The sequence below is a fragment of the Bombina bombina genome, chromosome 8 (assembly GCF_027579735.1).
Source record: "Bombina bombina isolate aBomBom1 chromosome 8, aBomBom1.pri, whole genome shotgun sequence".
Lineage (NCBI taxonomy): Eukaryota > Metazoa > Chordata > Amphibia > Anura > Bombinatoridae > Bombina > Bombina bombina.
In genome coordinates, this window is record NC_069506.1 from 293,380,756 (window position 1) to 293,452,844 (window position 72,089).

The 72,089-nt window shown below is 44.5% G+C and overlaps 1 protein-coding gene across 3 annotated transcripts; it reads left to right on the forward strand.

Moving 5' to 3' along the window:
- The first annotated feature begins 23,651 nt into the window (after positions 1-23,651).
- On the forward strand, positions 23,652-56,592 carry LOC128639207 (uncharacterized). 3 transcript variants are annotated; one of them, XM_053691469.1, is made up of 3 exons: positions 23,652-24,203; positions 51,357-51,501; positions 54,786-56,592. In XM_053691469.1, the coding sequence occupies exons 2-3, from the start codon at positions 51,366-51,368 to the stop codon at positions 55,361-55,363; spliced, it is 714 nt and encodes a 237-aa protein (XP_053547444.1). In that variant the 5' UTR covers positions 23,652-24,203; positions 51,357-51,365; the 3' UTR covers positions 55,364-56,592. The 3 variants fall into 3 exon arrangements, with proteins under 3 accessions (XP_053547444.1, XP_053547443.1, XP_053547442.1); XM_053691468.1 differs by having other exon boundaries at positions 51,357-56,592; XM_053691467.1 differs by lacking the exon at positions 23,652-24,203 and having other exon boundaries at positions 50,653-51,501.
- The last annotated feature ends 15,497 nt before the right edge of the window (positions 56,593-72,089 follow it).

The window sequence follows — 72,089 nt, forward strand, 5'->3', positions numbered from 1 at the left end:
TCAGCAAACCTTAAACCAGGTGGCGGCAATCTAGCTAGGAGAGTAAGTACCCCCCACTAGGAAATTGGACCACGCCCGTGAATGCCTACACAAGCGGAGCTTAGCTGCACGCACAGGGAGTTCTCGGCAACATCAAATGGGGGGAGGTGACCCAGGCGCACGCCTGCAGAGACTACCCTCCCCCTGGGCCATGGTTCACTCTACCTCTAATGGCAAACCGGGGCGTGGTACAAACCGCCACAAGAGATAGCCCACAGGCACAGCTCTTGCCGCCACCCACATAGGTGTAATAATATAGCACGCCTCAAATTACCCAGGAACAGGTCGATGCCCCTCTCAGGGAGGTGCACCCCATCCCTCCTGTAGAGGCTTCTCACAGCCGTTGTGATGTTCCCATGTTCCACAACAAACCCTACTGACTGCGCTAGGACAAAATCCTAACCTCCCTGTTCAGTTTCTTTCTGACCTGAAAGGCCACCCTGTGGGCTGCACATGGCGCCACTCAATTCTGGGTATGCTATTGGACCACCCTATCTTAACATTGGGACCCATGTCTGGAAAGTGTACAAATCGGACTGAATCACCCCACTGAGCAGTTTGCACGGCAGGAGCCCCATATCACTACCACGTGCGTGAATGATCAAAACTTGGGGTTTGTCCCACCTGTTCAATGCCCCGTGCAGCAACCCAGGCAGATCCTGCCAACTCAAACCCCTACGACTTAGCCACCTAACAGTGAACCAATGGGGGGGGGACCCAGTTGTTGCCCGTCAGGGCTTGCGATCGCTCTCAGCTCCACCCAGTGAATGTAGGAGTGACCCGCGATCAGCAGTCTCAGTGGACCATCTCTTGGCCCTGTAAAGAAACAACAGTTAACTGGGAACATCGCAACATGAGAAAACAAAACATTCATATTGTTAATGGCCTAACATACAACATGTATCTCTTAGACCTCCATCTCCCCAACGCCCTAATGTGGTCGGCAGACCAACACAAACCCACGTCAGCAGTAGACGCTCCAACCCTAAAGGAGTGGGGGCAATGACCCTTGGGTCAAGGCCCGCTTTCCATGCTGCCCAGCTCAGGCCTCTCCTGCATTGAAATCTGGTCAACGGGGAACCGTCCTCGTGAACCAGAAATTGTAATGGACCCTCCGGATCGCATCCATATAGGTCCTAAGCAACCTGACTGGGCAACAAACTGAGCCCACGTGGCGGGTCAAGATGTCCAACTCCTTTTCCTTCTTGGTCTGTCTTTGATCTGGAGAGGAAAATTAGATCAGATGACTCGTCGTTCTTGATGCGAGGAGGCCTACAGACCCCCGGGCTTGTACCACCCTAAGTGCCCCGTAAAAAACCATCCCAAAGGCAGCGGAGAACGGGTACCCTTGTCGGCAGGAGAACCCACCATAGGCACAGTTCGACACAGGAACCAATCTCTTGATGGTAACGGGCTCCCTAACGTCCCTTGTTCTGGGCACCATACGCTCCCAAGCCCCTCAACACCTGCCCGGCCAGGAAGGTTCTTGAAGAGCCGAGAGGCCATAAAATTCACAGAAGAAGGAGACGGCAGTCAGCCGAGATCCGACTGACCCTTTAGAAAAACCCCATTACCTTTAAGCTCGTTGATCCGTCCCTAAAGACCCCATTGGACAACACCTCAAGATGGCCGGCTCGTCCTATCACAGAAGGTGATCTATTTAGACCATTGCTTCACATAAGCGGTCCAAGTAGAGAGGGCCAGCGAAGAACGGATCATGGCAATCAAAGATCTCCCACCTGCGCTCCCTGCCATAAATAATAGGAACAAACGACTCTGTTAATGTCCGCCTGAGGAGCCAACGCATAGAATGCTTTCCATTGAAATGAAAGAGCGCATCAGCAATTCTATTCTGGACGCCGGGTGCAGACACTTCAGCACCAGCATGCGAGGGTACCGCACTACTGCGGGAGATCCCCACGAGAGCATGTTAACAGCAACATGACGATCTTGTTATCCATCCAGAACACGACCTCCTCATCCCTTAGCTGCTCACGCTAGACCTCAAAGGAAATAATAATGGGGGGGGAGCTCTAACAGGCTAAACTTCTTAACAAGCCCCTTAGAACCCATGACCGAGGCCATGGGCCGGCACTCCAGTGACCGGACAAGAAGGACCCCCACCCGTGAGACCCTGCCGCATCAGTAAACAACTGAATTACCATGTTGAAAGGAACAGACTTCGACCATGAGAAGATCTCATTAAAAAATGGTTCCAGAATTGTCCCCATACTGCCAAGTCATCAAACATTTCTGCCATTACACAAAACTCACTTGCTTGTGACCGCTCGCCGCACGACGCCCTTCGAGCCGCCGAAGAAAAATTCTGCTTATAGGAATAATCCTACCGGCGAAATTCAGAAGAACCAACATGGTCTGGAGATCCTTCATGGAACCAACAAAGGACCCGATTTCCCGAACCGTACCAACCATACGGGTAATCGTACCCTGTAGCAAATGACACTGCATTAACGATGAGTCAATCTTGAGTCAATCAGGAAAGCACACACAGCGTATCCAGCATATCAAAACAGCAGGACATCGTCCAGGCAATGTGCCAGGCCATCAAAACAGCAATCACTGAGATGGCCCAGTGCAAGAAGCTCTGAAGGCTTCAAAATGAACACATGATATAGAACAGCTCATAGGCAAGCTTTTGTCCACAAAAAACTTGCCCTCACGCCAACATCCCCTGAGGTGTAAGGAGGAGGGATGAATGGGAAGCATCCGAAATGCTGATACCACATCCAGGTTTGCCCTCCATACCCGTGATAACACGTCATCAAAGGACTGGTAGTAAACCGAACTGGCTCAGGGGGGATAGTGTTGCTGCCCGACCTTCCTCTAGGGAAGGAAAGGTGCTGGATGAGCCGGGACTTACCCGGCTCCTTCTTAGGAACAACCCCAAGAGGAGAGAGGAACCAATCTTGAGGGTATTCAGAGCCCGATCGGGAAGTTTAGCGATGTAACACCGCCATTTCTTCCTGGTGATAGACCTTGGCCGAAAGTTCAAACCTATGCACATTTTACCCTCTTGAATGCGTCTAACAAATTTGGACTTCAGATGCTCGAGAAGGCTTAATGAGGGCTGCTTGTGCTTGTCCCCATACATGGCCGTTGTACGCCCATCTGACGCCCCAGGGAGGTGTCTGCAATGAACACAGGGCTCTAGCGAGAGAAACCAGGGGAGAGGGGGAGGACCCATGGCCTTACGCACCTTGACTACCCACGTCATCAATTTTATACATTCCCTTCTGCTCTTTAGCCTCCGACCCCAGGGACCTATCCCTCACTCAGACCCAAAAATCATCCGAAGATGAACTAAAGCCCCTATGCCCAAAAGATAAATTGGTCTCACCAGTTCCAAGAGGGGCGGCTGTACTCTTCCCTGCCACGAACACCTGGACTGTACTGCATTGGCACCCAAGCATTCTGTGGCTCCATGAGATACACCACTTCTTGCGATTCCATGCTCTCCAGCTCCCAGGGGCGCTGCACGGCAAAGGATCCAAGGAGATTGAAGGTTACTCCCGGCTGTGTTCCTCCTTGGCCTGAAATGAGAAATGCAAGAGAGGAGTACCACGGGGAGAGGACAAGGACCCCCCAGCCACAGTAGAATCTAGTCCCCCTCGCCCAGAACATTGCGCAATGCGCCACACACTGTTCCATACACTCAGACATGCCACTCTCTTGTGATTCAGACACTGCATTCGCCACTACGCAAGTCTAGAGAAGCCCTGGTCTGTGCTATCTCCATGCTGAGCAGAAACTAAGAGAAAAAACACCTGGGCCCTTCCTGGCCGAAAAACGTTAATTGCTACCCCAAATGCATCCCACATGGGGGTACCCCAGGTGAACGCCTGCGTGCCCTATGTGATGGGCCTCTCATGCACCGCAACATGACACGGCGTAATTCCTGCTAGGCCTCAATTGGCCGCTAACAGTCAGGCCTTGCGCCACTGACTGACTGCAAAGAAAAGGCTGACTATCTAAATCAATCTGTTAATAAACAAAAGAAACCCCCAGTCAGGCCTGCGGCCTGCTCATAAATGCCCTTTCTCATCACCTGAACCACAGCCTCTGACCTGCAAATTCTCCCATGCTTTCCACATCATACTCCCCAGGCATTGCAAGCAATTCATCTGCCAGCGAGCGCAGAGCCCCTGAGTCTCGCTGCGCGCCCCCCCCCCCCCAGCGGGCCTCGTCCCCCCCCAGGCACTCCTCTCTTACCTGGGGACTCCGGAGGAGGAGACGATCCCACCCGCTTGGCTACCGGATCTCAAATGGCGGTTCCGGAAGTGACGTCACCGGAAGAGACGCCATCAACGATGGATGCCGTCGCCCGCATGGCCGAAGACTCGCCCAAAGCCATCCGACGACCAGGAGGAGGGGAAGGACCGCCGAAAGTCGCGACCGCTAAAGGGGGACCGCAGACACAAGCCCTGCAAGAGCGCGACCGCTGCAGGCCTGGGCTTCGTGGACACCGTAACCGATGGCGGAGGTAAGTATGAATGCTCACACTCACTCCAGCCAAAGATCCACCCTAGAGACGCGCATCAGGGGTATGTTAAAATGATTAGAGGGGAGGCCGAAAAACCAGAAGAAGAGGGTACCCGGCCCCCAGGCCCAACCACTAACTGACAGGGAGGGAGAGAGAGGGAAGATGGGCCTACCTGGGAAATCATATATTAACTGGAGAGTGCCAGGTCAAACACCAATAGGGCACACAGATCCCCCCCTGACTTCCCCCTTAAATTACAGAGAAAAGGGGGGAAAGATCGGGGTACGACTCACCGGAGATGGTGGGACTCCGATCAGTAACTCCTCCAACACATCACTGTTCACAGGTGCTCTGGAAGACTTCAAAAAACAGCCCATGCTGCAGCAGACTGCTTAACCAGAGAATGAAGATGCTGTGATCCTGCAAGCTGTGAAGACAAGCTGGAAAGAGGGTTTGGGGCCTGTAGCTTGGCTTCTTAAAGGTGAGCCCTGTACCCACCCACAAAAATGCAACATTGTTGCCAGTTCACAGCAGCTCACTCCTAAGGGCCTTAATTCTTATGTTCGTTCTGGGCTATGCTGCCCTCCACTGTCTGTATGTGTATATGTGTGTTCAGGTGTTCTGCATGTGTATGAGAGACAGTGGAGGGCAGCATAGCCCAGAACGACCATAATAATTAAGGCCCTTAGGAGTGTGCTGCTGTGAAGTTGCAACAATGTTGCATTAGTGAGGGTGGGGTTTAGCTTACCTTTAAGTAGTCAGCTCCCAAGGCCCAAACCCTCTTTTCCAGCTCGACTTCACAGCGTCAGGATCATCTGTCAGGAGTCCTGTGGAAGAAGATGTCGGAATTAGATGAGCTGATGATTGATGAGTTTGACTCTGGAGAAGATGTGGTGCAGCCTTCCCCCCCCTCGTCCGGTGAGTCGTCCCCCGGGGTCTAGCCTGTATCCCGAAGTCATGGTTGTCTCTCCCTCTCCCACCCCTCCTTTAATTCCCCTTTCAGTGGTGGGTCCCCAGGTAGCAGAGGGGGTTGTGGTAGGGGAGCAGGGCCCTGCTCTTAGTGTGAGTTGTGGCGGGGGGAGGCCGTATCTGATCCGGTCATTCTTACCGGTGAGGCGGTCTCCACGGCGGTAGCGCTGCTCCAATCTTTGGCAGCGGTGCTTTCCAGCGGTGGGCCGACATCCCAGGGAGGTCCTCCGGCTTCGGTTTGCGCGCCGGCGTCCACGCGGGTATCCATGGCTTCTTCAGGGCCCGTCTCTTCCGGTTTGGCCGTTTCCGGTGACGTCACTTCCGGTGACGTCACGTCCGGGAACGCCATTCCGGAATCCAGAGGCAAGCGGGCAGCATCGTCGTCTCCGCCGGGGTACACAGGTAAGAGAGGGGTACCCCGGGGGGGGGCGACGCCCGCGGGGGGTGCGCAGCGAGGCTCAATTACTCAGCGCCCGCGAGGGGACACTGATTTGGCGGCCATTGAAAGGGGTAGAAGGTTGCATGAGGGATCTCATGAGCAGGCCGCAAGCCTGACCGGGGGTATGTTAGCACTTGACGGTGCTCCGATCAGGGCAAATGGTGTATCTGAGGGGCAAGTGGTTTCTGAGGGGCAAGGAACAAGGGCACGTTCGCCCGGGAGGGCCCAGATTGGGGAAACAGGCATTAATGAGCAGGCCGCAGGCCTGACGGGGAATATGCCTACTGCGCAACAAGTCGCAGGGCCTCAGGCCGCAATCACGCAGGCTGGGGGCAAGCGTCGGCCCACGAATACATCGCGGCCTAGCAGACGCCGTAGTACTGCGTCACGCAGCAAACGTAGTGCCCGACAGGGTGCGCGGGCGGCGCCCGCGGGTGCGGCCCTCAGCGGGGCTCCACCAGGTGTTGTTACTAGGGCTTCAGCAAAGAAAGGCCCAGTTATCACGCCCAGTCTATGTCAGGGCATGCAGGCTACGGCTGAACAGAGTAGACAAGTACAGTTTGCTAATGCAGTGGTGAATGTACGCATGGCTGATATGGTTGATGATGGTATTGAGGAGTGTGGCAGTGATCATAGGAGCCCCAGTCCCCTAGGGTCCCGTGGTAATGTGGTTAGTGGGCCTTCGTCCCCTTCCCTGGGTACTCCTCTTTCACATTTTTCTCCACAGATCATTATGGAACCCAGAACTGCATTACTGCCACTCCAGGCCACCCCCAGTGCCGTGGAAAGGGAGCCACAGTCTCAGGAACAGCCGTCCACTTCTTCTGGTCCTGTCCCGGTGCAACGCCTCTTGGGAGCTGGTAAGCACACTATTACTTTTGAACGTAGTGTTTTAAGTTCATCCTCGGATGATTCAGGTTCTGAAAGTGATAGATACCTGGGGTTGGAAGCGAAAGGGCAAAAAAGAATGTATAGGATGGTGAAATGGTTAGTGGAAGAAAGGAAGGCTATGGGTCTCCCCCTCCCCCCTGGTTCATCCCGCATGGAGCCCACTGTTCCTATGTTGACACCTCCTGCGTCAACAGACTTAGTTAGCCCGGTTATGGGGAACAGGCGCAGGGCAGCTGTACATGGGGACACTGGCACATGGCCAGCGTTTAGTCTCCATGAACATCTCAAATCTAAGATGGTTCGGCGCATTCAGGGTGGGAGGTACGTGCACATGTTTGAGCTTTCTGCGGAAGCTTATCGCCAGAAAGAAATGGCGGATGATGGCACGGGCCCGAAAAAATTTAAACGTCCTGATTCCTATGAGGAATGGCGCAAGTGCTTTAGGGTTTATGCGTCCTGTTATATCTCTAAATTTCCCGATCAAGCTTTGAACATCCTGAAATATCAGGATTCCATTGAAACAGTGTACGAGAAGTACAGGGATGGGGCTTGGCGGGATTACGACGCTGCCTTCCGTAGAAAGATGGTTGGGAACCCTCTTCTTACTTTCGGTGACGTTGATTCGCGTTTGTGGGCGCAATTGGGTCATGAAAAACAGGCTGCGCCTGCTATAGTGGTCGGAGCATCGGGGGGCGTTAAGGCCTCGCAGCGCTCTCGACGGCGGGCCACAGGGGTGTGCTGGCGCTTCCAGGACAAATCGTGTACCAGGGGAGCGGCATGCGCATTTCGGCACGCGTGCAAAACCTGCGGTGGCGGCCACTCGGGGTCTGAGTGTACCAGAACCCAGGACGCGGGTCGTTCCCAGGAGAGAACGGCAGCCGGCTCCAAACCTTTCCCTGTCGGAAAGGGCGGCCACACCTCTGAAGGTGGCCGTAATTGAGAAGTGGCTGCTGCTATACCCATTTAAGGAGGCCGCTTTTCTGCTTGGTGGCGGTCTGCGGTCCGGATTTGTTATCCCAGTCGGATCGCACGTGGAGGGTTCCTTGTCACGCAGGAACCTAAAATATCAGTTTCCCGGGGTCTTGCGGGACAAACTGAATAAAGAAATTGGGTTGGGTCGTATGGCGGGCCCATTTGAGGATATCCCCCTCCCGGGGCTGGTTGTATCGCCCTTGGGGGTAGTCCCAAAAAAAGGAGCCGGGTAAATTCCGGCTCATCCAACATCTGTCCTTCCCGAAGGGTCGTTCGGTGAATGACGCCATCCCCCCTGAACTTAGCTCAGTTTCTTACCAATCATTTGATGAAGCATTAGGGCTAGTTCGCAGGGCGGGGGCCGGAGCTCTGATGGCAAAGCTGGATATTGAATCCGCCTTCAGGCTCCTGCCTATTCACCCCTCCTCTTTTAGGCTTATGGGGTGCTATTTTGAGGGGCAGTACTACGTGGACAAATGCTTGCCCATGGGGTGCTCAATTTCGTGTGCTTACTTCGAGGCTTTCAGCTGCTTCTTGCACTGGGCCATCGCGGAGGTGGCCGGATTCGACGGCCTGGCACACTATTTGGATGATTTTCTGCTGGTTGGGCGGACAGGATCGTCTGAGTGTGCTTTCCTGATGAAAGTCACCAGGTTTCTAATGGATAGAATGGGAGTTCCTCTGGCGGAGGACAAGTCCCAGGGTCCTTGCACATGCCTTACTTTTTTGGGCATCGAAGTTCCAGTTGTTCACTGATGCGGCTGGGTCCCACGGGTACGGGGCTTTCTTGGCCGGGCAATGGAGCGCTGGCCCATGGCCCGCCGCGTGGATAGACAGAGGCTTGGTCAGGAACCTATGCCTTCTTGAGCTGTTCCCCATACTGGTCGCTCTTGACATTTGGGGCGATCAGCTTCGCGACCGTGAGGTGGTTTTCTGGACAGATAACATGAGCGTTGTTTATGCTGTTAACAGACTTTCATCTAGTTCCCCTCCGGTGGTGCGGTATTTGAGACTGTTGGTGCTGAGGTGTCTGCACCTGAATATTGTGTTCCGTGCTAAGCATGTTCCGGGCGTCCAGAATAGGATTGCTGATGCACTCTCCCGTTTTCAATGGGAAGCATTTTATGCACTGGTGCCCGATGCGGACACTAACGGATTGTCCTGTCCCACTTACTTATGGCAGGTGGCGCTGGATGGGGCCCCTTGATTGCGATGGTGCGGGCTTCCCTCGCTCCATCTACCTGGGCTACTTATGTGAAATACTGGACGGAGTGGATCGCTTTTTGTGACTTCAGGTGCCGTCCCTCCTGTGACGGGGACCAGTGGGGCTTACTGGAATGGATTACCGAACTTAAAGGTAATGGTGTTTCGAAGACTGCGGTGGGTTCACGCCTGGCGGCAGTGTCCTTTTTCTGCAAGTTGTATGGGCTTGTTGACGCCTCGAAGACCTTCCTGGTTAGGCAGGTACTTCGAGGCTGGGGGCGTATGGCCCCCAGGGTCAGGGATTTCAGGGAACCAGTTACCATTGAGCGTCTGGTAACGTTGTGCCGAGTTTTGCCGGCGGTCTGTTCATCCGCCTACGAAACTGCCCTTTTCTCAGCCGCCTTTGGGCTGGCTTTTCACGGGGCTCTTAGGGTAGGGGAAATTGTCCCGCCCTCTAAGAAAAAGACGGGCGGCCTTTTGCTGCCTCATGTCAGAGACGATGGGTCGTCTATCTTGGTCTTTCTTCCCAGATCCAAAACTGACCAAGAAGGGAGAGGTGCCTGGTTAGCTTTGCCGGCCCATGATGAATCTGTTTGCTGCCCGGTCAGACTGGTTAAAGCCTATATGGACGTGCGTCCTGAGGGTTTCTCACGATTTCTAGTTCACGAGGACGGTTCCCTGTTGACTAGATTCCAGTTTAGGAAGGTGTTGGCCTGGGCAGCATCAAGGGCAGGTCTTGATCCAAGGGTCATTGCTCCCCATTCCTTTAGGGTGGGCGCGGCCACCACTGCCGCTAGTTTAGGATGTTCGGCTGACCATATTAGAGCTCTGGGGAGATGGAGGTCGCAAAGGTATCTTTTATACGTTAGGCCTTTGACTGTTTAGAAGTGATTATGTTCTGCAGATGCAATGGTTAACCTCTGTTTCTTTTCTTAGGACCAAGGAGCGGTCCACTGAGAGTATGGATTACGGGGCATTCGTACATCCACTGGGCGGAGCTTCGGGCGATCGCGAGACCTGATGGGCGTCAGCTGGGGTTCCCCTCTTCCCGAGTCACTGTTAGGTGGTTAGGGTGCAGGGGGCTTACGTGGCAGGCTCTGCCTGGGTTGCTGCAGGGGGCCTTGCGCAGGTGGGAGAAACCCCATGTACTTATCATCCACGCAGGTGGAAATGATATGGGGCTCCTACCGTGCAAGCAGCTCAGTGCGGTTATTCAGTCGGATCTGTGCACGATTCAGGCATGGATTCCCCAAGTCAAGATAGGATGATCTAACATCATCCCCAGGATAGAATGGCGCAATATGCAGTCTCATCGCGCAGCTTTTCAGGTCCGCAAGAAAATTAACAGAGAAGTGAGGATTTTCTTAGGGCAGTCAGGAGGGTTTGTTGTGGAACATGGGAACATATCAACGGCTGAGAGGTGCCTCTACAGGAGGGACGGGGTGCACCTCTCTGAGAGGGGCATTGACCTGTTCCTCTGTAATTTGAGGCGTGTTATCCTTAATCATCTATAGGTGTGGCGGCAAGAGGTGAGCCTGTTGGGCTATCTCTTGTGGCAGTTGGTCCGCGCCCCGGTTTGCCATCAGAGGTAGAGTGACGGCTGCCCAGGGGAGGGTGATCTCTGCAGGCGCGCGCCTGGGGTCCCTCCCATTCTAAGATGCCGAGAACTCCCTAAGCTTCTGCGGCAGTGGAGGCCCTTAGGAGTGTGCTGCTGTGAAGTTGCAACAATGTTGCATTAGTGAGGGTGGGGTTTAGCTTACCTTTAAGTAGTCAGCTCCCAAGGCCCACACCCTCTTTTCCAGCTCGTCTTCACAGTGTCCCTCCCTCCCTCCCTGCACTTGTTCATACGGCAATCTTTAGGCTGCTACATCACCAGGGTGTTTCAGCTAGGTGTCCGAGGCTGGATGAGAGCTACGCGGCTTGTTTCCTTAAGTCCAAGGATGGTAGTTTTTGACTCCCCAGGTAGTGGCATGGAGACGCGTCTAGTCACACCTGGTCCTACTGGTTCGGAGATCGTTACTTTACACCCTGGTTAGGCGGTTGGTCCGCGCCCCGGTTTGCCATCAGAGGTAGAGTGACGGCTGCCCAGGGGAGGGTGATCTCTGCAGGCGGGTCCCTCCCATTCTAAGATGCCGAGAACTCCCTAAGCTTCTGCGGCAGCTGAGCTCCGCTTGTGTGGGCATTCACGGGCGCGGTCCATTCTTCCTAGCAGGGGGTTCCTACTCCTAACTAGATTGCCGCCACATGTTTTAATTGGCCCCGTTGAGTCCAGCCGGTTCTCACGTTCTACAATAAATGCGACCTTCGGGTCTTTTCCCATATATCTGTGTCTGCGTGGTTATTCAAGTATTACAGTTTTATGTAAAGTTATTTAAGAGTTATAGTTGTACATAGTTATGTTGTTGAGTCAGTTCTATGGCTCCAGTTATTATTTGTACATAGTTATGTGTTGAGCCAGTTTTATGGCTCCAGTTATTAAAGTTTTCCAGCAAGCCAGGAGGATAGGGCATATAATTAATTATGTGTGTGCAGGTGTACTGTATGTGTATATGTGTGTGCAGGTGTTCTGTATGTGTATGTGTGTGTGTGCACGTGTACTATATATGTGTGTGCAGGTGTACTGTATGTGTATATGTGTGTGCAGGTGTTCTGTATGTGTATGTGTGTGTGTGTGCATGTGTACTGTATGTGTGTGTGCAGGTGTACTGTATGTGTATATGTGTGTGCAGGTGTTCTGTATGTGAGCATGTGTGTGCATGTGTATATGCGTGTGCATGTGTACTGTATGTGTATATGTGTGTGCATGTGTACTGTATGTGTATATGTGTGTGCAGGTGTTCTGTATGTGAGCATGTGTGTGCATGTGTATATGTGTGTGCATGTGTACTGTATGTCTATATGTGTGTGCATGTGTACTGTATGTGTATATGTGTGTGTATGTGTGTGTACATGTGTTCTGTATGTGTATGTGTGTGTGTGCAGGTGTTCTGTATGTGTATATGTGTGTGCAGGTGTACTGTATGTGTATATGTGTGTGTATGTGCATGTGTGTGTGCATGTGTTCTGTATGTGTAAGTGTGTGTGTGCATGTGTACTGTATGTTTATATGTGTGTGCAGGTGTTCTGTATGTGAGCATGTGTGTGCATGTGTATATATGTGTGCATGTGTACTGTATGTGTATATGTGTGTGCATGTGTACTGTATGTCTATATGTGTGTGCATGTGTACTGTATGTGTATATGTGTGTTCATGTGTAATGTATGTGTATATGTGTGTGCATGTGCACTGTATGTGTATATGTGTGTGTGTGTGTGTGTGCATGTGTACTGTATGTGTGTGTGCATGTGTACTGTATCTGTGTGTGCATGTGTACTGTATGTGTATATGTGTGTGCAGGTGTACTGTATGTGTATATGTGTGTGTGTGCATGTGTACTGTATGTGTATATGTGTGTGTCCATGTGTACTGTATGTGTGCGTGCATGTGTACTGGATGTGTATATGTGTGTGCATGTGTACTGTATGTGTGTGCATGTGTTCTGTATGTGTATATGTGTGTGTGCATGTGTACTGTATGTGTGTGCATGTGTACTGTATGTGTGTGTGTGTATGTGTACTGTAAGTGTATATGTGTGTGTGTGCGTGTGTACTGTATGTGTATATGTGTGTGCAGGTGTTATGTATGTGTATGTGTGCATGTGTACTGTATTTGTGTGTGCATGTGCACTGTATGTATATGTGTGTGCATGTGTACTGTGTGTGTATATGTGTTTGCATGTGTACTGTATGTTTATATGTGTGTGTGCATGTGCACTGTATATGTGTGTGCATGTGTACTGTATGTATATGTGTGTGTGCAGGTGTTCTGTGTGCATATGTGTGTGCAGGTGTTCTGTATGTGTATATGTGTGTGTGCATGTGTACTGTATGTGTATATGTGTGTGTGCATGTGTACTGTATGTGTGCAGGTGTACTGTATGTGTATATGTGTGTGCATGTGTACTGTATGTGTATATGTGTGTGCATGTGTACTGTATATGTATATGTGAATGTGTATATGTGTGTGCGCTCATGTGCTTGTGTACTGTATATGTGTGTGCATGTGCACTCGTGTGCATGTGTACTGTATGTGTTTCTGTGCGTGTGTGTGTGCAGGTGTTATGTATGTGTATGTGTGCATGTGTACTGTATTTGTGTGTGCATGTGTACTGTATGTATATGTGTGTGCATGTGTACTGTGTGTGTATATGTGTGTGCATGTGTACTGTATGTGTATATGTGTGTGTGCATGTGCACTGTATGTGTGTGTGCATGTGTACTGTATGTATATGTGTGTGTGCAGGTGTTATGTGTGTATATGTGTGTGCAGGTGTTCTGTATGTGTATATGTGTGTGTGCATGTGTACTGTATGTGTATATGTGTGTGTGTGCATGTGTACTGTATGTGTGCAGGTGTATTGTATGTGTATATGTGATGTGTGTGCAGGTGTACTGTATGTGTATATGTGTGTGCATGTGTACTGTATGTGTATATGTGTGTGCATGTGTACTGTATGTCTATATGTCTGTGCATGTGTACTGTATGTGTATATGTGTGTGCATGTGTAATGTATGTGTATATGTGTGTGCATGTGTACTATATGTGTATATGTGTGTGTGTGTGTGTGTGTGCATGTGTACTGTATGTGTGTGTGCATGTGTACTGTATGTGTACTGTATGTGTATATGTGTGTGCAGGTGTACTGTATGTGTATATGTGTGTGTGTGCATGTGTACTGTATGTGTGTGTGTGCATGTGTACTGTATGTGTATATGTGTGTGTCCATGTGTACTGTATGTGTGTGTGCATGTGTACTGGATGTGTATATGTGTGTGCATGTGTACTGTATGTGTGTGCATGTGGTCTGTATGTGTATATGTGTGTGTGTGCATGTGTACTGTATGTGTGTGCATGTGTACTGTATGTGTGTGTGCATGTGTACTGTAAGTGTATATGTGTGTGCAGGTGTTATGTATGTGTATGTGTGCATGTGTACTGTATTTGTGTGTGCATGTGCACTGTATGTATATGTGTGTGCATGTGTACTGTGTGTGTATATGTGTGTGCATGTGTACTGTATGTGTATATGTGTGTGTGCATGTGCACTGTATGTGTGCGTGCATGTGTACTGTATGTATATGTGTGTGTGCAGGTGTTCTGTGTGTATATGTGTGTGCAGGTGTTCTGTATGTGTATATGTGTGTGTGCATGTGTACTGTATGTGTATATGTGTGTGTGTGCATGTGTACTGTATGTGTGCAGGTGTACTGTATGTGTATATGTGTGTGTGCATGTGTACTGTATGTGTGCAGGTGTACTGTATGTGTATATGTGTGTGCATGTGTACTGTATGTGTATATGTGTGTGCATGTGTACTGTATGTTTATATGTGTGTGCATGTGTACTGTATGTGTATATGTGAATGTGTATATGTGTGTGCGCTCATGTGCTTGTGTACTGTATATGTGTGTGCATGTGCACTCGTGTGCATGTTTACTGTATGTGTTTCTGTGCGTGTGTGTGTGCAGGTGTTATGTATGTGTATGTGTGCATGTGTACTGTATTTGTGTGTGCATGTGTACTGTATGTATATGTGTGTGCATGTGTACTGTGTGTGTATATGTGTGTGCATGTGTACTGTATGTGTATATGTGTGTGTGCATGTGCACTGTATGTGTGTGTGCATGTGTACTGTATGTATATGTGTGTGTGCAGGTGTTCTGTGTGTATATGTGTGTGCAGGTGTTCTGTATGTGTGCAGGTGTACTGTATGTGTATATGTGATGTGTGTGCAGGTGTACTGTATGTGTATATGTGTGTGCATGTGTACTGTATGTGTATATGTGTGTGCATGTGTACTGTATGTGTATATGTGTGTGCATGTTTACTGTATATGTATATGTGAATGTGTATATGTGTGTGTGTGCATGTGTACTGTATGTGTGCAGGTGTACTGTATGTGTATATGTGATGTGTGTGCAGGTGTACTGTATGTGTATATGTGTGTGCATGTGTACTGTATGTGTATATGTGTGTGCATGTGTACTGTATGTGTATATGTGTGTGCATGTGTACTGTATATGTATATGTGAATGTGTATATGTGTGTGCGCTCATGTGCTTGTGTACTGTATATGTGTGTGCATGTGCACTCGTGTGCATGTGTACTGTATGAGTTTCTGTGCGTGTGTGTGTGCACTTGTGCATGTGTACTGTATATGTATGTGTGTGTGCTGAGTGCTCGTATGCATGTGTACTATATGGGCGCCATGTACTAAATGGCGGGCGGACAGCTTCTTAACTCCCGAAGCTGTCCGCCTGCCTTCGCTACACACGGGCAGCGGATCTATTGATCCACTTGCCCGTATGTATCATTACACACTCATCGGAGTGTGTAATGCCCGCCCCTTCAATCGCGCGACCAATCACGCGACTGAAGGGGCTGTCAATCACCGAGAGCGAGCGTGCTCTCTGTGATTTTGCTTCGCCACCTAAGAGGTGGCGTAGGGTGTAGGAAGCAGCGGTCTAATGACCGCTGCTTCTTACTTTGCAGGAAGCAGGCTCGCATATGCGAACCTGCCCCGCAAAGGCTCCGGAGCAGCTTTCGCTGCTTCTTACATGGAGCCCTATGTGTGTGCATGTGTACTGTATGTGTTTATGTGTGTGCACAGGTTTACTTTAGGTGTATACATGTGTGTGTATGTGTGTGCACATGTGCATTATTTTTTAACATGATTATAGTATAAATTTGACACACAGTCCTTTTTTTACCTCCCCGTGAGCCCCTTTTGGGGCCTTTCCCCTAATGCTGGGTTTCTCTTGTTTACTTTAAGGAACACAATTCTCTGCTATGTAAATAATTTGGCAGCACAGATACATTTCAATAGCTGCTGTGTAGAGGTCATCATTATGGTTCACTGAAACTGGCGTTTTTTATGCATCAGTGGAAATTGGCAAGAAAAATCCTGAACATAAAAATAACCTCATTCTGCATCACTGTTTTTTTGTAACATTGTATCAGATTTTAAAATAATGTAATAAAATATTACAGAGCAGGAATGGCAAAGCAACTGTCACTAGAGACCCTGGTATTACTTATGTCACTGTCACTAGAGACCCTAGGGTTACTTATGTTACTGTCACTAGAGACCCTGGTATTACTTATGTCACTGTCACTAGAGACCCTAGGGTTACTGATGTTACTGTCACTAGAGACCCTGGTATTACTTATGTCACTGTCACTAGAGACCCTAGGGTTACTGATGTTACTGTCACTAGAGACCCTAGGGTTACTGATGTCACTGTCACTAGAGACCCTAGGGTTACTGATGTTACTGTCACTAGAGACCCTAGGGTTACTGATGTCACTGTCACTAGAGACCCTAGGGTTACTGATGTTACTGTCACTAGAGACCCTAGGGTTACTGATGTCACTGTCACTAGAGACCCTAGGGTTACTGATGTCACTGTCACTAGAGACCCTAGGGTTACTGATGTCACTGTCACTAGAGACCCTAGGGTTACTGATGTTACTGTCACTAGAGACCCTAGGGTTACTGATGTCACTGTCACTAGAGACCCTAGGGTTACTGATGTTACTGTCACTAGAGACCCTAGGGTTAGTGATGTTACTGTCACTAGAGACCCTAGGGTTAGTGATGTTACTGTCACTAGAGACCCTAGGGTTTCTGATGTTACTGTCACTAGAGACCCTAGGGTTAGTGATGTTACTGTGACTAGAGACCCTAGGGTTACTGATGTTACTGTCACTAGAGACCCTAGGGTTACTGATGTTACTGTCACTAGAGACCCTAGGGTTACTGATGTTACTGTCACTAGAGACCCTAGGGTTAGTGATGTCACTGTCACTAGAGACCCTAGCACTACTAATGTCACTGTCACTAGAGACCCTAGGGTTACTGATGTTACTGTGACTAGAGACCCTAGCATTACTGATGTCACTGTCACTAGAGACCCTAGCACTACTAATGTCACTGTCACTAGAGACCCTAGCACTACTAATGTCACTGTCACTAGAGACCCTAGGGTTACTGATGTTACTGTGACTAGAGACCCTAGGGTTACTGATGTTACTGTGACTAGAGACCCTAGGGTTACTGATGTTACTGTCACTAGAGACCCTAGGGTTAGTGATGTTACTGTCACTAGAGACCCTAGGGTTACTGATGTTACTGTCACTAGAGACCCTAGGGTTACTGATGTTACTGTCACTAGAGACCCTAGGGTTAGTGATGTCACTGTCACTAGAGACCCTAGGGTTACTGATGTTACTGTCACTAGAGACCCTAACATTATTTATGTCACTGTCACTAGAGACCCTAGCATTACTTATGCCACTGTCAAAAATGACCCTAGAATTACTCATGTCACTGTCACTAGAGACCCTAGCATTACTGATGTCACTATCATTAGAGACCCGAAGCATTGCTGATGTCACTGTCACTAGAGACCCTAGCATTACTTATGTCACTGTCACTAGAGACCTTAGCATTACTGATGTCACTGTCCCTAGAGACCCTATCTTTACTGATGTCACTGTCCCTAGAGACCTTAGCATTACTGATGTCACTGTCCCTAGAGACCCTAGCATTACTGATGTCACTGTCACTAGAGACCTTAGCATTACTGATGTCACTGTCCCTAGAGACCTTAGCATTACTGATGTCACTGTCCCTAGAGACCCTAGCATTACTGATGTCACTGTCCCTAGAGACCTTAGCATTACTGATGTCACTGTCCCTAGAGACCTTAGCATTACTGATGTCACTGTCCCTAGAGACCCTAGCATTACTTATGTCACTGTCACTAGAGGCCCTAGTATTAATAATGTCATTGTCCCTAGAGACCCTAGCATTACTTATGTCACTGTCACTAGAGACCCTAGCATTACTTATGTCACTGTCACTAGAGGCCCTAGTATTAATAATGTCATTGTCCCTAGAGACCCTAGCATTACTTATGTCACTGTCACTAGAGGCCCTAGTATTAATAATGTCATTGTCCCTAGAGACCCTAGCATTACTGATGTCACTGTCCCTAGAGACCGTAGCATTACTGATGTCACTGTCCCTAGAAACCCTAGCATTAAATATGTCACTGTCCCTAGAAACCCTAGCATAAATGATGTCACAGTCATTACAGACCCTAGCATTACTTATGTCACTGTCATTAGAGAACCTAGCACTACTAATGTCACAGTCCCTAGAGATCCTAGCATTACTGTTGACACTGTCAAAAGAAACCCTAGCATTACTTATGTCACTATCACTAGAGGCCCTAGCATTAATAATGTCATTGTCCTAGAGACCCTAGCATTACTGATGTCACTGTCCCTAGAGACCCTAGAATTAATTATGTCACTATCACTAGAGACCCTAGCATTACTTATGTCACTATCACTAGAGACCCTAGAATTAATTATGTCACTATCACTAGAGACCCTAGCATTACTTATGTCACTATCACTAGAGACCCTAGAATTAATTATGTCACTATCACTAGAGACCCTAGCATTACTTATGTCACTATCACTAGAGGCTCTAGCATTAATAATGTCATTGTCCTAGAGACCCTAGCATTACTGATGCGCCTGTCCCTATAGACCCTAGCATTACTTATGTCACTATCACTAGAGACCCTAGCATTAATAATGTCATTGTCCTAGAGACCCTAGCATTACTGATGCGCCTGTCCCTAGAGACCCTAGCATTACTTATGTCACTATCATTAGAGACCCTAGCATTAATAATGTCATTGTCCTAGAGACCCTAGCATTACTGATGTGCCTGTCCTTATAGACCCTAGCATTACTGATGTCACTGTCCCTAGAGACCCTAGAATTACTTATGTCACCGTCATTAGAGACCCTAGCATTACTTATGTCGCTGTCACTAGAGACCCTAGCATTACTTATGTCACTGTCACTAGAGACCCTAGCATTACTGATGTCACTATCATTAGAGACCCGAAGCATTACTGATGTCACTGTCACTAGAGACCCTAGAATTACTTATGTCACTGTCACTAGAGACCCTAGCATTACTTATGTCACTGTCACTAGAGACCCTAGCATTACTGATGTCACTATCATTAGAGACCCTAGCCTTAATTATATCACTGTCCCTAGAGACCCTAGCATTACTTATATCACTGTCACTAGAGACCCTAGCATTACTGATGTCACTATCATTAGAGACCCGAAGCATTACTGATGTCACTGTCACTAGAGACCCTAGCATTACTTATGTCACTGTCACTAGAGACCCTAGCATTACTGATGTCACTGTCATTAGAGACCCTAGTATTAATAATGTCATTGTCCCTAGAGACCCTAGCATTACTTATGTCACTGTCATTAGAGACCCTAGCATTACTGATGTCACTATCATTAGAGACCCTAGCATTACTTATGTCACTGTCATTAGAGACCCTAGCATTACTGATGTCACTGTCATTAGAGACCCTAGCATTACTTATGTCACTGTCATTAGAGACCCTAGCATTACTTATGTCACTGTCCATAGAGACCCTAGCATTACTGATGTCACTGTCATTAGAGACCCTAGCATTACTTATGTCACTGTCCATAGAGACCCTAGCAATACTGATGTCACAGTCCCTACAGACCCTAGCAATACTGATGTCACAGTCCCTACAGACCCTAGCATTAATGATGGCATTGTCCCTACAGACCCTAGCATTACTGATGTCAATGTTCCTAGAGACCCTAACATTAATAATGTCATTGTCACACTTGTATTATCCTTATTTAGAACAACTTGACTCCACTCAGGTGAAAGGATTTATTGCATGAGATGTGTAAATCTGTTATTAACAATGTTGTATCTTGATTGTGAGCATTAATAAATAAAAAAATAATGTCATTGCCCCTAGAGACCCTAACATTACTTATGTCACTATCATTAGAGACCCTAGCATTTATAATGTCATTTTCCCTAGAGTCCCTATCATTAATGATGTCATTGTCCCTAGAGACCTTAGCATTACTGATGTCACTGTCCCTAGAAACCCTAGCATTAAATATGTCACTGTCCCTAGAAACCCTAGCATTACTGATGTCACTGTCCCTAGAAACCCTAGCATTAAATATGTCACTGTCCCTAGAAACCCTAGCATAAATGATGTCACAGTCATTACAGACCCTAGCATTACTTATGTCACTGTCATTAGAGAACCTAGCACTACTAATGTCACAGTCCCTAGAGATCCTAGCATTACTGTTGACACTGTCAAAAGAAACCCTAGCATTACTTATGTCACTATCACTAGAGGCCCTAGCATTAATAATGTCATTGTCCTAGAGACCCTAGCATTACTGATGCGCCTGTCCCTATAGACCCTAGCATTACTGATGTCACTGTCCCTAGAGACCCTAGAATTAATTATGTCACTATCACTAGAGACCCTAGCATTACTTATGTCACTATCACTAGAGACCCTAGCATTAATAATGTCATTGTCCTAGAGACCCTAGCATTACTGATGTGCCTGTCCCTATAGACCCTAGCATTACTGATGTCACTGTCCCTAGAGACCCTAGAATTAATTATGTCACTATCACTAGAGACCCTAGCATTACTTAGGTCACTGTCATTAGAGACCCTAGCATTACTGATGTCACTGTCCCTAGAGACCCTAGAATTAATTATGTCACTATCACTAGAGACCCTAGCATTACTTAAGTCACTGTCATTAGAGACCCTAGCCTTAATTATATCACTGTCCCTAGAGACCCTAACATTACTGATGTCACTGTCACTAGAAACCCTAGCATTACTGATGTCACTGTCCCTAGAGACCCTAGAATTAATTATGTCACTATCACTAGAGACCCTAGCATTACTTAGGTCACTGTCATTAGAGACCCTAGCCTTAATTATATAACTGTCTCTAGAGACCCTAACATTACTGATTTCACTGTCACTAGAAACCCTAGCATTACTTGTGTCACTGTCCCTAGAGACCCTAGCATTACTAAAGTCACTTTCCCTAGAGACCCAAGAATTACTGATGTCACAGTCCCTAGAGATCATAGCATTATGTCACTGTCCCTACAGACCCTAGCATTAATTATGTCATTGTACCTAGAGACCCTAGCATTAATGATGTCACTATCACTAGAGACCCTAGAATTAAAGGGACATTGAACCCAACTTTTTTTTTCCGTGATTCAGACAGAGCATGAAATTTTAAGCAACTTTCTTATTTACTCCTATTATCAAATTTTCTTCATTCTCTTGGTATCGGCATTTGAAATGCAAGAATGTGAGTTTAGATGATGGCCCATTTTTGGTGAACAACCTGGGTTGTTCTTGCTGATTGGTGGATAAATTCATCCACCAATAAAAAAAGTGCTGTCCAGGGTTCTGAACCCAAAAATAAGCTTAGATGTATTCTTTTTCAAATAAAGATAGCAAGAGAACGAAGAAAAATTAATAATAGGAGTAAATTCGAAAGTTGCTTAAAATTGCATGCTCTATCTGAATCACAAAAGAAAAAATTTGGGTTCAGTGTCCCTTTAATAATGTCATTGTCACACTTGTATTATCTTTATTTAGAACAACTTGACTCCACTCAGGTGAAAGGATTTATTGCATGAGATGTGTAAATCTGTTATTAACAATGTTGTATCTTGATTGTGAGCATTAATAAATAAAGAAAAGAAAAATAGTCATTGTCCCTAGAGACCCTAGCATTACTTATATCACTGTCCCTAGAGACCCTAGCATTAATGTTGTCAATGTCACTAGAAACCCTAGCATTAATTATATCACTGTCCCTAGAGACCCTAGCATTAATTATGTCACTTTCCCTAGAGACCCTAGCAATACTGATGTCACTGTCCCTAGAGACTCTGTCATTAATTATGTCACTGTTCGTAGAGACCCTAGCATTACTGATGTCACTGTCCCTAGAGACCATACAAGTCTCTGCTTAGGCAGTTTTCATCAGAGTCAAAGACCTGGGATAATTTACTACCTATAGAGAAACATCAGATGTGGGAAAAGTGGAAGGATTCTTTGAAGACTCTTGAAAAGCTCTGTATTCCACGTTGTTATGCTTCTATATCTCTATCAACCGCTACAGTAACAGAGATCTACATCTTCTCAAATGCACATACAGAAGATATTGCATCAGTGGCCTACCTAAAAGTGACAGACATTGAAGGAAAACCACATGTAGGATTTATCAGCAACAGAGCAGAACGCATCAGTAGATCTACAAAACCAGAGCAATGGTATTACGTACCTACTGACCAAAATCCTGCAAATTTCGCAACCAGGTAGTTAACTTCAGCACAATTCATGAAATCTACATGGGTGACAGGACCAGGATTCTTGTTACACTCTACAGATACAACATCAACCAGCACTACAGTTGAGTTTGTGGGACCTGATAAAGAGAACCATCTTCAAGCTACTACACTTCTTACCAGTGTACCTGGTCTTGGATTACAGAAGTTGTACTTGTTTATTTCACATGGACTATGATTACACTCATAGACATTGGCTGACAATTTGTAAGGATTACCATAGAGAGATGACTACAGGGGACAGTGACAGCCCTGCTACTCTTCAAGAATACTCATGTGAAAAAAACATGGACTTATGTTTGCATTTTGTATGTTTCTCTCTCTCTTTCTTATTTTGTCTTGCAGGTCTTGTGGATAAAGAGGCTTCAATCAACATTTGTATGTTTATTGTTTATTAGTTGATTTTTATAGTGGTATCTACAGATACCAGACGGTGAGTGTTCTTTCAATATTTTCATATGTACATCTTTACAGTGAAAGTTAATTTTTCAGCTCTGCAACACATCTATCTAATCTTTAACAAGAATATATTGAGATTGCTGTGTTATATATATATATTACAAATGTGACTTTATTTTTTAATATCTTATTTCCCTACCATGATCATCCTTACTCCGCCCACCCTCCACTTCCTATCTTTTGGTGTCTTTACGTATAGAGCGGTCCCACCCGCTCTATACATAGTAGAAATGCGCCTTCACAAGCACGGCTGTGCTTGATTGTTGCGGAGCAGCAGTGTCAACAGATGACTTTCTCGGCTGCAACAGAGAGAAAGCTATGCGCATGTGCGAATTGGGCACGTGCATCCGACATAATCCTGTGTACAATAGCTTTGCCGCATGCGCAATTGATTACATAGTCGGATGACGTAGCTTCACGGCCGCCTATCGGCCAGAAAGTCAATTAGCTGGAAAAAAAAACGTGACAAGGAAGTAAAATATCTATAGAAAAACAGGTTGATTTGAAAATCGGAAAAACTTTACTTTATATGCGACAAAAAAGGTATTTAGATCTAGCTTTCATAAAAACGATGAATTAAACTCCTATTATTTTTAACTAAACTATGTAACTGGGCATAGCTGACCACCTAACTTTACTTTCACTTTAAGTGCTATTTTAGTTCTTGTGCTCCCTCTAGTGTTCTGTTTATTATTGTATTCATTTTAATGTACATTTTCTGTTCTACCTCTGACCTTTTGAGGTCACTTCCTGCCACCATTTTAGTTTATTCTGTTTGTGTAAAGTTTGCTAGTACTTTCTGCTATAGCTTTGTAGAGGCAAATTCTTTTTACCTGGCATTACCACTTCTGGAACCTCGGAATTCTTTCTCCTGCAACAATAAAGCATGAAGGATTCACAAATCTCTGCGGTGGTACTTGTCTGAGTTAAGCTACTGCTGGATTCTAATAAACTGTAATAAAGATTTAGGGTTGTCAGGCATCCGGTATTTAACCAGACAGTCCGGTATTTCCATTAGCTGTCCGTTAATATCTTTAAAAAATACCGGACAAGGCTAACTTGCCTGACAAAGAAAACTTTTTTGCCCTTACAGAGCAGTTGCAGTGAGGCACTGGGGAGAGAGTAAAGCTGCTTACTGCAGTGCTCCATACGAGTGACATTTCAATCATTTGGGAGGATGAATAGCTCAGCACAGCAGCCGCTCTTTCTGACCCTGCTGAATGTGAGGGACATTATGTCACGTAATACCGTAGTTCAGCACTTTCTGAATCTGGAGTGACGGAGATTTACAGCCTGCCAGATTGTAGGAGCCAGCCAGGTTAACCCTTCACCATGAGGTAAATTGTGTATGCACTTAGCAAGAGTGAAAAGTTATGTATATATGTGTGTGTGTGTATGTGTATATATATATATTAGTGCAGCTGTATGTAAATGAAACAAATGTACTAGCCCCCCAAAAATGATTTTATATGCAGTATATAGCAAATGTGCACCCATGTCAGGCTTAAAAAGTGTATTTTATAACTTTAATTATATTTTTGTGTATTAAAATTGTAAATAACCTGTTTTTTCTTGAAAGAGTGCTTAACATGTTCCTTAATATATACCCAGTATATATATATATATATATATATATATATATATATATATATTATATTATATTATATATATGCTTACCATAATTTTTAGAGGTGAAACTGGGACCACCTGGTGCGGTGCCGGTGGGGGTGTGGTCAGGAGCGTGGTCAAGGGGGCGTGGCAATTACCGGTCCTTTTAAAGTAGTAGCTTTTATGTGTGTAATGTTTCGTGGATACTCTACCCTTCCTCAGTCAAACAAGTGAATCACACAGTTTAAATAGACCATAACACCACCCCCTAGTGAAAAAGGCACCATTACGTTGTCATGTAAATCTCAGATTCTAAATAATGCCAAACATCAAGCATAATTATCAATTTCACAATTTAATATCTGCAGTGTAATATGTGTTTTATGTGTCTAATTAAGGAACAGAGCCAAATACTGATTAGGCATTAATACAACATTGAATGAAAGTAAATATATATATACACACTTTTTTTTTTTTACCCATTTTCTTTCAACCCCCCCTTTTATCTGTCCGGTATTTTTGCCGCAGACACCTGGCAGCCCTAGTAAGATTGCATGTTCTAAAATTCCCATCTGAAGGCAGTCATCTTGCAAACAGTAGATGAAGTCAGAATATGAGACCTGATAAGGTGTTCAGGTGTCCTCCTCAAAAACACTTGACATACTCTGGATGACTGAGCTAGTTGGTAGGTGGGATCACACAATGCCCCCTCCCCAAAAAGCTCACACTCTAGCCACGTTTAGTAGTTAAAGGGATACTAAACCCAAATTTTTCCTTTTATGATTCAGATAGAGCAGCAATTTTAAGCAACTTTCTAATTTACTCCTGTTATCATTTTTTCTTCATTCTCTTTGTATCTTTATTTGAAAAGGCAGGAATCTAAGCTAAGGAGCCAGCCCATTTTTGGTTCAGCACCTGGATAGCGCTTGCTGATTTGTGGCTATCTGGCAACCCTAGATAATGCACTGATGCTTAGGGACATGGAAGACACAATTCATGGCACATGCACACTTGTCAGCATACTTCAGTACCGTCTCATGAACTGTTGTAACAATGGATAATAAAGGAAATGCTATAAGACAAGGCAACTGGAGAATTTGTTTTGTGACAAACTATATTTCATGGTGTACTAAAGAGATGTCGAACAAACTAAGCTATCTCTGGTAATTCTGTCTTACCATCACCACTTGTAATACCGGATTGTGTGCTTCTGAGCGCTGGCCTGTGATATCATCAGCGTTACACTTGTAATCTAGCAGGACGCAGCCATTGATTGGCAGGTTATACAATGGTCTCTCTTGATTGGCTGACCAGTTGTCTCTAGCCCCAGAACTGCAATAATTGATATTATTTGCAGCATTTTATTCAAGAGAAATAAAGTAGGAAGGCAAGAAAACAAGGGGCCACTAAAAACTAAATATAACAGGTGCCACTATCTGCCATGCTAGAGCAATGTCGCGATGTGTCTGTATTATTGTACTTAATCAGTTACATACACAGTCTCAATTTTTCTGTGTCCTTTTGACTTTATGTGGCCTATTTATCAAGCCGTCAACTGTGTTGCATTCGCCGGCACCAATACGCTCGCCTGACATCGCCTAACATTGCGGCCGCGGACTTGAATACGCTCTCCATATTTAACAAAAAAGCTGTCAAAAAGCCGCGCACCAAGTACAGGGCGATGAATAGCGGACTGTTGTTAACTAACAGTCATCAATCTCGCTGCTCTTCGGCTTTTTCACAGCTTTATTTGTATACTGTCACTAAACACCGCCACTATGCTAAACTGTTTAACCCCTATCCCACCGCTCCCGGACCCCGCCGCAACTAAAGTTATTAACTCCTATACCGCCGCTCCCGGAGCCCACCGCAACTAAATAAAGTTATTAACTCCTAAACCGCCACTCCCTGAGCCCACCACAACTAAATAAAGTTATTAACTCCTAAACCGCCGCTCCCGGAGCCCACCGCCACCTACATTATACTTATTAACCCCTAATCTGCTGCCCCTATTCCGTCTCCACCTACATTATACTTATTAACCCCTAATCTGCCGCCCCCTACTCAGCCGCCCCCTACATTATACTTATTAACCCCTAATCTGCCACCCCCTATACCGCCGCCACCTACATAAAGTTATTAACCCCTATCCTGACGCTCCCGGAGCCCACCGCAACTAAATAAATTTATTAACTCCTAAACCACCGCTCCCGGAGCCCACCGCCACCTACATTATACTTATTAACCCCTAATCTGCCTCCCCCGGAGCCCACCGCCACCTACATTATACTTATTAACCCCTAATCTGCCGCCCCTATTCCGCCGCCACCTACATTATACTTATTAACCCCTAATCTGCCACCCCCTATACCGCCGCCACCTACATAAAGTTATTAACCCCTATCCCGCCGCTCCCGGAGCCCTCCGCAACTAAATAAAGTTATTAACTCCTAAACCGCCGCTCCTGGAGCCCACCGCCACCTACATTATACTTATTAACCCCTAATCTGCCTCCCCCGGAGCCCACCGCCACCTACATTATACTTATTAACCCTTAATCTGCCACTTATTAACCCCTAATCTGCCACCCCCTATACCGCCGCCACCTACATAAAGTTATTAACCCCTATCCCGCCGCTCCTGGAGCCCACCGCAACTAAATAAATGTATTAACCCCTAAACCGCCAGCCCCCCACATCGCCATAAACTAAATTAACCTGTTAATCCCTAAACCTAACAACCCGCTAACTGTACATTAAATATTAACTCATCCCCATCTTATAATAAATTTAAACTTACCTTTAGATTTAAATTAAACTATATTAAACTAATAATTAACCTATTCTAACTATTATACTACAATTACATTAAACTATATTAAATTAATAATTAACCTACCCTAACTATTATAATAAAATTACATTAAACTATATTAAAATAATAATTAATCTAACCTAACTTTTATACTAAAATTACATTCAACTAAAAATTAAATTAACTATATTATATATTTAAACACCTAACCCTACTCCAATAATTTAAATCTACACTAAATAATTACTAAGTTACAAAAAACTAACAACTAAGTTACAAAACATAACAAACACTAAGTTACACAAAAAAATAAACACTAAGTTACAAAAAATAAAAAAGAAATTATCAAAGCTTTAAACAAATTACACCTAATCTAAGGGCCCTATGAAAATAAAAAAGCCCCCACAAAATAAAAAAAACCCTAGCCTACAATAAACTACAAATAGCCCTTAAAAGGGCATTTTGCGGGGCATTGCCCCAAAGAAATCGGCTCTTTTACCTGTAAAAGAAAAATACAAATACCCCCCCAACAGTAAAACCCACCACCCACACAAACAACCCCCCAAATAAAATCCTATCTAAAAAAAAACCTAAGTTCCCCATTGCCCTGAAAAGGGCATTTGGATGGGCATTGCCCTTAAAAAGGCATTTAGCTCTATTGCAGGCCTAAAGTCCTAATCTAAAGCTAAAACCCACCCAATACACCCTTAAAAAAATCCTAACACTAACCCCAGAAGATTTACTTACAGTTTTGAAGATCCGACATCCATTCTCCAAGAAGCCGGGAGAAGTCCTCAACGAATCGGCCGAAATCTTCATCCAAGCCCGCAGAAGTCTTCACCCAGATGGCATCTTCTATCATCATCCATCTTCAAGACATCCGACACGGAGCATCCTCTTCCGACGACTACCGACGAATGAAGGTTCCATTAAATGACGTCATCCAAGATGGCGTCCCTTAGATTCCGATTGGCTGATAGAATTCTATCAGCCAATCGGAATTAAGGTTGAAAAAATCCTATTGGCTGTTGCAATCAGCCAATAGGATTAAGCTTTCATCCTATTGGCTGATCCAATCAGCCAACAGGATTGAGCTCGCATTCTATTGGCTGATTGGATCAGCCAATAGGATGAAAGCTCAATCCTATTGGCTGATTGCAACAGCCAATAGGATTTTTTCAACCTTAATTCCGATTGGCTGATAGAATTCTATCAGCCAATCGGAATCTAAGAGACGCCATCTTGGATGACGTAATTTAAAGGAACCTTCATTCGTCGGTAGTCGTCGGAAGGAAGAGGATGATCCGCGTCGGATGTCTTGAAGATGGAGCCGCACCGCACAGGATGGATGAAGATAGAAGATGCTGTCTGGGTGAAGACTTCTGCGGGCTTGGATGAAGACTTCGGTCGCTTCATTGAAAACTTCTCCTGGCTTCTTGGAGGATGGATGTCGGATCTTCAAAACTGTAAGTAAATCTTCTGGGATTAGTGTTAGGATTTTTTTAAGGGTGTATTGGGTGAGTTTTAGTTTTAGATTAGGACTTTGGGCCTGCAATAGAGCTAAATGCCCTTTTAAGGGCAATGCCCATCCAAATGCCCTTTTCAGGGCAATGGAGAGCTTTAGGTTTTTTTTTTAGATAGGATTTTATTTGGGGGGTTGTTTGTGTGGGTGGTGGGTTTTACTGTTGGGGGGTATTTGTATTTTTTTTACAGGTAAAATAGCTGATTTCTTTGGGGCAATGCCCCGCAAAAGGCCCTTTTAAGGGCTATTTGTAGTTTATTGTAGGCTAGGTTTTTTTTTATTTTGATGGGGCTTTTTTATTTTCATAGGGCCCTTAGATTAGGTGTAATTAGTTTAAAGCTTTGATAATTTCTTTTTCATTTTTTGTAACTTAGTGTTTATTTTTTTGTGTAACTTAGTGTTTGTTATTTTTTGTAACTTAGTAATTATTTAGTGTAGATTTAAATTATTGGAGTAGGGTTAGGTGTTTAAATATATAATATAGTCAATTTGTAGTTTAATGTAATTTTAGTATAAAAGTTAGGGTAGATGAATTATTAATTTAATATAGTTTAATGCAATTTTAGTATAAAAGTTAGGGTAGATTAATTATTAATTTAATATAGTTTAATGTCATTTTAGTATAAAAGTTAGGGTAGATTAATTATTAATTTAATATCGTTTCATGTAATTTTATTATAATAGTTAGGGTAGGTTAATTATTAATTTAATATAGTTTAATATAATTGTAGTATAATAGTTAGAATAGGTTAATTATTAGTTTAATATAGTTTAATTTAAATCTAAAGGTAAGTTTAAATTTATTATAAGATGGGGATGAGTTAATATTTAATGTACAGTTAGCGGGTTGTTAGGTTTAGGGATTAATAGGTTAATTTAGTTTATGGCGATGTGGGGGCTGGCAGTTTAGGGGTTAATACATTTATTTAGTTGTGGTGGGCTCCGGGAGCGGCGGGATAAGGGTTAATAACTTTATGTAGGTGGCAGCGGTGTAGGGGGTGGCAAATTAGGGGTGTTTAGACTCGGGGCTTATATTAGGGTGTTAGGTGTAAACGTAACTTTTATTCTCCCATAGGAATCAATGGGATATCGGGCAGCAGCGAACATAAGCTTTCGCTGCTTTCATACTCCCATTGAATCCTATGGCATCTGCCGCCTCCAGGGCAGCGGATTGAAAAGCAGGTACGCTGGGCCGGAATAGTGGCGAGCATACCTGGTAGATTTTTGTTAACTAGCAAAAGTAGTCAGATAGTGCCGAATTTGCATTCGGAACATCTGTAGTGACGTAAGCATCGATCTGTGTCAGACTGAGACCGGCGGATCGTATGTTACGTCACAAAATTCTACTTTTGCCGGTCTGTAGCCTTTGATAAATGAGGCGAATCAAGCTCTCCACAATTACGCTACGGAATTCCAGCGTATTTGCGGTTGACGGCTTGATAAATAGGCCCCTATGTTTTAAAATGACATGAAACACAAAATGTTATTCTACTAGGAAATAGCTACTAACATATATGCTTCTTGTCATTGGTTCCCCAAATGTGTTCAGCTAGCTCCCAGTAGTGCACTGCTGTTACTTCAACAAAGGATACCAAGAGAATGAAGCTCATTTGATAACAGAAGTAAATTATAAAGTTGTTTAAAATTGCATGCTCTGTCTGAATCATGAAAGAGAAATATTGGGTTTAATGTCCCTTTAACCTTCCCAAGTTCATTTTTATAAACTTTTTTTTTTTTTTTAAATGAATGGAGCTGTAAGTAAAAATTTGCCAATTTAATGTTAACATTTTAATATTTCAATGGTTTCCAGTGTATGAGACGAAACGTTTGAGAATTAATACTGAAATATTTTAATGCTAATATTAATATTTGACTTGATACTTTTAAATAGTCATTTACAAAACCTTATGACAAGGTGATTGGCTAAATTTCAACAAATATATGATCCAGTATTTATTATTTTAAACAGACGTGTCAAAACATTCGCTCATCTTTAGTTTTAACAAATGCTGTTCTCAGGGTGAAACATTGGAACGTCAGAAAAGTTTTGGAAGGGAACTATGTGGCCCCAGGGCATTAAGTTGGACAGCCCTGACATGTATTAACACTACTTATTCTACACAAAAACATCCTCTGTTAACGTTGGTGCCTCATATCTTATGGAGCAGATAGAGGTAAACAGAAGCCTGTTTTCAGTGACTGAAGAGAGGCCTTTGTACTGTTTATGTCCCTGCTAACTGCCTTATTTTCCTCAGGTTAGAGGGTGTGAGACGTTTCCTCCAATGGCTTCGCTTGAAGAATTAAAGAGATAGAAGCGGGTCAGAGTTCCTTTGTGTTATGACAGCTACATGACACATTACTGTTGGCGTGCTTAAAGTGTTTTTCTTTGTAGAGCTGACATTTTTGAAAGATTTTGATCTGGGTAAAAGTACAAGGAATGTCCCAAAGCAGTAAGTACAGGGTATCCTCAAAACAACAGTACTGTACGTAAACGCATACACACTTCTAGGCACACATTGCATAATGTCTTATACCAAGAATAAAACTGTTAGGCACTTAATATATTATACAAAAGAACAAAACACTTTTTCTTTCAAACATTATTTTCTTTTAACAAAACTATTTCTATTTATCTGCAGGTAAATTTGAATCATCCCACAAGCCTGACAGTCTTATATTGATAGGGCCGGTGCTACAATAAAGGCAGGCTGCCGCCTAACTGCACCACTGGGGGGGCGGCGGCACAAATTTGGTGCATTGCATATATTTTTTTTAATGTGTATATTTATTTTTTGCTCCCTAACTTGGGTTCATAGTAGGCACCACATGAGGTGACATAAGGGCTATCATGGGAGGACAGTCCCCTGAAACAGGGGCTGAAATATCTCACTGCACAGCCCCTGCGCTCTCTGTAAACCTTTATGATAGTTGGTGGAGCCAATGACAGCAGTGAGAATCACCTCCACCCACAGCCTAATCGGTATTAGTGGGGTTGATGGGCACTTGTAGGTACACTGTCAGCCCTCCAGATACTGCAAGCTATCAGGGCACAGTCTTCTCCTGCATGATAGATACTTGGCATAATCATACACTGTGTTCATTTGCATTGTATAATATCTCCTTCTCCTTGTGATGATATGAATTTTAGCAAGAGCCCTCCTAGAAATCTATTGCCTGAGCGACATTACACACGTGCGCTATTAAACATGAATAGTGTAGCACACATTATACTACTGCGCACAATACATATTAACCACTTCACTAGGATCAAACACACAGGGGTTGATCCTAATTCTTTAGAAACATCTAATGATTTTTCTACAGAATTCACCATTAACGTCCAGGATATTTTTGTCTATGAATTATTTGATAAGCTTTTGTAAAATATTGTGATCGACCCCATAGTAATCTAAACTCAATAATGCTAAAATGAAATGCTCTAAAGAATGACAGAGTGTTTTGTAATAGACTTCTCTGTGTAACGTGCTTATAAGTACAGACAAGCAGTCATAATTCAATGCAAGAACTTATTATAACTCCAGTCCTCAGAACACCCGACAGGCCATGATTGCAGAATCTCTTGGCTTAAGATCAAGGGCCCAATGACCAAAACTTTGCCGGCATGGAGAGAAATGACACAAAATCTTTGTGCCTCTTTTAGACCTTATATTGTAATATATGAGTCTCTTCTTCACACAAACAACACTACATAGTGACATAAACATGTCTCAAGATAAAATTTATGTTTCTATTTTCTTTTTTTCTGAGGGGCCTTGCCGTACTGACTAGACTTCTTAGCCCCTCTCACCTGAGCAGAGAGTTTTAGTTCATCAGACCCCAAGGGGCCGATTTATCATTGGTCTGTCCGACATAATCCGCTCAGCGGATCATGTCCGACAGACATCGATGAATGTCGACAGCATACGCTGTCGACATTTATCATTGCACAAGCAGTTCTTGTGAACTGCTTGTGCAATACCTCCCCCTGCAGATTTGTGGCCAATCGGCTGCTAGGAGGGATGTCAATCAGCCCGATCATATGAGATCGGCGGTTTGATGTCCGCAGCCTCAGAGCAGGCGGACCAGAAGGAGCAGCGGTCTTAAGACCGCTGCTTCATAACTGCTGTTTCCGGCGAGCCTGAAGGTTCATGCGGAAACAGGGGCATCAGGGACCATTCTGCCCTTAATAAATCGTCCCCCAAGTGTAGTAATCTGTCCATCATTCATTTTGACTGACTCTTCTGTACTCCCAGCAGATAAACGTTTATATTCTGCTCTGTGCACTAATGACATCAAGCGTCCTTGGTCAGGTCGTCCGCTCATCTGTCTGATGTTGCAGAGAAGCTGATCCTCTCATATCATTAAAGGGACATAAAACCCATTTTTTTTCATGATTCAGATAGAGCATAGAATTTTAAACAACTTTCTAATTTACTTCTGTTATCAAATTTGTTATCCTTTGCTGAAAAGCTGGTATGTTAGCTCATAAGTGAGCATGTGTCTACAGCACTATATGGCAGCAGCTTTGCAACAATGTAATACATTAGCAAGAGCACTAGAGGGCAGCACTATTTCCTGTCATGTAGGGCTTCAGGCATGTGCACGCTACCTACCTAGGTATCCCTTCAACAAAGAATAACATGAGAACAAAGCAGATTTGATAATAGAAGTAAATTGGAAACTTTTTTTAAATTGTATTCTCTATCTGAATAATGAAAGACTTTTTTGGGGTTTAATGTCCCTTTAAGTGCACGGCAGATACACTTGATGCCGAGGAGCTATTCTTAAGAGAGGGAAAACATTACGCTAATGACCCTGAGTGTATATCGCGTGCACACAACTCTACAACCCTGAGGACAGACCCTGTCCATGCAAGCAGCACTGCTACTGAAATGGTTACACAACCAGCCCTCTGAATTATAGATTTGAGAATCATAGTGATGGGATATAAATAACAATAAAATATATTTATGTAGCTTTTGTCATGAGACCTTTTTCTATTATATAGTCTTTGTTAATGAATATACTGGTGCACAGAACGTTTTCTTATTGTACTGACCTTAACTCTAGTTAGAAATACATGACAGATGCCAAGTGCCAGGTATCAGCTACACTGGCAGTTTATATGGGTGCAGAACACGGCCAGCCACAGTATCTAACTGCTGCTAAACATTGCACACACTGATTTCAGTAGGGTTGCCACCTGTCCTGGTATGACCTGGACAGTCCAGGTTTCCATTTGTGTGTTTGAGTTTATAGCTTACTCAGGCCCGGGTTTGGTGGGAAATATGGTCCAAATATATGCAGCATGTGACTTTGTGTTTGTCATTGTCTTTGTGTGTATGTGTGTCCGTGTGTAAAAGAGTGCGTGTCTTTGTGTGTGAGAAAATGTGTGTGTGTGTGTGTGTGTGTGTGTGTGTGTGAAAGAGTGAGTGTCTTTGTGTGTGAGAAAATGTATGTGTGTGTGTATGTGTGTGTGAAAGAGTGAGTGTCTTTGTGTGTGTGTGTGTGAGAAAATGTATGTGTGTGTGTATGTGTGTGTGTGAAAGAGTGAGTGTCTTTGTGTGTGTGTGCGAGAAAATGTGTGTGAGTGTATGGGGTCGATTTAACAAGGGCCAAATTACCCCTGTTCCCCTTGTTTCCGTGCGAGCCTTCAGGCTCGCCGGAAACAGGAGTTAAGAAGCAGCTGTCTTAAGACATAACCCTGTCTGCCTGCTCTGAGCAGGCGGACAGACATTGCCGGAATTCAACATGATCGAGTACGATCGGGTTGATTGACACCCCCCTGCTGGCACCCGATTGGCCGCAAGTCTGCAGGGGGCAGCGTTGCACCAGCAGCTCACAAGAGCTGCTGGTGCAATGCTGAATACGGAGAGCGTATTGCTCTCCGCATTCAGCGATGTCTGTCGGACCAGGTCCGACAGACAATTCATAAATAGGCCTCTGAGAGAGAATGTGTGTGAGTGTTAGTGTGTGAGAGAGAATGTGTGTGAGTGTTAGTGTGTGAGAGAGAATGTGTGTGACTGTTAGTGTGTGAGAGAGAATGTGTGTGAGTGTTAGTGTGTGAGAGAGAATGTGTGTGAGTGTTAGTGTGTGAGAGAGAATGTGTGTGAGTGTTAGTGTGTGAGAGAGAATGTGTGTGAGTGTTAGTGTGTGACAGAGAATGTGTGTGAGTGTTAGTGTGTGAGAGAGAATGTGTGTGAGTGTTAGTGTGTGAGAGAGAATGTGTGTGAGTGTTAGTGTGTGACAGAGAATGTGTGTGAGTGTTAGTGTGTGAGAGAGAATGTGTGTGAGTGTTAGTGTGTGAGAGAGAATGTGTGTGAGTGTTAGTGTGTGAGAGAGAATGTGTCTGAGTGTTAGTGTGTGAGAGAGAATGTGTGTGAGTGTTAGTGTGTGAGAGAGAATGTGTGTGAGTGTTAGTGTGTGAGAGAGAATGTGTGTGAGTGTTAGTGTGTGAGAGAGAATGTGTGTGAGTGTTAGTGTGTGAGAGAGAATGTGTGTGAGTGTTAGTGTGTGAGAGAGAATGTGTGTGAGTGTATGGGGCTGAATTATTAAGCTGCGAATGCAGCAGTTTCCACGCGAGCCATCAGGCTCGCCGGAAAAATACGTTAAGAAGCAGCGGTCTTAAGACCGCTGCTTCTTAACTTATCCGCCACCTCTGAGGTAGCGGACAGCAATCAGCCCGATCAGATACGATCCGGATGATTGACACCCCCTGCTAGTGGCCGATTGGCCGCGAATCTGCAGGGGGAGGCATTGCACAAGCATTTCACTAGAAATGCTTGTGCAATGTTTAATGCCGACAGTGTATGGAGTGTGAGCATGAGTGTGTAAATATATCATATCTATCACTTCTGTCACATCACAAAGCAACAACGTGATGTTTAAAAAACATATATAGTGCAGATGATACTTTATACACCATATACTGATCTACCTACAGAATAATACTATTTTATAACAGATTTAAGTTACAAGATCAATTCTATTTGTGAAAAGTACAACAATCGGCATTATCTCTTCATGTTAAAGATATTTCTGTTCATATGGCTGGACAGTATACACCAATTTTCAAATAAAATGTAATAGACACGACTATAAAGAAGAATATGCACAGTTACTGATCAGGTATAAAACCTTTTAAAAACTTACTTAGAAGCTCCTCGTTTAGCACTGTTGATGAGGTTAGGCTGGGACACCCACTGAAATGGGCTTAGAAAGCAAGAAGAGCAGACACCCCCCCCCCTTCCCCTGCATATGAAAAGAACCATTACACACCAGGAGTCTGTAGACATCAGTATACATCTAAAACTTTGGGGCTTGGTTAGGAGTTTGAAAATCAGCACAATGTTATTTAAAAATAAGCAAAATTATACATTTTTACAAAAACACCCCAAAGATGGGCTATATAAATGGATCATCTACAAAACAGTAATGCAAAGGAAAATCTTATGTACTATGTCCCTTTAATGTAAGCTTTTAAGGATAATAATTAATCTACCTGCTTACAGGAGACTATTGACTTTCCCATTTATATCAGCAAAACTGATATAACATTAGCAAAACTGATATAACATTAGCAAAACTGATATAACATTAGCAAAACTGATATAACATTAGCAAAACTGATATAACTTTAGCAAAACTGATATAACATTAGCAAAACTGATATAACTTTAGCAAAACTGATATAACTTTAGCAAAACTGATATAACATTAGCAAAACTGATATAACTTTAGCAAAACTGATATAACTTTAGCAAAACTGATATAACATTAGCAAAACTGATATAACTTTAGCAAAACTGATATAACTTTAGCAAAACTGATATAACATTAGCAAAACTGATATAACATTAGCAAAACTGATATAACATTAGCAAAACTGATATAACTTTAGCAAAACTGATATAACTTTAGCAAAACTGATATAACTTTAGCAAAACTGATATAACATTAGCAAAACTGATATAACTTTAGCAAAACTGATATAACTTTAGCAAAACTGATATAACATTAGCAAAACTGATATAACATTAGCAAAACTGATATAACATTAGCAAAACTGATATAACTTTAGCAAAACTGATATAACTTTAGCAAAACTGATATAACATTAGCAAAACTGATATAACTTTAGCAAAACTGATATAACTTTAGCAAAACTGATATAACATTAGCAAAACTGATATAACTTTAGCAAAACTGATATAACATTAGCAAAACTGATATAACATTAGCAAAACTGATATAACTTTAGCAAAACTGATATAACTTTAGCAAAACTGATATAACTTTAGCAAAACTGATATAACATTAGCAAAACTGATATAACTTTAGCAAAACTGATATAACTTTAGCAAAACTGATATAACTTTAGCAAAACTGATATAACATTAGCAAAACTGATATAACATTAGCAAAACTGATATAACTTTAGCAAAACTGATATAACTTTAGCAAAACTGATATAACATTAGCAAAACTGATATAACATTAGCAAAACTGATATAACATTAGCAAAACTGATATAACTTTAGCAAAACTGATATAACATTAGCAAAACTGATATAACGTTAGCAAAACTGATATAACGTTAGCAAAACTGATATAACATTAGCAAAACTGATATAACATTAGCAAAACTGATATAACTTTAGCAAAACTGATATAACATTAGCAAAACTGATATAACATTAGCAAAACTGATATAACTTTAGCAAAACTGATATAACATTAGCAAAACTGATATAACATTAGCAAAACTGATATAACTTTAGCAAAACTGATATAACATTAGCAAAACTGATATAACATTAGCAAAACTGATATAACTTTAGCAAAACTGATATAACATTAGCAAAACTGATATAACATTAGCAAAACTGATATAACTTTAGCAAAACTGATATAACATTAGCAAAACTGATATAACTTTAGCAAAACTGATATAACATTAGCAAAACTGATATAACATTAGCAAAACTGATATAACTTTAGCAAAACTGATATAACATTAGCAAAACTGATATAACATTAGCAAAACTGATATAACATTAGCAAAACTGATATAACATTAGCAAAACTTAAGTTTATCTTGGTCACCTTTGTTAAATCTTAGCACCTATCCATGAGAGCATACTGAGGTTGACTCAGGAGTATGTACTCTTTTTGAGCGCTAGCAGTGTTAATAATGTTGTGATGAGAGCAGGATGTGATGTCACTAGTTGGGGGCGGGGCTTATGTCCGGTAGTCTGTGTAGCAGTTAGTTAGTACAATCAACCTGAATAGATGTATGTTTCCATGTTCTGTAATAAAATAGAGTTGTACCATCATTGCTGTGTCCTGCATATGTCCTGCATCTCATAACATGGTGTCAGAAGTTCTGGCCTGCGCTTCTGTTCCTAATCGATGACGATGTTAAAGTTTACCCCACCTGAGCCTTTTGACTTCTCTCAGCCTGCAGCTTGGCCCACATGGCGTCAGCGGTTTCAGCTCTTCAGGATTGCTTCCAAGCTGGAAAAGGAGAGTGGTGAAGTACAAGTTAATTCTCTTTTATACTTTATGGGGAAAGATGTGGAGCCAGTGTTCAATGCTTTTACTTTCCAAGAAGGGGAAGAATTTAACTTTGATATAGTTATGGATAAACTCAGTGCCCACTTTGTGCCCAAAAGAAATGTGATTCATGAGAGAGCATGTTTTCACAAACGTAATCAGCGTGTGGGAGAATCTGTGGAGTCATTTGTGCGCAGCATGAATGAATTAGCTGAATTCTGTGAGTTTGGTGTTGCTAAAGAAGAGCAAATCAGAGACAGAATAGTTATTGGAATTGCAGATGCTGAAGTCTCACTGAAGCTGCAGTTAGAGCCTGATTTAACATTAGATGGGACTATTAGGATGGCCCGCCAGAGTGAGCTGGTGAAAAATCAAAGTGCTGATCTGAGGTCTGAGAGTATTGTGGATGAAGTGCAACAGTCCAGGAAAACTGCTAGTGAAAGGCACAGTGTGAGCGGTAGATCTAAAATAATGGATAGACCTAGAAGTGGATGGGCGCAGCATGCCCGAATCACATGGTGCTACCGTGCCCATAATCAGAGTGTTATATGCCCGGCCAGAGATAAAAGATGCAGAAAATGTAACAGAATGGGCCATTTTGAAGTGGTGTGTAAAATGAATACATTAAGGAGATGCAGGTGGACAGTGACCAAGAGGGTCAGGAAGTGTCTTTTGTGGGGTCTGTTGTGGAACGGCCAAGCTCAGAGGAAGATTGGAAGGTTACTTTTACTGTAATGGGAGACAAAGTTGATTTTAAGATTGACACAGGAGCAGATATCACTGTAATGTCTTTTGCTGCATTTATGAAACTGCCTCGACAGCCCCAGCTGGCGAAGGTTACTACAAATGTCCATAGTCCCGGTGGCCGCATTGATTGTGCAGGGAAATTTCTTGCCAACTGTGAGTACAAGCAAAGAAAATTCACCATGTGGGTGCATGTGATTCGAGGCCAGTGTGTTAGCAATTTATTGAGCAGAAAAGCAGCCTGTGATTTGGGCATCGTGGTCAGAGTAAATGAGATCTCCGAAGATATGTTTGGCGAATTGGGCCTACTGAATTGCAAGCCAGTTCGTATAGCACTTAAAAGTGATGCAGTCCCATACAGTATTTCTACTCCCCGTAGAATTCCATTCCCGCTCATGCCTCAAGTGGAGAAGGAGCTTATGCGCATGAAGTCTATGGGGGTTATTGAAGAGGTTGTTGAAGCAACTGACTGGTGTGCCCCCACTGTTCCGGTTTCAAAGAAAAATGGAAAGGTGCGCATCTGTGTGGACCTGAAAAGGTTGAATGAGGCAGTGAAGAGAGAGAGATTTGTGCTGCTGACATTAGAAGACATAGCTCCAAAGTTGGCTGGGGCGAAGTTCTTTTCTACATTAGACACTTCTAGCGGGTTTTGGCAGATCCCCCTGGATCCAAAGTGCCGCAAACTGACTACCTTTATCACACCGGTAGGTCGGTTTTGCTTCTGCAGACTCCCCTTCGGGATATCCTCTGCCCCAGAAAATTTTCAAAGGGAAATGAGTTCTACCCTAAGTGACCACGTGGGCACGGCAGTCGTCATGGACAACATTCTGGTGTATGGGTCTACAGCGGAGGAGCATGATCAGCGTTTAAGTTGTGTGCTGCAGGCTATCAAAGAGTCTGGGCTGAAGTTAAATAAAGAGAAATGCCATTTTAGGAAAACTGAATTATGTTACTTTGGGCATATCATCAATGGGGATGGCATCAAGCCAGACCCCGAGAAAATTTGTGCTATTGAACAGATGAAAAGTCCTTCTGATGTACATGAGCTAAGACAGATATTGGGCCTTGTAAATTATGTGGGCAAGTTTCTTCCAGATTTATCAACAGTTCTACACCCTATCACAGAGTTGCTAAAGAAAGACGTTGCCTGGGTCTGGGGACCTTCACAGGAAAAAGCTTTTATGCAGGCCAAGTCCCTGCTGGGGTTTGCCCCAGTGTTGGGGTTCTACGACCCTTCCAAAATGACTGTGGTTAGTGCTGATGCAAGCAGTTATGGGTTGAGGGCTGCTCTCCTGCAGTTAAATGAAAATAAACTACAGCCCATCGCCTACTGTTCCCGCACACTGACGGCTGCGGAGTCAAAATACGCTCAAATTGAGAAAGAGTACCTGGCTGCAGTTTGGGCCTGTGAGCGCTTTCAGCGTTATCTAGTGGGTTTGGAGAAATTTAGTCTGGAGACTGACCACAAACCGCTAGTCTCTCTAATCAACTCTTATGATATTGACAAAACACCCTTAAGATGCCAGAGACTTTTAATGAGACTGCTCAGGTTCAATGTTCAGGCAGTGCATGTGCAGGGGAAACAACTGGTTGTGGAGGATACACTATCCAGGCTCCCGCTGGCTGCTGCTGAAGAATCCTCCACTGAATCTGATGTGAAAGTGTATGTTGATTCAGTTCTGGCCTCTAAGTCCATTTCTTCAAGGAAATTGGAGGAGATAAAGAAAGAGACATATTTGGACACAGATCTGCAAGAGGTTATAAAGTACATAAAAGAAGGCTGCCTGGATGTCTTTTAAGTTCTTACCAGCCAGAGAGGTCGCAGCTCACAGAGCTGGAGGGGTTGGTGCTGTTCCAAGACCGCATCGTAATTCCTGTCAGCATGAGGAAGGAGATGTTAAACAGGATTCACGATGGCCACTTAGGCATTACAAAGTGCAGAGAAAGGGCAGCTACAGCTGTGTGGTGGCCTGGGATCAGCTCCGACATTGCAAATCACGTGTCTAAATGTGCTATTTGCCGGGAACGCTGGCCTACTCAGAGAAGGGAGCCCTTGATTTCTACTCTGCTGCCTGCGGGCCGTGGCAGAAAATAGCTGCTGATTTGTGTGAACTGCACGGGAAAAAGTTCCTTGTTGTGATCGACTACTATTCCAGGTATTTGGAAATTGCACCTCTGAATGATATCACAGGTCAAGCCGTTATCATTTGTCTGAAGAGCTTGTTCGCCCGGTGGGGCATTCCAATGGAGCTGGTGAGTGATAATGGTATGCAGTTCGCTTCTACAGAGTTCAGTGCTTTCAGCAGAGAATATGACTTTGTACATTCCATGTCAAGTCCACATTATCCGCAGGCCAACGGAATGGCTGAAAGGGCAGTTCAAAAAAAAAAAAATCATTCTAAAGCAATCTGAGCCGTACCTAGCCCTCTTGTCATACAGGGCGACGTCCATTCAAGGCACCGGGATTAGCCCGGCACAGCTGATGCTAGGACGCCAGATTCGCACCACTTTACCCTCAGTGGGTGTCTTCAAGCCGCCTGGCCCTGTTCCTCTGGACAAATTCCTTAGGAGGGATGAAGACAGGAGACATTCTGTCAGGACCTTACAGGAACTGAATGTGGGGCAAAGTGTCAGAATTAAACTGGATGATGAGAAGAAATGGAAGACGCCGGCTACGGTAATTGGACGCTCTCCAGAACCAAGGTCTTATACAGTCCTTACTGATGGAGGGACGGTTACACGCCGTAACCGAAGACATCTTCAGCCTGTACCTGAGAGTCTGGAACTGGATGCCTCAGTACCACCGCCGGTGGGATCCCCTGTTCTCAGAGAGGTGCCTTCCCCTCAGCAAGATCACAGCGGGGATATATCTTTACCTCCAGCGGACTCTTATTCACCATCTTCTGTATCAGAGGACAGTTCATGTAAAGTTACATCAAGCGGAAGAGTGGTGAAACTTACGGCCCGATATAGGGACTGACTTTAGCTAAAACAGTAACCGGAAGTATGGGCAGAATAATCCCATGGTCACTGTGGACTAGGGTAGTCTACCCCGATGTCCGAGTCAGGATGTAATTTATGTGTTTATATTTTCTGAACCTATTTGTTTATATATTGTTCAAAAAAAATGTTGTTGTATACTCTGTTCGTATACCTTGTTATTTGTTATATTCAAATGTATGCTTCGCCTTTGATAAAGGGGAAGATGTGATGAGAGCAGGATGTGATGTCACTAGTTTGGGGGCGGGGCTTAGGTCCGGTAGTCTGTGTCGCAGTTAGTTAGTACAATCAACCTGAATAGATGTATGTTTCCATGCTCTGTAATAAAATAGAGTTGTACCATCATTGCTGTGTCCTGCATGTGTCCTGCATCTCATGACAAATGTTATACATATAATACTCAAGAACACGTGCACACTCCTCAGCCGCAGCATGCTCCCATGTTTCATCATGGGTGACCCTTTCAATGTGTCATAGCTTTAGCAAGCTTCTGTGTCATGTTTTAGGTATAGTCTTGTGTACCAATAGAGATATTGGAGTTGTCCCTCTCAGCCAATAAGCATTATTTTTTTCTATTTAAATAGTGAACAAAAATTGTTCCTAGATCAAATCAAATTCTCTATAGCTTCTTATTAATTTTCATTCATAAAATATTTTAAACATTTTTTTTAACTTTTTCTTTTCATATTCACAAGAGAGAGTTTACTTCTTGCATGCTATATAGCGTTTGAATTAACAGGCTGTACGCCTGTTTCACTTAGTATTTCCATCTTGACCTTCGTACTGTTTATTATTATGGCACTGAGCATCAGTTTCACAGCACTTATCTGTCCTTGGTGCTTGTTTTGTACCTGATCAGTAAAAAAAAAAACAGGTCTTGTTTGTCCTAACTTGTGTGACACTGACTTGTCTGTCCTCCCCCAGGGCATCAGATCTGACGTTTTTACATGAGTATTACCCCTTTATATGTACATGCTTATTACATACAGTAAATGTCACAAACACGGTCTGGTACACACTGCACTTATTACATACAGTAAATGTCACACACACACGGTCTGGTACACACTGCACTTATTACATACAGTAAATGTCACAAACACACGGTCTGGTACACACTGCACTTATTACATACAGTAAATGTCACAAACACACGGTCTGGTACACACTGCGCTTATTACAAACAGTAAATGTCACACACACACAGTCTGTACACACTGCACTTATTACATACAGTAAATGTCACACACACACAGTCTGTACACACTGCACTTATTACATACAGTAAATGTCACACACACACAGTCTGTACACACTGCACTTATTACATACAGTAAATGTCACACACACACGGTCTGGTACACACTGCACTTATTACATACAGTAAATGTCACAAACACACAGTCTGGTACACACTGCGCTTATTACATACAGTAAATGTCACAAACACACAGTCTGGTACACACGGCATTTATTACATACAGTAAATGTCACACACACAGTCTGTACACACTGTGCTTATTGCATACAGTAAATGTCTCACACACAGTCTGTACACACTGCACTTATTACATACAGTAAATGTCACACACACACAGTCTGGTACACACTGCGCTTATTACATACAGTAAATGTCACACACACAGTCTGGTACACACTGCACTTATTACATACAGTAAATGTCACACACACAGTCTGTACACACTGTGCTTATTACATAAAGTAAATGTCACACACACTGTCTGTACACAATGTGCTTATTAAATACAGTAAATGTCACACACACACACACAGTCTGGTACACACTGTGCTTATTACATACAGTAAATGTCACACACACAGTCTGGTACACACTGCGCTTATTACATACAGTAAATGTCACACACACACAGTCTGGTACACACTGTGCTTATTACATACAGTAAATGTCACACACACACGGTCTGGTACACACTGTGCTTATTACATACAGTAAATGTCACACACACACAGTCTGGTACACACTGTGCTTATTACATACAGTAAATGTCACACACACAGTCTGGTACACACTGCACTTATTACATACAGTAAATGTCACACACACACAGTCTGGAACACACTGTGCTTATCACATACAGTAAATGTCACACACACACAGTCTGGTACACACTGTGCTTATTACATACAGTAAATGTCACACACACACACAGTCTGGTACACACTGCACTTATTACATACAGTAAATGTCACACACACAGTCTGTACACACTGCACTTATTACATAAGTAAATATCACACACACACAGTCTGGAACACACTACACTTATTACATACAGTAAATGTCACAAACACACAGTCTGGTACACACGGCATTTATTACATACAGTAAATGTCACACACACAGTCTGTACACACTGCACTTATTACATACAGTAAATGTCACACACACAGTCTGGTACACACTGCACTTATTACATACAGTAAATGTCACACACGCAGTCTGTACACAATGTGCTTATTAAATACAGTAAATGTCACACACACACACACAGTCTGGTACACACTGCACTTATTACATACAGTAAATGTCACACACACAGTCTGTACACACTGTGCTTATTACATAAAGTAAATGTCACACACACAGTCTGTACACAATGTGCTTATTAAATACAGTAAATGTCACACACACACACACACAGTCTGGTACACACTGTGCTTATTACATACAGTAAATGTCACACACACAGTCTGTACACACTGCACTTATTACATACAGTAAATGTCGCACACACAGTCTGGTACACACTGCACTTATTACATACAGTAAATGTCACACACACAGTCTGGTACACACTGCGCTTATTACATACAGTAAATGTCGCACACACACAGTCTGGTACACACTGTGCTTATTACATACAGTAAATGTCACACACACACGGTCTGGTACACACTGTGCTTATTACATACAGTAAATGTCACACACACACAGTCTGGTACACACTGTGCTTATTACATACAGTAAATGTCACACACACACACAGTCTGGTACACACTGTGCTTATTACATACAGTAAATGTCACACACACACACACAGTCTGGTACACACTGCACTTATTAAATACAGTAAATGTCACAAACACAGTCTGGTACACACTGCATTTATTACATACAGTAAATGTCACACACACAGTCTGGTACACACTGCGCTTATTACATACAGTAAATGTCACACACACACAGTCTGGTACACACTGTGCTTATTACATACAGTAAATGTCACACACACACGGTCTGGTACACACTGTGCTTATTACATACAGTAAATGTCACACACACACAGTCTGGTACACACTGTGCTTATTACATACAGTACATGTCACACACACAGTCTGGTACACACTGCACTTATTACATACAGTAAATGTCACACACACACAGTCTGGTACACACTGTGCTTATTACATACAGTAAATGTCACACACACAGTCTGTACACACTGCACTTATTACATACAGTAAATGTCACACACACAGTCTGTACACAATGCACTTATTACATACAGTAAATGTCACACACACAGTCTGTACACACTGTGTTTATTACATACAGTAAATGTGTCACACACGGTCTGGTACACACTGCACTTATTACATACAGTAAATGTCACACACACACGGTCTGGTACACACTGCACTTATTACATACAGTAAATGTCACAAACACACAGTCTGGTACACACTGCGCTTATTACATACAGTAAATGTCACAAACACACAGTCTGGTACACATGGCATTTATTACATACAGTAAATGTCACACACACAGTCTGTACACACTGCACTTATTACATACAGTAAATGTCACACACACACAGTCTGGTACACACTGCGCTTATTACATACAGTAAATGTCACACACACAGTCTGGTACACACTGCACTTATTACATACAGTAAATGTCACACACACAGGAAATGTAAGGCAAATTGCCTGGAATGCACATAAGGGTTAAGGCCAAGACGGAGGAGTGGAGTGTTGTGTTGTGTGTGTGAAACAATGTTGCAGAAAGAGAGGAGGGGTTCCAGCTTACCTTTTTAAGCCCAGTACAGGAAGCACATGTCCTCTTTCTGCTGTTTTTCTCAAAGTTTTCACATGAGACGTTCAAGGAGATCTAAAGCACCTCCAAAGCGAATCATGGAGGCTAGGGAGGAACCTGCAGAGAGAGAAGTGGTTGATGACAGCGATGAAGCAGCGGAGTGGATTCCTCCATCGCCAGAAACGGTGGGTCGAACCCCTTTACTTTCCTCCTCCCTTGCCCCTTCCCTTGATCAATCTACGGGGGAGGTTTGGGCCGGTGGGGGGGAAATTTCTGATCAGGCTTTGCTAGAGGTGCTTGCATTGGTGAGCAATATGGGGGGTGGTGCTGGGCAACCAGATGGTGCGTCTGAGCCCGTCGGCCATGCGGCCGGGAGTGAGCCCTCTTTGCGGGGGGTCAGTGCGGACATAGGCCCCGATTCAATTAGTATGTTGGGCCCTGCCGGGCCCGCTTCTGGCCTTCGTAGGCCCACATGTCCCCCTAAGGTAGCCGGTAAAGCGGGGGTCCCTGCTAGGTCCGCTATTCGGTCTCCAGCCGCTAGCGCTGCGGTTCCCTGCCCTTCCATCACCCTTGTTAAGCCTCCCTCCCCTAGCGTGGTTGCGGTGGGCCCTTATAGGCCTTGTGGCGTTGCGGTCCCTGGCCCTTACGGGCCTTACTCTTTTGCCCCAGTAGTTGGCGGTTTTAGTGGGAGCAGTTTGGCCTTACCTGCGACGTCGTCTCCGATGTCCCAGGACTCCATCGCGGCTGCGGTATCCCTTTTCCAGATGTGGGCCTCATCCTTGTCCGCGGCTCCGGGTGCGTCCCACGTGGTCCTTGGTCCTCCGGCGGTGATTGCGCAGGCTCCCAGGTCGACTGTTCCTCCATCGGCGGTGACTTCCGGTTTGCGGTCCTCCGAGGGTGGGACTTCCGGTGACGTCATTTCCTGTGACGTCACTGCCGGTCCCGCCATTAGTCAGCGGTCATCGAAGCGGAGCAGATCGAGTTCCCCGTGCGGCGTCCATGGTAAGAGAGGAGTGCCGCGGGGGGGGGGAACTTATGCTCCGGGGGGCAATTCTGCTGATGCGATGGGGCCTACAGGGGTTGCACTTGTGGGGGATGGTTTTCACGAGGAGGCTAATTGTGAATCAATGGAGGAGTTATCTCAGGGGGGGCATTACTCTGGTCAAATGAACCCGGGGGTCCCTGTTGGAGGCCCCCATGGGCAGATTACAAAGGGCATTGCGGCCCGGCAAGGGGCGGAGGCCCCGTCGGGTAGTAATCCTCGTCAAGGGGCAAAGGCCACATCGGGCAATTATAAAGGTGGTGCATCACCTATTGGGCCCGCTAGGAGTACGCTTAAGAGCGCTGGCGGGGGGGGGGGCGGAGCCAGCAGCCGATGCAGGAGGACATGTATTCTCAGAGCTCCTAATAATGGATCAAATAAGCTAATATTTAAAGCAAGCAAAATATTTTTTTTTTTCTACTTAGGTGACATCCTAAATTAGCCTCAGGACATGAGGCAGTCTATTCTGGACATTATATCAAGAAGATAGACAGCTTAACGGCATAAAGATCATCTGGCCCACTACGTCAACGACATAGTGTAAGCCGCCATCTTTGGAAACAACTGCGCACCAGCCCTACTACCAGGGATCTAGCCTCTCCACATTAACTCGGTGGCCGTTGGGTTTGGGAACTACTTGTGCTACCGAGTGAATCCACGCAGTGACAACCTCCACTTCGCTGTGCATATACTCTAATCTAACTACAGACTATTTTACTCGCCCTAGAATCATTTGCCCTGTCCTTTCATCATGGGGGATTTTTATGGCGTGATCAGAGACCTCTTAATGAAAATGGATCGTTGTATGACTATCCACTTCACTAGCTTGAAAAATGTTATTCAAAATGGCGCTGAGTGCACAGAGATGACTACAGCGGAACTGCCGGAGCGAGAGGACCGCCAAGCTCATACACAGCTACTTCCAGCACATATTAATACGCAACAAGGAGCCGCAATGACACTGCTATGCCAGATGCCAGACACCACTTCTGATTGCGGCAATGAAGATACTGGTCATCATTTCACTCCTGTTGCTATAAGATTGCAGCGGGCCCAGAAGAAACCTTGGAAGAGCTGTCCAGGTCGTAGTCCCGGTCATTCCTATGCTAATGACTCACTGATTCGACGGATATCCAATTTCTTCAATAATAACTTTTGCCTAATAGCCTCCGCACAACATCAGGGTCTTAGGAGACTACGACAACCAGCCGCTGACATCATTCAGCCTATCCAATGGCCCCCACGGGCTGGTGTCGGGTGAGACAGAGATATCTGTGAAGCGGTACCCGGAGCCGGGTCAGCCCTCTCCGGTCCGTTAACTCTCTAACTTTGTCCTAGTTGTGAGACACAAACTACTTGCTGACGATGTTCCCCTATAGCTTGGAAACTGCAGTCAAGTTATTGGCTGCAGTTATTAGCTCTGTTATACACAGGTTTTTTGTTCTATTCTCTATGACATCTCCTGCAATGTAATTTATATCTGCATCGCTTGGCTGAGGATGAAGAAACTGTTCTTGTACTCTTGTTCTTTGCCTGTTGTATCGGGTAACGTAGCGGCAGACCTACACAGCATCATTGGAAAATTGCATTCTCTAACAGACTGCTTTCACATTTACTCATATTTAGTTCTTATGTACCCCTTATGTGTTATGTTATGTTTTATGTTTTGTATTGGTTGTGTTAAATTGCTAGCATAAATACCTAAAGCACCTAAACTAGAGACGCCATTGTGCCTGGCATTGATCTCTTACACATAGACGTAGTTAATTAGCTACAGCTCATTCCTTAATTTTGTGAGAAGAGCCATACCACATAAGGCTATTATCTATCTTTGGCTAAACTACTCCCCATAGAATATAGATTATACTCGATTGGCTACCTGGAGTCAATTATATCACCAGTACTCTGGTTAAAGTTGTTTGTTAATATGTGTTGTTCTGACTAGCAGTTTTTTATATCTTACTTTAAAGTAGGTTTGTTTTATCCCTAAGAGTACCTGTGTTTTATCTGAAGACCACTCATCTAGCACTGAACCTCATCAGTCCTATACTGTTTTCAAGGCTGTTATAATTGCTCAATTATTTTCAGTATTTCACCCTGAGGACCTGCTCCTTACCAAACTATTTTTGTCTGTTTTCGCTGCCTTAAGATGTTCTTATAACAACTAGCTTATAGCTTGATTTAATTATTATACACTCTATCTGGTCTGAGCAGGACAAGTTCCATATCCATCCCTCCTCTGTATATACCATGTAGTTACCAAGACATCACTCTAAGATTAAGTTCACTTAAAGTCACCTATAGATGGACCCTTACATTAGTACATACTTTTAATAAACTCTATCTAGAGTCCCTGCATAGCTCTACAGACACCCCCCATAATTACCTAGTAGATATATCCACCTATCCCATGATAGGGTTTTTCGTTGAACAGCATATAACCTACTAGTTATGTCGCAAACCCATATGTCCTGAATTCTCCTTAAGCACGTTATAATGCGTTCATACTAGCTATTAATCCATGTATATACTGCTAACCTCCAGTGACGCATTCCCTTTAGGGACCCCTAGTCGCACCAAGATGGTAAAAGAAATGCAGCCTTCACCGACTGTCTAAGATATAGACATAGTTTGTTTTTTCCTTCGCCCGCAAAGATCTGTATCTGTTTAGGCGCTAGTGGGTACACTTATTGTATTTAATACTCTTTGCTTTTATAACTGTTTATGGAATTATGCTATGCCTCTGCTTTATTATATTTATGTTTCTAGGATATGACATTGCTTATGTTGAGTTTAATATTAATACAAAATTTTTGGCTCTGGTGGGCTCCTCCCCTCCCTTTCCCGCCGGTACTGGTTGCCTGTGGGTCATACCCCTATTCCTTCTCCCACATCGCCTATAGCTGGTAACTCCCTAGGGGAGGGGCCCACCTGGAAATCCCCCATGTACTATACATACTAATGTCCCCCTCTCCGCTTAATGGTGTTGGGAGTTATCCCTATACATTTTATCGAAAGTTAATCCCTAATGTTGGTCATGATACCGTTGTGTTTTGTCTTTCATTCTACTCTAGTCCTCATATCCCTGGTTCCAAGATTCATGCTGGTATATAAAGCACCGTCTTTAGGTCATAATGAGACTAATGAGGGCTCACCACTATATCCCTTTAATTATCTACCCCAATTTATACCCTATCTAGATATTCTTAAGAGTTTACTTGGCAATTAAAACTAATGCTCATTTAGAGTCCCGATAATAATTAATATAAGATTCATATCCTGGCTGGCTCTGCCCTCCATCCCCCCCTCCCCCCATTATATTTCGAGCGGCTCTTGCCCGCTGCATCCCTCCCCTTCCCTTTTAAACTATAAAGCTAATCCCCCCTGACCCTAATTATATCTGAGTAGACACTCCAATTCGCTTGCTATATGGTCCAGGGAGGACAATTTCTGTTTTATTGTAATTTCTTTTATTATAAAACTGAAGTCTTATTGTAAACTGCCCAAATTTTATAACATTACGTGTGCTGTATGGATATATTATACCCTTACTGTAGGGTTCTGATTGTAACATTTATCTAACAATATTGTATATGCACTCTTCTGCAAATGTTTTGGGGCATAATCTTTGGTTGTATCTGTTTATGACTTCAATAAAAAATATATTTAAAAAAAAAAAAAAAAAAAAAAAGAGCGCTGGCGGTAATAGTAAGGTTTCTGGGGGCAAAGGCGGTGCCCGTGCAGGCAGCGCGTTTGGCGCGCAAATTAGTGAGAGTGTAAGGGCTAGGCCTCAGGCTTCGGGGGCATCCCCGGCAGCAGCGAGGAAGGTAGTAACTAGGTCTTCTACCAAACATGGTTCACCAGAACAGTTTCAGAGTTTAGATTTAGCGGTTGCATCGACTAGGCGTAAGAAAGCCATCCCTATCCCCCAGAAATCAGTACATTTTAGTGAAGAGATAGAGGACTTTACAGAAGATGAGCAGGGTGTGTATGATGAAGTTGCAGGTTGCGAAGGCAACCAGGATGTGTATGAGGGGATGAATGAGCGGTCTGGGCGCAGGGGGAGGGGTAGAGCAGACCTTCCCCTTCGTGGTACTCCTCTCTGGCAATCTCTTTTGCAGGAAAGTGACATGGCTACATCAGGAGATTCAGGCAGCGGGTTGGAGAGAGGTGCTGAGAGCGGCCCGGACTCCATGGTGTCAGAGGATGAGCGTCCTTCTACTTCGGGAGTCGTGGCGATTCCAAACAGGATCGGTGTGAGAGATGGTGAGTCCTCAGTTTCAGTGGGGTTGCAGGGTTTCACCTCATCCTCGGATGAATCTGGGTCAGAAAATGATAAGGAGCTGGGGTTGCATGGGAAGGGCAATAAACGAATGTATAAGATGCTTAGATGGTTAACTGAAGAGAAGAGATCAGCAAAAGGGGGTTTGCATGACCGTTATGACTATATTGCCTCTGATAGGTCCGATAGGGCGGCCCAACCCAGACTTCGCGTAAGTGGGGTGGGGAGGCCCGTTAATCGGAAGGTGGCGCTCCAAGGGGACACTAGGTCCTGGTCTTCCTATGATCTGCACGAGCATTTGAAGACTAAGACAGTGCGGAGAATTCAAGAGGGGAAGTTTGTTAACATCTTCGAGCTCTCGGTGGAAGCCCTAAGGCAGAAGGCGAGAGCGGAGGATGGGACAGGCCCCAGGAAGTACCAGCGCCCAGACACGTTTCACTAGTGGCGCCGTTGTTTCAGGATCTATGCGTCTTGCTACTTGCAGAAATGGCCGGACCAGTGTTTAGCCGTGTTGAAATACATGGAAAACATGGAGATCATTGCTGATAATTATCGAGATGGTGCCTGGCGTGATTATGATGAGGAGTTCCGCAGAAAGATGGTGGGTAATCCACTGTTGGATTTTGGGTGCGTAGAAATGCAACTCTGGGCCCGGCTGGGTCCCGTGAAATCGCAAGGTACTTCTGGTTCCCCGGCGGGTGCAACACAGTTTCGAACCGCCAATAGATTTCGCAGACGCCCAGCAGGGGTCTGTTGGAAATTCCAGGACAAACAATGCACGTTGGGAACCGCGTGTTCCTTTCGGCACCCTTGTCGCATCTGCGGGGGATTTCATCCAGCCGCGGATTGCGTTAAAAAAGGGGACAAACAGGACAGGACTGGGCCAAGAGGCCCTGCTGTCGCTAAGAGCGGACACCCCGCTGAAGGTGGCCGCAATTAGTACGTGGCTCACGCTCTACCCCGATAGGGTGGCGACGGCCTTGTTGGAGTCAGGGCTCCGGGAAGGTTTTGTTATCCCCGTACAGGGTCCGGTTTCGGGTGCGGCTTCTCGCAGGAACCTGAAATCTGCCTCCCTGTTCCCGGAGGCATTGAAGGAGAAATTGGGTAAGGAGGTTTCACTGGGTAGAATGGCTGGCCCGTTTAGGGAGAGACCTATGCCGGGATTGGTTATCTCGCCTCTAGGGGTTGTGCCCAAAAAGGACCCAGGAAAATTTAGGATGATACAACATCTTTCCTACCCAAAAGGAAAGTCAGTTAATGACGCCATTCCTCAGGACTTGAGTACGGTATATTACCAGTCATTTGATGATGCTTTACAAGTGGTACGGAGATCGGGTCAAGGGGCATTACTGGCCAAGCTTGACATAGAGTCTGCTTTCAGACTCTTGCCGATCCACCCCGCATCATTTTATTTAATGGGATGTTTCTTCAACGGACACTATTATGTTGACCGTTGTTTGCCCATGGGGTGTTCCATTTCCTGCGCCTATTTTGAGGCGTTTAGTTCCTTTTTGCATTGGGCTGTTGCGGAAGTGACAGGGGAAGATAGGATTGCTCACTACTTGGACGACTTTCTCCTGGTAGGTAGACAGGAATCTAGGGAATGTGAGCTGCTCCTTTACGCCATGCGGCTGTTGATGGAGAAGTTTGGAGTCCCCTTAGCAGAAGACAAAACGGAGGGCCCTTGCACGTGTCTTACTTTCCTGGGTATCGAAATTGATTCGGTAGCCCAGGAATGTAGGCTTCCGGTGGATAAAGTCCGGAAGATGTTGACAGAAGTCAGGAGACTCGCAGCGGCACAGTTTTGCACGCTGAAAGAGCTTCAATCTGTTTTGGGTCTGCTCAACTTTGCAGGGAGGGTCATCCCGATGGGGAGGATTTTCCTGAAGAGAATGGAGCGCATGTTGCCGGGAGTTACTTCTCCCAAAGACAAACTAATGGTTAATAAAGACATGAAGGAAGACCATGTCTGGGATCTGTTCCTCAGTGATTTCAATGGGATCTGTATTTGGAGAACCCCTCAGACTCCGGCGCGAGACCTACACCTCTTTACTGATGCTGCTGGGGGTTTTGGATACGGCGCCTATTTCAATGGTGAGTGGAGCGCCTGAGGATTCTGGTTTTGAGATGCCTTAAGCGGAACATTGAGTTTCGGGCTAGGCATGTCCCAGGGGTTGATAACGTTATTGCTGATGCACTATCTCGCTTTCAATGGGAAAACTTTAGGAAATGTGCTCCTGAGGCTGCCACTCATGGCTTTCCCTGTCCCCCTTTTCTTTGGCAGGTGGCTTTGGATGGCAGTCCCTGATTCCGGTGCTGAAGGCGTCCCTGGCACCTTCCACTTGGAAGTCCTATGTAAGGTACTGGGAAGAATGGGTATTCTTCTGTGATGTCCAAGGATTTCCTTCTTGTGCTGGTGAGCAAGATTGGCTATTGCGCTGGCTCGCGGAGCTTAGGACTAAGCTAGCTAAGAAAGGGGCGGTATCCGCGCGGTTAGCGGCGGTGTCCTTTTTCTGTAAACTATTCACGCTGACGGACTCTTCCAAAACGTTTTTGATTCGTCAAATACTGAGGGGTTGGGGAAGGACGGAAGTGTGGTGTCCGGACATTAGGGAACCCATAACGGCGGACAGGTTGGTCCTCCTGCTTCGTGTTCTACCGGAGGTATGTTCCTCAGACTACGAGGTGCGGCTTTTTTCCGCGGCGTTCGCCATGGCGTTTCATGGCGCACTCCGAGTGGGGGAATTGGTCCCGCAGTCTAAGTTGGCAAAAGTGGGTGATGTCCTGGCGGAGCACGTCAGGTTTACGGATAATGGGGTATTGCTTTTCATCCCTCGATCGAAAGTCGATCAGGATGGTAGGGGGGCCTGGCTGTCGCTACCTGCGCACGCGGGTTCCGCCTGCTGCCCGAGTGCCCTGTTGAAGACCTTCTCGGACAGGCGTCCAGTGGGTGCGGTTAGATTTTTAAGTCATCAGGAAGGTACTCCCCTTACGAGGTTTCAATTTCGGAAGGTTTTGGGGTGGGCGGCTAAAAAAGTGGGTTTGAATCCCAATACCATAGCTCCTCACTCATTTAGGGTTGGAGCTGCTACGACGGCGGCAACTTTAGGCTGGTCGGCTGACCGCATAATGGCGCTTGGGAGGTGGAAGTCTAAGAGGTATCAGATTTACGTTAGGCCACTTATATCCCAATGTTAATATTTGCAGGTTGACAATGTTGCACATGGCACTTGGTCATGATATGCCCTAACTCTTGTTTCTCTTGCAGGGCCTAGAAGTGGGCCGCTTCGTGCCTGGATCGTTGGGCACTCGTTCGTACACTGGGCGGCTATCCGAGCAGCATCGCAACCCGGAGGGCAGCAGCTAGGGTTCTCATTCTCTAGGGTGGTCGTTAGGTGGTTAGGGAGAAGAGGCCTTTGCTGGGCAGATCTGCCTGGTTTACTGCAATCCGCCATGAGGCGGTGGGAGAAACCCCATGTCCTGATCATCCACTTAGATGGAAATGATCTAGGCTCAATTCCCGGCCGGGATTTGAGCGCAGTGATCCAATCAGATCTGCGCACCTTTAAAGCTTGGTTGCCTGGTGTGAGAATGGGCTGGTCAAACATTATACCTAGGTTGACGTGGAGACACATGGCTAATCATAGGGCAGCGTTCCAAGTTCGCAAGAAGCTCAATAGAGATGTTAGGAAGCTTATGTGTGAGCTAGGAGGTTTTGTTGTGGAACACAAGTTCATTACGGCCGCTGACCGGAGCCTGTACCGAGGCGACGGGGTCCATCTTACGGACCATGGCATGGACCTGTTTATTGCAGATATACGACAGTCCCTACTCCTATTTGTGTGAGTTGGGTGGCGGCGAGAGTGGCCCTTGATATTTGGGCGATCTCGTGGCGGGTGGACAGTGTCCGGGGGCAGGATGTGATCGAGGTAGAGTGACGGCACTTCCGGCCAGGGGTGAAGTCCCCAGACGCGCGTCTGGGGTGTTCCCTGCCCGTGTGATTCCGATGCCGAGAATTCCCTGTTTTTCAGTATTGAGCTACGCTCTGCTTCTTCTCCTGCGCCCTGGTACTGCCCATCTTGTTAGCATGGGTTACTACGTTTAGCTAGTACCTGATTGCCGCCCCCCTGGTCCATGTTTATTCAGACGGTCGTTAGTTCTTGTGTTGCCACAATAAACGTGACCTGCGGGTTTTCTCTAACCATAAAAAGTTGTTGTGTCGTTATTTATTTGGTGTCGTTATTTATTTCTACGTTTAGAAACTAAGTTGAGTTTATGTTAAACCAAGAATGTATATAGTTATTAAGTTATTCTTTCCACAGAGGAGGATATGGCATTTAATCCCTTAAGGAAATGTAAGGCAAATTGCCTGGAATGCACATAAGGGTTAAGGCCAAGACGGAGGAGGGGAGTGTTGTGTTGTGTGTGTGAAACAATGTTGCAGAAAGAGAGGAGGGGTTCCAGCTTACCTTTTTAAGCCCAGTACAGGAAGCACATGTCCTCTTTCTGCTGTTTTTCTCAAAGTTTTCCCCACCCTTTCCCTCCCTTTGTTTATTATTTTGCAATCAGTAGGGGGATCCGTCCTTATGGTGGTCCCCAGGGATTAGGGCTATCCGAAGGCATGATGAGGGCTAACCAGCCTATTTCTGTAAGCCCAAGGACGTTAAGTTTCAGCTCCCCAGGTATTTCAATCTGGTTTTCGCACCTTTTTGATCCTGGCCCTACTGGTACGGAGTGGTGGTTTGCACCCTGGGCTGGCGGGTGGACAGTGTCCGGGGGCAGGATGTGATCGAGGTAGAGTGACGGCACTTCCGGCCAGGGGTGAAGTCCCCAGACGCGCGTCTGGGGTGTTCCCTGCCCGTGTGATTCCGATGCCGAGAATTCCCTGTTTTTCAGTATTGAGCTACGCTCTGCTTCTTCTCCTGCGCCCTGGTACTGCCCATCTTGTTAGCATGGGTTACTACGTTTAGCTAGTACCTGATTGCCGCCCCCCTGGTCCATGTTTATTCAGAAGGTCGTTAGTTCTTGTGTTGCCACAATAAACGTGACCTGCGGGTTTTCTCTAACCATAAAAAGTTGTTGTGTCGTTATTTATTTGGTGTCGTTATTTATTTCTACGTTTAGAAACTAAGTTGAGTTTATGTTAAACCAAGAATGTATATAGTTATTAAGTTATTCTTTCCACAGAGGAGGATATGGCATTTAATCCCTTAAGTCCATACACACTGTGCTTATTACATAAAGTAAATGTCACACACACACAGTCTAGAAAACACTGTGCTTATCACATACAGTAAATGTCACACACACACAGTCTGGTACACACTGTGCTTATTACATACAGTAAATGTCACACACACACACACAGTCTGGTACACACTGCACTTATTACATACAGTAAATGTCACACACACAGTCTGTACACACTGTGCTTATTACATACAGTAAATGTCACACACACAGTCTGTACACACTGCGCTTATTACATACAGTAAATGTCACACACACACAGTCTGGTACACACTGTGCTTATTACATACAGTAAATGTCACACACACAGTCTGTACACACTGTGCTTATTACATACAGTAAATGTGTCACACACACAGTCTGGTACACACTGTGCTTATTACATACAGTAAATGTCACACACACACACACAGTCTGGTACACACTGCACTTATTACATACAGTAAATGTCACACACACACACACAGTCTGGTACACACTGCACTTATTACATACAGTAAATGTCACACACACAGTCTGGTACACACTGCACTTATTACATACAGTAAATGTCACACACACAGTCTGTACACACTGCACTTATTACATACAGTAAATGTCACACACGGTCTGGTACACACTGCACTTATTACATACAGTAAATGTCACACACACAGTCTGTACACACTGTGCTTATTACATACAGTAAGTGTGTCACACACGGTCTGGTATACACTGCACTTATTACATACAGTAAATGTCACACTCACAGCCTGGTACACACTGCACTTATTACATACAGCAAATGGCACACACACAGTCTGTACACACTGCACTTATTACATACAGTAAATGTCACACACACACAGTCTGTACACACTGCACTTATTACATACAGTAAATGTCACACACACAGTCTGTACACACTGTGCTTATTACATACAGTAAATGTCACACACACACAGTCTGGTACACACTGTGCTTATAACATACAGTAAATGTCACACACACACAGAGGCCTAGTTATCAACGTGTCAACTTACCTGCCTTCGCCGGCCCAATACGCCCGCCTAAGCTCGCCTACCATCGCCGCCGCGGACCTGAAAAACTTCGCCTAAGTTATCAATAAATCTGTCAAAAAGCCGCGCACCAAGTACGGGGCGATGAGCAGCGGACTGTGAGAGTTATCACTCATCCGATCTCGCTGCTCTTCGGCTTTTTGACAGCTTTATTGCTAGCCTGTCACTAAGCACCCACACTAACTACACTGTTCTACCCCCTATACCGGCGCCCCCGGAGCCCCCCGCAACTAAATAAAGTTAGTAACCCCTAAACCGCCGTGCCTAGACCCCGCTGCAACTCTTATAAATGTATTAACCCCTAAACCGCCGCTCCCGGACACTGCCGCAACCTACATTATACCTAGTAACCCCTATCCTGCCCCCCCCTATACCGTCGCCCTCTATAATAAAGTTATTAACCCCTATCCTGCTGATCCCGCACCTCGCCGCAACTAAATAAATAGTTTAACCCCTAAACCGCCGCTCCCGGACCCCGCCGCAACCTATATTAAACTTATTAACCCCTAATCTGCCCCCCCTACACCGTCGCCACCTATAATACATTTATTAACCCCTATCCTGCCCCCCACTACACCGCCGCCACTGTAATAAATTTATTAACCCCAAACCTAAGTCTAACACTAACCCTAAAACCCCCCTAACTTAAATATTAATTAAATTAATCTAAATAATATTTCTCTTATTAACTAAGTTAATCCTATTTAAAACTAAATACTTACCTTTAAAATAAACCCTAATATAGCTACAATATAAATAATAATTATATTGTAGCTATCTTAGGATTTATTTTTATTTTACAGGTAACTTTCAATTTATTTTAACTAGGTACAATAGCTATTAAATAGTTATCAACTATTTAATAGCTTACCTAGCTAAAATAAAGAGAAATTTACCTGTAAAATAAAAACTAACCTAAGTTACAATTACACCTAACACTACACTATACTTAAATAAATTAATCCTATTTAAAACTAAATACTTACCTGTAAAATAAACCCTAAGATAGCTACAATGTAATTAATAATTACATTGTAGCTATTTTAGGATTTATATTTATTTTACAGGTAACTTGGTATTTATTTTAGCTAGTTAGAATAGTTATAAAATAGTTATTAACTATTTAATAACTACCTAGCTAAAAGAAATACAAAATTACCTGTAAAATAAATCCTAACCTAAGTTACAATTAAAACTAACACTACACTAAAATTAAATTAATTAAATAAATTAAGTACAAATAACTACAATTAAATACAATTACATAAACTAACTAAAGTACAAAAAATAAAAAAAAGAAGTTACAAACATTTAAAAAATATTACAACAATTTTAAGCTAATTACACCTAATCTAAGCCCCCTAATAAAATAACAAAGCCCCCCAAAATAAAAAAATTCCCTAACCTATTCTAAATTAAAAAAGTTCAAAGCTCTTTTACCTTACCAGCCCTTAAAAGGGCCTTTTGCGGGGCATGCCCCAAAGAAAACTGCTCTTTTGCCTGTAAAAGAAAAATACAACCCCCCCCCCAACATTAAAACCCACCACCCACATACCCCTAATCTAACCCAAACCCCCCTTAAATAAACCTAACACTACCCCCCTGAAGATCATCCTACCTTGAGTTGTCTTCAGCCAGCCGAACCACCGATGGAACCGAAGAGGAGATCCAGAGTGGCAGAAGTGATCCTCCAAGGGGCGCTGAAGAAGTCTTCCATCTGATGAAGTGATCCTCCAGACGGCGCTGAAGAAGTCTTCCGTCCGGGCGATGTCATCTTCCAAGCGGCGCTGAAGAAGTCTTCCATGCGGGCAATGTCATCTTCCAAGCGGGGTCTTCAATCTTCTTTCATCAGGATCCATCTTCATCCCGCCGACGCGGAACATCCTTCTTTCCCGACGGACTACCGACGAATGAAGGCTCCTTTAAGGGACGTCATCCAAGATGGCGTCCCTTCAATTCTGATTGGCTGATAGGATTCTATCAGCCAATCGGAATTAAGGTAGGAAAAATCTGATTGGCTGATTGAATCAGCCAATCAGATTGAGCTCGCATTCTATTGGCTGATCGGAACAGCCAATAGAATGCAAGCTCAATCTGATTGGCTGATTGGATCAGCCAATCGGATTGAACTTCAATCTGATTGGCTGATTCAATCAGCCAATCAGATTTTTCCTACCTTAATTCCGATTGGCTGATAGAGTCCTATCAGCCAATCGGAATTGAAGGGACGCCATCTTGGATGACGTCCCTTAAAGGAGCCTTCATTCGTCGGTAGTCCGTCGGGAAAAAAGGATGTTCCGCGTCGGCAGAATGAAGATGGATCCTGAAGAAAGAAGATTGAAGACCCCGCTTGGAAGATGACATCCCCCGGATGGAAGACTTCTTCAGCGCCGCTTGGAAGATGACATCGCCCGAATGGAAGACTTCTTCAGCGCCGCCTGGAGGATCACTTCATCGGATGGAAGACTTCTTCAGCGCCCCTTGGAGGATCACTTCTGCTGCTCCGGATCTCCTCTTCGGTTCCATCGGTGGGTCGGCTGGCTGAAGACAACTCAAGGTAGGATGATCTTCAGGGGGGGGTAGTGTTAGGTTTATTTAAGGAGGGTTTGGGTTAGATTAGGGGTATGTGGGTGGTGGGTTTTAATGTTGGGGGGGTTGTATTTTTCTTTTACAGGCAAAAGAGCAGTTTTCTTTGGGGCATGCCCCTCAAAAGGCCCTTTTAAGGGCTGGTAAGGTAAAAGAGCTTTGAACTTCTTTAATTTAGAATAGGGTAGGGAATTTTTTATTTTGGGGGGCTTTGTTATTTTATTAGGGGGCTTAGATTTGGTGTAATTAGCTTAAAATTGTTGTAATATTTTTTAAATGTTTGTAACTTATTTTTTTTATTTTTGTAACTTAGCTTTTTTTATTTTTTGTACTTTAGTTAGTTTATGTAATTGTATTTAATTGTTGTTATTTGTAGTTAATTTATTTAATTAATTTAATGATAGTGTAGTGTTAGGTTTAATTGTAACTTAGGTTAGGATTTATTTTACAGGTAATTTTGTATTTCTTTTAGCTAGGTAGTTATTAAATAGTTAATAACTATTTAATAACTATTCTAACTAGCTACAATAAATACAAAGTTACCTGTAAAATAAATATAAATCCTAAAATAGCTACAATGTAATTATTAATTACATTGTAGCTATCTTAGGGTTTATTTTACAGGTAAGTATTTAGTTTTAAATAGGAATAATTTATTAAAGTATAGTGTAGTGTTAGGTGTAATTGTAACTTAGGTTAGTTTTTATTTTACAGGTAAATTTCTCTTTATTTTAGCTAGGTAGCTATTAAATAGTTAATAACTATTTAATAGCTATTGTACCTAGTTAAAATAAATTCAAAGTTACCTGTAAAATAAAAATAAATCCTAAGATAGCTACACTATAATTATTATTTATATTGTAGCTATATTAGGGTTTATTTTAAAGGTAAGTATTTAGTTTTAAATAGGATTAACTTAGTTAATAAGAGAAATATTATTTAGATTAATTTAATTAATATTTAAGTTAGGGGTTAGTGTTAGACTTAGGTTTGGGGTTAATAAATTTATTACAGTGGTGGCGGTGTAGTGGGGGGCAGGATAGGGGTTAATAAATGTATTATAGGTGGCGACGGTGTAGGGGGGGAGATTAGGGGTTAATAAGTTTAATATAGGTTGCGGCGGGGTCCGGGAACGGCGGTTTAGGGGTTAAACTATTTATTTAGTTGCGGCGAGGTCCGGGATCGGCAGGATAGGGGTTAATAACTTTATTATAGAGGGCGGCGGTATAGGGGGGGCAGGATAGGGGTTAATAACTTTATTATAGAGGGCGGCGGTATAGGGGGTGCAGGATAGGGGTTAATAGGTATCATGTAGGTGGCGGCGGGGTCTGGGAGCGGCGGTTCAGGGGTTAATACATATATTATAGTTGTGGCGGGGTCAGGGAGCGGCGGTTTAGGGGTTAATATGAATAGAGTAGCATGCGGTGGGCTCCGGGAGCGGCGGTTTAGGGGGAAATAACTTTATTTAGTTGCGGCGGTGTAGGGGGGACAGATTAGGGGTGTTTAGACTCGGGGTACATGTTAGGGTGTTAGGTGTAGACAGCTCCCATAGAAATCAATGGGATGTCTGGCAGCAGCGAACTTGTACTTTCGCTATGGTCAGACTCCCATTGATTCCTATGGGATCCGCCACCTCCAGGGCGGCGGATTGAAAACCAGGTACACTGAGCCGGAAAAGTGCTGAGCGTACTTGCTAGTTTTTTGATAACTAGCAAAAGTAGTCTGATAGTGCCGGAACATCTGGAGTGACATAAGAATCGATCTGTGTCGGACTGAGTCCGGCGGATCGAAGCTTACATCACTAAATTCTACTTTTGCCGGTCTCTAGCCTTTGATAACTAAGGCGAATCAGCCTCGCCACAAATACACTGCGGAATTCCAGCGTATTTGAGGTTGACGGCTTGATAACTACCTCCCACAGTCTGTACACACTGCACTTATTACATACAGTAAATGTCACACACACAGTCTGGTACACACTGCACTTATTACATACAGTAAATGTCACACACACGCACAGTCTGGTACACACTGCACTTATTACATACAGTAAATGTCACACACACGCACTGTCTGGTACACACTGCACTTATTACATACAGTAAATGTCACACACACACACTCTGGTACACACTGTGCTTATTACATACAGTAAATGTCACAAACACAGTCTGTACACACTGTGCTTATTACATACAGTAAATGTCACACACACAGTCTGTACACACTGCACTTATTACATACAGTAAATGTCACACACACAGTCTGGTACACACTGTGCTTATAGCATACAGCAAATGTCACATACACACACTCTGGTACACACTGCGCTTATTACATACAGTAAATGTCACACACACACACACACAGTCTGGTACACACTGTACTTATTACATACAGTAAATGTCACACACACACAGTCTGTACACACTGTGCTTATTACATACAGTAAATGTCACACACACACAGTCTGGTACACACTGCCTTTTACATACAGTAAATGTCACACACACACGGTCTGGTACACACTGCCTTTTACATACAGTAAATGTCACACACACAGTCTGTACACACTGTGCTTATTACATACAGTAAATGTCACACACACAGTCTGGTACACACTGTGCTTATTACATACAGTAAATGTCACACACACAGTCTGGTACACACTGTGCTTATTACATACAGTAAATGTCACACACACAGTCTGTACACACTGTGCTTATTACATACAGTAAATGTCACACACACACACACAGTCTGGTACACACTGTGCTTATTACATACAGTAAATGTCACACACACAGTCTGGTACACACTGTGCTTATTACATACAGTAAATGTCACACACACAGTCTGTACACACTGTGCTTATTACATACAGTAAATGTCACACACACAGTCTGTACACACTGTGCTTATTACATACAGTAAATGTCACACACACACACACAGTCTGTACACACTGTGCTTATTATATACAGTAAATGTCACACACACAGTCTCTACACACTGTGCTTATTACATACAGTAAATGTCACACACACACAGTCTGGTACACACTGCCTTTTACATACAGTAAATGTCACACACACAGTCTGTACACACTGTGCTTATTACATACAGTAAATGTCACACACACACAGTCTGGTACACACTGTGCTTATTACATACAGTAAATGTCACACACACACAGTCTGGTACACACTGTGCTTATTACATACAGTACATGTCACACACACACACACACAGTCTGGTACACACTGTGCTTATTACATACAGTAAATGTCACACACACACGGTCTGGTACACATGGCATTTATTACATACAGTAAATGTCACACACACAGTCTGTACACACTGTGCTTATTACATACAGTAAATGTCACACACACACAGTCTGGTACACACTGTGCTTATTACATACAGTAAATGTCACACACACAGTCTGTACACACTGTGCTTATTACATACAGTAAATGTCACACACACAGTCTGTACACACTGTGCTTATTACATACAGTAAATGTCACACACACACACACAGTCTGGTACACACTGTGCTTATTATATACAGTAAATGTCACACACACAGTCTCTACACACTGTGCTTATTACATACAGTAAATGTCACACACACAGTCTGGTACACACAGCACTTATTACATACAGTAAATGTGACACACACACAGTCTGGTACACACTGTGCTTATTACATACAGTAAATGTCACACTCACAGCCTGGTACACACTGCACTTATTACATACAGCAAATGGCACACACACAGTCTGTACACACTGCACTTATTACATACAGTAAATGTCACACACACAGTCTGTACACACTGTGCTTATTACATACAGTAAATGTCACACACACACAGTCTGGTACACACTGTGCTTATTACATACAGTAAATGTCACACTCACAGCCTGGTACACACTGCACTTATTACATACAGCAAATGGCACACACACAGTCTGTACACACTGCACTTATTACATACAGTAAATGTCACACACACAGTCTGTACACACTGTGCTTATTACATACAGTAAATGTCACACACACACACAGTCTGGTACACACTGTGCTTATTACATACAGTAAATGTCACACACACACAGTCTGGTACACACTGCGCTTATTACATACAGTAAATGTCACACACACAGTCTGGTACACACTGCATTTATTACATACAGTAAATGTCACACACACACAGTCTGGAACACACTGCACTTATTGCATACAGTAAATGTCACACACACACAGTCTGTACACACTGCACTTATTACATACAGTAAATGTCACACACACAGTCTGTACACACTGCACTTATTACATACAGTAAATGTCACACACACACACAGTCTGGTACACACTGCACTTATTACATACAGTAAATGTCACACACACACACAGTCTGGTACACACTGCACTTATTACATACAGTAAATGTCACACACACACACAGTCTGGTACACACTGCACTTATTACATACAGTAAATGTCACACACACACACAGTCTGGTACACACTGTGCTTATTACATACAGTAAATGTCACACACACACACACAGTCTGGTACACACTGTGCTTATTACATACAGTAAATGTCACACACACAGTCTGTACACACTGTGCTTATTACATACAGTAAATGTCACACACACAGTCTGGTACACACGGCATTTATTACATACAGTAAATGTCACACACACACAGTCTGGTACACACTGCGCTTATTACATACAGTAAATGTCACACACACAGTCTGGTACACACTGTGCTTATAACATACAGTAAATGTTACACACACAGTCTGGTACACACTGCATTTATTACATACAGTAAATGTCACACACACAGTCTGGTACACACTGTGCTTATTACATACAGTAAATGTCCCACACACAGTCTGGTACACACTGCACTTATTACATACAGTAAATGTCACACACACAGTCTGGTACACACTGCATTTATTACATAAGTAAATGTCACACACACACAGTCTGGAACACACTACACTTATTACATACAGTAAATGTCACACACACACAGTCTGGTACACACTGTGCTTATTACATACAGTAAATGTCACACACACACAGTCTGGTACACACTGCACTTATTACATACAGTAAATGTCACACACACAGTCTGGTACACACTGCACTTATTACATACAGTAAATGTCACACACACACGGTCTGGTACACACTGCACTTATTACATACAGTAAATGTCACAAACACACGGTCTGGTACACACTGCGCTTATTACATACAGTAAATGTCACAAACACACGGTCTGGTACACACTGTGCTTATTACATACAGTAAATGTCACAAACACACGGTCTGGTACACACTGCGCTTATTACATACAGTAAATGTCACAAACACACGGTCTGGTACACACTGCACTTATTACATACAGTAAATGTCACAAACACACGGTCTGGTACACACTGTGCTTATTACATACAGTAAATGTCACACACACACAGTCTGGTACACACTGCACTTATTACATACAGTAAATGTCACACACACAATCTGGTACACACCGCAATTATTACATACAGTAACTGTCACACACACCCAGTCTGGTATACACTGTGCTTATAATATACAGTAAATGTCACACACACACAGTCTGGTACACACTGCAATTATTACATACAGTAAATGTCACACACACATAATCTGGTACACACTGCAATTATTACATACAGTAAATGTCACACACACACAGTCTGGTATACACTGTGCTTATTACATATAGTAAATGTCACACACACACAGTCTGGTACACACTGTGCTTATTACATACAGTAAATGTCACACACACACAGTCTGATACACACTGCGCTTATTATGTACAATATATGCTGTCAGACGCTCTGCGTGCCGCCTGTGAGTAAATCTGACACATGTGCATTGCATGTTAAAATATTTACACAAACTGTACTTATTATATACAGTTAATGCTGGCACATACACGCTCTGGGTGCCGCTTTTGAGTAAATCTGACACATGTGCATTGCATGTTGATATTTACACAGACAGTGGAGGGCAGAATAGCCCCTAACAAACATAAGAATTAAGGCCCTTAGGAGTGTGCTAGCTGTGAAGTGGCAACAATGTTGCATTAGTGTGGGTGGGGATTTGGCTTACCTATAAGTCAGGTTACAGGCCCCAGACCCTCTTTCCAGCTCGTCTTCACAGCTTGTACGATCTTCATTTGTCCAGTAAAGCAGTCTGCTGCAGCATGGATCATTCTTCAAGATCTTCCAGAGCATCTGTGAGGAGCGAGGAGTTGGAGGAATTAATGATGGGCAATTTCGACTCGAAGGAGGACGTGGTCCCATCATCTACGGTGAGTCATACCCCGATCTCTTCCCTTTACCCTGAGGTTTAAGTGGTAGTGGGTCCCCCTGGTCCCATTAGTGGCGGGTCGATTATAGCGGGTTCCCCTCACCTGGTCAGCTGGCGGTTGGGCCAGGGGTCAGTGTACCCCTACTCAAAATTTACTCCCTGATGCGCATCTGGAGGGTGCATCGTTGGTTGAAGGTTGGAGCGAGTGTGAGCACTTCATACTTACCTCCTTCATCGATCACGCTGTCCGGTGAGTCCGTTTCGGAGGCAGTCACGCTCCTGCAGTCACTTGCGTCAGTCCTGGTGGGCGGCGGTCTTCCCTCTGCGTTTGTGGCTTTCGGCGGTTCCCCTCATCCATCTCCTAGTAGTCGGGCGGCATCGGGCTAATCTTCAGCCATGCGGGTGGCGGCATCTGTTCCTTATGACGTCACTGACAGTCTGGGTGCCATTCAGGATACAGGAACCAAGTGGGCAGCATCGTCTTTGCCTCCGGGGTCCTCAGGTAAGAGAGGAGTGCCCCGGGGGGTGAGGTCCTCGGGGGGGGGGGGGGTGCAGTGAGGCACAGGGGCTCAGCGCTCACGTGCTGCAAAAGTAGTTGCCAAACCTGGGGGGCAGTGCACGAATGCACAGGGTAGTGATTCCCAGGGCAGAGGCTTTGCAGTAGACAAAAGGGATAGTGTTTATAAGCAGGCCGCAGGCCTGACTGGGGGCATGCCAGCTTCTCAGTCGGATGGTTTAGATAGGCAGCCTTCTACATGGCAGACAGTCAGTGAGGATCGGGCTTCGAGTTAGCGGAACTTCCAGGCCTAGTAGGACTCGTGCCGTTTCCACACCACGATGCACAAGAAGAACATTGCATGGTGAGCGCGGGCATGCCTCTGGAGTATCTCCCAGTGGGATTAAAGTTGGGGTTACAACTAGGGCTTTGGCCAAGAAAGGCCCAGGCACTCTTCCCAGTTTACGCCAAGCGATGCAGGTAGGTACAGAACAGGGTCCTTCCAGACAAGTACAGTTTGCAAATGCAGTGCTTGATGCACAAGAGGGTTGTGTGTCTGATTGTATGGAAACGTTGTGTGGCGCGGAACGCAAGTTTCAACTGGGGCTGTGGGGGCCTTGTCTTCTCCCCGTGGTACTCCTCTCTCCCAATTCTCATTCAAGGAAATCATGGAATCGCAGGGAGCGGGTTCTACCAAACACTCCGGTCCGAGTTGTCATGCCGAGGAGGAGCAGAGCCGTCAGGAGCAGCTCTCGATTTCCGCTGGTCCCCAGCACGTGCAGTGTCCATTGGGAACCGGTAAGACACCTTTTGATTTCTGGGTTCAACGGGTTTAGCTCATCTTCGGATGATTCTGGGTCAGAAAGTGATAGGTCACTGGGGTTGGAGGCCAAGGATCAGAAAAGAATGTATATGATGATGAAATGGTTGGTAGAAGAAAGGCAGACCATGGGTCTGCCCCTCCCCTCTGGTTCATCCCACATGCAACCCCATGTTCCGTTGCTGACACCTCCCGTGCCAGCGGGGGTTGCAAGCCCTGAGGCAACACCGAAACGCAAGGCGGCTATGTATGGGGATACGTATTTGTGGCCCTCATTCAGCCTACACAAGCATCTCAAGACAAAAATGGTTAGAACTATCCAGGAGGGTATATATGTTAAAATGTTTGAGCGGAGGATGGCACAAGCCCCAAAAAGTATAAAATGTCAGATACTGTGGCAAACCTAGCCACTTCTAGACTATAATGTAAGAAAGGTTGTCTATAGGCTGTATATTGTGCTATGTAGATGTGACAGACCCTTCTGTCAGTACTGAAGGAGTTAACTGTGTTCAGCTTTAGCCTCAGCTATTGTGCACTGTCATTAAAGTTAGTGATAAACAGTCCATTGTTTAATCACCCTCAGAGAGCAGATGCTTAGGTGATAAGAAAAGCCAAATGTGTCTTGTGTTTAAATTGTTATCAGCTTAAGCAAGGTAAATCTATTGTATCATGTCAAGGGCGTGTTCCCTCCATCTAATGTACAACATTCTTTCAACCCCCCCATCTGGGGTCTGACCTGCATAAATACTGGGCATATGGCCCTTAATAAAGATCATTCTGTTTTAAACCTGAAAACTGGCTGGGTTGTGAATTGCTTATTCCCTGTTCAGGACATTGTTCCCTGGTGTTAACCCTTGGTATCCTGTTGGTACCGTTACAATTGGTGGCAAGCCACGGAATGAACCTTATCGCCCAGAAGAGCAACTACACAACCCAGTAACCTCAGGAAGAGGGGGATTACTACAATACTGACTAAGATGGAAGGAGTACCAGGGACCGAAGTGAATGGAGATGGATTATTCTAAGCTAAAGAGACAAACGTTAAAGGAACTGCTAGAAGCCAGGGGAAAGATAGGCAGCAGCAAACCCAAGGCTATATTAATTGCCGAGCTGATGGAGGGAGACAGAGCTCGCAGCGCTACGCCTCCAGCAGCCATGGAGGAGACCCTATACCAGAGGGAAATGAGGACCAGGCTGGAATTTTTACCCCAACCTGTACCACGGCATATGCTATCCGTGGTAATGGCAGATGTGCAGGAGTACGTGATGGCACACAGTCCACGGAATGCATCCTCCCGAGCAGAATCCATTTTGGACGCACTCAGCAGCCCAGTAAGACCCAAAATCCCATACCATGCATTTAAAATGTTTTGTGAGGAGAAGGATGAGATCGATGGGTATTTACAGGATTTTGAGAGACTGTGCGAGTTACATGATTTGGAGCAGTCCGTATGGGTGCTGGTGCTAGCAGGCAAGCTAGCCGGTAGGGCAGCGGAAGCGTATCGCGCTGTACCCAGGGAGGACAGCAAGGATTACGCTAAAGTGAAGAGAGCGATCTTGGAAATATATGCCATTACCCCAGAGGCATACCGGCGCAAGTTTAGAGGCCTGCGCAAGCCAGAAAGAGATTCACATGCAGAGTGGGCCCACAAGCTGGATCAAGCATCTCAAGGGTGGATACAGGCCAGCCAAGCTACCACCATGGAAGAATTGCGACAACTGATGCTGTTGGAGCAATTCTTTAACGGCTTGTCCCCAGAAGCCCAAGAATGGGTGAGAGATCGAAAACCCCTCACCTTAACCGAAGCAGCCAGATTAGCAGACCAGCATTTTGATGCCAGGAGGCACCATGGACTACAGCCTAACAATGGACTGGCGAATATACAATGCCACACCTGCAAGCAGTGGGGACATATGGCACGTGAGTGCACCCAAAATCGGAGCAGACAAGCTTGGAACCAGGTCAGACAGAACCTGGCCCCAAGGGCGGCTGCTCACCATTACCAAATGGAGCCAGCCGCTCATGAGGTGTTGAGCACTGTGGCTGTGAGGGTAGCAGGGGGCACTGTGTTCCGCCTACCTGTTGCCAGGGTACATTTGGATTGGGGAGTGGGTGCTAGACCTGTGAATGTGGGGGTCAAGAAGGACTTACCTGCTGATGTTCTCCTTGGAAATGACTTGGCCCCCCTTGTTTCTGCCTATGCTCCCATGGGTCCCGCTGATGTTAACCCTGTGACTACCCAAAGCCCAGTCCCTCCGGGAAGAGGTACATTTTAACCGTGGTGGACTACGCCACTAGGCCCCGTGAAGTAAGCTACGCCGCCATCGAAAAAGAATGCCTGGCCGTGGTGTAGGCCCTCAAAAAGTTGCAGCCGTACCTGTATGGACAACACAACCTTTTTCCTTACTCACAGATCACAACCCGTTGGTGTGGCTGAACCGTGTGGCCGGGGACAATGCCAGGCTGATGCGCTGGAGTTTGGCGCTGCAGCCCTTCGACTTTACAATCCATTACCGCCCAGGGAAACAAAACGGTAACGCCGACGGGTTGTCCAGACAAACTGAACTTGAAAAGTGATCTGTGAGTACTTCCCCGGACATCCCCAAGCCGATCCGTTGGGATCAGACTGTGTATGCCGGCTTGGTTCTGGGGGAGCATTGTGGCAAACCTAGCCACTTCTAGACTATAATGTAAGAAAGGTTGCCTATAGGCTGTATATTGTGCTATGTAGATGTGACAGACCCTTCTGTCAGTACTGAAGGAGTTAACTGTGTTCAGCTTTAGCCTCAGCTATTGTGCACTGTCATTAAAGTTAGTGATAAACAGTCCATTGTTTAATCACCCTCAGAGAGCAGATGCTTAGGTGATAAGAAAAGCCAAATGTGTCTTGTGTTTAAATTGTTATCAGCTTAAGCAAGGTTAATCTATTGTATCATGTCAAGGGCGTGTTCCCTCCATCTAATGTACAACATTCTTTCAACCCCCCCATCTGGGGTCTGACCTGCATAAATACTGGGCATATGGCCCTTAATAAAGATCATTCTGTTTTAAACCTGAAAACTGGCTGGGTTGTGAATTGCTTATTCCCTGTTCAGGACATTGTTCCCTGGTGTTAACCCTTGGTATCCTGTTGGTACCGTTACAGATACGTTCGACGAATGGCAAAAATGCAAAATGCTTTTGAGTGTACGCCTCTTGCTATGTCACGAAATTTCCAGACACAGGTATTGGATATTCTTAAATATCAAGATGCCATTGAAACGATTCAGAAACGGTATAGGGAAGGGGCGTGGAGGGATTACGATGTGGCTTTTCCCAGTTAGAAAGTCGGTAAACCTCACCTGTCCTTTGGGGACTTGGACATGCGCCTATGGGTGCAATTGGGGCCTGAGAAACCAGTCAGGCATGGGCAGCCTCCTGCCAGGCCTTCTGGAAGCAGAGCTTCTCAGCAGTCTCGACGGCGTCCTGCAGGGAGCTTTCAGGATAAATTCTGCGTTAAGGGAGCAGCGTGTGCGTTCCAACACACTTGCAGGTATTGTGGCGGGAGTCACTCTGGCTCCGAGTGCACAAGGTCCAAGGAAGCTGGGCGCTCCCAGGAAAAATAGGGCTCCGGGTCTAGACCTTTCACTGGTGGAAAGGGCAGCCCCCTCACTGAGGGTAGCCACAATTGAAAAATGGCTGATACTCTACCCAGATAGGGAGGCCGCCAATTTACTCGGCGCAGGCCTCTGATGGGGATTCGTTATTCCCGTCAATTCTAAGGTATGTGGGTCCTCGGTCCGCAGGAACCTGAAATCAGCATATCAATTCCCAAGCGTGGTAAGGGAAAAATTGGTCAAGGAGATGCATTGGGCCAAATGGTCAGCCCATTTAGGGAGATACCGATTCCGGGGTTGGTTATCTTTCCCTTGGGGGTCGTTCCTAAAAAAAAGAACCCAGAAAATTTTGTATAATTCAACACCTTTCTTTTCCAA

Coding starts and splice junctions, on each gene's coding strand:
- LOC128639207 (XM_053691467.1), top strand. CDS start 50,829: ATGCACTCTTCTGCAAATGTTTTGGGGCATAATCTTTGGTTGTATCTG. Junction 51,502..54,785: donor CAGGATCGGTGTGAGAGATG/GTGAGTCCTCAG, acceptor TTTCTCTTGCAG/GGCCTAGAAGTGGGCCGCTT.